Source organism: Protomyctophum parallelum (genome assembly GCF_964188405.1).
Source record: "Protomyctophum parallelum genome assembly, chromosome: 21".
Lineage (NCBI taxonomy): Eukaryota > Metazoa > Chordata > Actinopteri > Myctophiformes > Myctophidae > Protomyctophum > Protomyctophum parallelum.
The window spans coordinates 23,772,853-23,844,941 of record NC_139713.1 but is presented as its reverse complement, the minus strand read 5'-3'; the positions used below and the strand labels follow the sequence as shown (position 1 = coordinate 23,844,941).

The window sequence follows — 72,089 nt, the reverse complement described above, 5'->3', positions numbered from 1 at the left end:
GAAACCATGAAAAGCTGCTCATTGGGAGCAATTAGGGTTCAGTTCAGTGTCTTGCTCAAGCACACTTTTAGTCTCGACAACGACTCTGGGGGAGCCCGGGATTGAACTGGGGAGCCACTGCTGCCTTGTTATTTTGGCAAAGCCACAAGCGGAAATGGTAGAATGAGGTTCGTACTCAAGGACACTGACATGGATGGAGTCAAACAAACAACAAACACGTCTTCAAACAAATGGAGTGTTATTTGTCACCCTAAAGGCCTCCCTAGCTGGTTCTCTGTGACATCTTCTACAGTTAGTCTATCTCAAATCTCAGTCATATTTCTATTCTCTGCTGCTTACACTGTGGTCTGTCTGGGCTGCAATGTGCTCGTGTCCTTGGTGGAGATGTGTTCCTAAAGTCTATTTTGTTTCCCAAGCACACACACTCAGTTTTTCTTTTTCTTTTTTTAAAGCATCTTTGCATGGTTGAGTTCCCTGGCGAAGTGGCCTTGAATTGATTATTTGTTCATTTTGTTTCTATATGTTCCCCACATTCTGAATCTCCCTACTCTGACCCTTCTTAACTCTCCCCCCCCCCATCCCTATCTCTCTCTGTTCCAGTGGTGTAAAGTGTAAAGCAATTTTGAGATGCAGACAGACAGCACAACACGCAAACACATGCACGCACGCACACACGCACGCGCGCACGTAAAGTGTAAAGCATAAAGTAGTGTAAAGTGTAGAGCGTAAAGTGTAAAGCAATTTTGAGATGCACACACACACACACACACTTTGGCCATTTGAAAATATCCGATCTACAAGCTCACAATGTGTCACGATATTTATTCTAAAACTTGAAATGGGCTATTTTGCACAATGAGTATTACTTTTAGTACATTAAGTACATTTTGAAGCAAATACCTTTGTACTTTTATTCAAGTACATTTCCAATGCCAGATGTTTACTTAAACATTTCTGCATTGCAGTAGGCCTATTGACACTATTACTTAAAAACTAACTAAAAACATGAGTACTTTTTCCACCACTGCTCCATACAGTATGCTGTGTCTCCATTGGCCCTGCAGGAGAGAGAGAGAGGTACAGTATGCTGTGTCTCCATTGGCCCTGCGGGAGAGAGAGGTACAGTATGCTGTGTCTCCATTGGCCCTGCAGGAGAGAGAGAGAGAGAGAGAGAGGTACAGTATGCTGTGTCTCCATTGGCCCTGCAGGGGAGAGAGAGAGGTACAGTATGCTGTGTCTCCATTGGCCCTGCAGGAGAGAGAGAGAGGTACAGTATGCTGTGTCTCCATTGGCCCTGCAGGAGAGAGAGAGAGGTACAGTATGCTGTGTCTCCATTGGCCCTGCAGGAGAGAGAGAGAGATACAGTATGCTGTGTCTCCATTGGCCCTGCAGGAGAGAGAGAGGTACACTGTGTCTCCATTGGCCCTGCAGGAGAGAGAGAGGTACACTGTGTCTCCATTGGCCCTGCAGGAGAGAGAGAGAGGTACACTGTGTCTCCATTGGCCCTGCAGGAGAGAGAGAGAGAGAGAGGTACACTGTGTCTCCATTGGCCCTGCAGGAGAGAGAGAGAGAGAGGTACACTGTGTCTCCATTGGCCCTGGAGGAGAGAGAGGTACACTGTGTCTCCATTGGCCCTGGAGGAGAGAGAGAGAGGTACATTGTGTCTCCATTGGCCCTGGAGGAGAGAGAGAGAGGTACATTGTGTCTCCATTGGCCCTGGAGGAGAGAGAGAGAGAGGTACATTGTGTCTCCATTGGCCCTGGAGGAGAGAGAGAGAGAGAGAGACACACACACAGGAAAGCAGTCAGCCTGTTATTGCTGGCAGCCAACGGAGCGGAGCAGCCATGTTTTAATATTTATTCACCAAACCCCTCGTACCACATAAATCAGGAGCGCGGAGTGGCCATACTAGTCCTTACACACCATTACGTAAACCTCAAAAACCTCCCTGGACAGGACCGAAAGGTACATATTTGAGCGAATTGGCAGGATCAACAATGCCAACATTAAAATTGGGCTGGTAAATAAAGTATGGAGAAGAAAGAAATAGGGAAATAAAATTGATTTTCTTGATTTTCAAAGTGGACGCCATTCAGAATGAGAATTACTTTGAATACATTTACATTTTTATTGACATGCCTTGTAGAAAAACACCTCAACGTCACATAGATACAGACAGACAGACAGACAGACAGACAGACAGACAGACAGACAGACAGACAGACAGACATTTGGTTCCATTTGTTACATCAGTTGGCATATTTGGCCTATCATGTCAGCCTGGTGCGTCCTGCTGTGATGATCTTTTTATAATAAAGCTTGTCTTACTCATCCTGCATGGTATAATGTTTCCACAACCGTTTCCAGTGGTGGAAAAAGTACTCATGTTTGTTTTACTTAAGTAAAAGTATCAATATAATGCAATATAGAAATACTAAAGTAAAAGCCCAGAATTCAAAATGTACTTGAGGGCAGCGGTGGCCTAAGGGTTAGAGGAGCACCCTTGTTGCCGGTTTGATTCCCCGGACGGGCAGGAAAAATCTGGGTCGGAAAAATCTGGGTCGGGAAGTGATTGTCATCACTCACCCAACACTACTGAAGTGCCCTTGAGCAAGGCACTGAACCCCCAACTTAGTGGCCAACAGTAAGTAAGACTGTGGTTGTACTGGTCAGCCCCCAGGTTTTAATGTGTGTGTCTGTCTACCTACAGTAGGTAAATAAAGGATTTTTTAAAAAGTACAAAAGTATCTGCAACAAAATGTACATAAAGTACCAAAAGTAAAAAGTAGTCATTATGCAGAATGTCCCATTTCAAGTTTTCTAATGTATACATCCATATTATATATATGGATAAATGTAAAAGTAATTTCTTTCTTTCTTTCTTTTTTCTTCTTAAAATTGCTAAATACAAAGCACAAGTACTTGGTATTGATACAAACTACTATTTGCATTGCAAAACGATACAATACAAAGTAAAACGATGCAATATGTTGCTGTTAACATTTCGATATACTTAGATTCTTGAAATTAAAATAGATGTTTCGATGCAGTTACTATAATTTGCGCAAAAGTGTGTTGCACAAAAAGATTCAGAGATGATCCAGACACCGTGGCATCATAGATTCATAGTCAAATAAAGTCGGAATGGAATCTTAATGTGACTGAAATAAACAAATTCTTCCCAAGTGAGAGCATAATCATAATTTAGGCTTCCTCGAACCAAATCCAACAGGAAAAATAAAAAAACAGATTCACCACTCGCAAAAAAATGACATCTGCACTGTGTCCATCACTTCCAAAGTGAAAGCCGGAATCCCAGAGCCAGGTTGCGGCTAATCCTACTGGGCTAACAAATTGGCTCTTATCTCCCCTCCGAGGAATCAAATTGTCAGATCCTCCAGATAGGGGCCCGCGCAATGAAATGGTACAGCGCACGCCGTTTAAACACATAAAGCCATTAGCATGTCATGTAGGAGCTTTGTGGGTCCCGGGTCCTATAAACTCCATTTCAGTCGAGGGTGGGGATCAGCAGCCCTTGGATGTATAAAATGGAGCTCCAACATGGTTCCTGTCACCAGCTAATATGTCAGTCGCCCGCGTTTTTAATCCTACTCTTAACAGAAGGGAAAACACTCAAGGCGCTCGCCCTGCCTCGACCGAGAAAGTCTTGCGTTTCTTTTTTGGTCAACAGAACCAGATCCCCTGGCTGGTTCGGTTCAGCGCGGGGACAGCGTATATCAGAGAAACCCCAGAAGCGTACCGATATTGCATTACGCACACATCATTACGCATCGATAAAGAGCACGGGGCCTCGTGCGTTTTCAGCTCTGCTCGTATATACATCATAACCTTGGTGGGAGCAAAGGTGTGTGGAAACATGGTGCACATTTCACTCATAAACTATCAACTGACTTAACACTATGGGACGGTGCTGGCCTCTGGCTCAGTGTTTCCTAAACAACTGTAGGGCCACGGACCCGTTTTTTATGGGACGAGAATTGATATGGTCCTCTTTAAATATTACTAATAATAATAAAAAAGAAGAAAAAAATATATGTACATATTTTTAATATTACAAATATCTTTCAGATGTGTTTATGTACGCGGTTTATGTATCACGGTTTAGCTGACTTTTTTTATTTTCTTCCAAAAATCTTTTACAAATAGAAAAATGCCCTCTCAAAAGAGCTTGTGGATCGTCTATTTCATAATAGTAGGCTACATATTGATAATAGAAGTTAGTTCATAATAATAGTTTTTGTCCTGGGAAGACACCAAATTTCTCTCCTTGGAATTGGTATTTTGAAAATGAAAGCTGAACTAAAAACACAAAAGCACATACAATTTAGCAGGTTTAATGTTACACAGTAAATAAACAATATATCTCTGCACTGTACCACTACACGTCAGCTAACTCGCCCAGGTTCGTCCGACGTCCCAATAATTCAACATTACTAACCCTAGCCGCCCGCAGCAGCTAAAGCCACGGGTGAGTCTTAACCGGCTACGTATGTCGGACTAACGGCCCCCACTCAACCCACCGAAAGGGTTTGGGAACCACCCCCCCTGGTAGAGTGGTAAAGACCTTTCTCCTCCGTGTCCTTATGGCCTGCTGTCTGAGGGAGTATCTGGTGTCATGGTACAAACACATACAGTATGATCAGCCCCACTCGCCTCCCTCCCTTTTATAGAAAGCCCAGATGTTTATTGGGAGATTTATGGCACTCTCAGTTTAACTGAGGTCTTGAGTTTGACGCTATGTAGGAGTCCGCGGCCTCGTGCCCGGGCCTCTGTTATTGCAGGTTGCTAATTCTTTTAGGAGCACGCAGTTTTGAAGAGCTGGCATACAGAGCCGAGCAACATAATGGCCCCTAAGAGGGATATAATGTCAAATGCCGGTAGATCGGCCGAGGAGTGCTACAACTTCACGAACGCAGGTATCGAAAAACAGGTGCTCTCGGGATCCAAGGGCATATCATAAGACCAGAGAGAGAGAGAGAGAGAGAGAGAGAGAGAAGTGTTGCACTTTGCTTTGTGATCAATAAGTCATAACCCAAAATATACAGTGCCAAGGCAAGTCATACCAACTGCTTTGTACAAATAAAAAATAAAAAAGTCTTTAGTATTGGGCTCAGGCTCACAGCCTCAACTCAGTCTTCTTCAGGTCACAAGAAGACAATACTGTAATATAAAATTACTCTGTTAAGTAAAAGTAAATATATGTGACAATATATGTTTTTTATGTTACAGTATCTTAAAAAGTAGATGCTAGTGGCCAAACTGGCCATCAGACAGACAGGCAGACAGACAGTCAAACAGACAGACAGACAGACAGACAGACAAACAAATCGTATGCAGTGTAGACAGCAGACAGGCAGACGTATAGATCTTTCTAGATGTGTAAGTAAGAAAACTCCACAGGATCAATCTGTGACTACAATTTCGACATTCTTATTCCCCCTCCACGACTCCAGGCAGTATAGGCTGTTACAAGAAACCTTCATGATTGTGATAGAAAAGGTCTCTCTCTCTCTCTCTCTCTCTCTCTGAAACATGTTTTTGCCCAATTCTACCCCCCCTCTCCACCTCCTCTCCACCCCAATCTGTCCATTTCTTCTTCTTACTCCTTCACCTCCTTTCTTCTTCCTCTCCAGAGTTCAGTCCCATTATAAGAGCCATGACGCCGCCCGGTTCCACGCTGCTTTTCACATAAATGCTCACACTTTTCAACCAGAAGCAGTACAAACCAAACGCTATACGTTGCTGCTACTATTATGAAAAACATGCAGGGCCGTTTATTCCTACCGGGCAACGAACGGCGGAATTATTGATCTTGTCAGTCCAGGTGACTGGCAGCTGGCTGATCAATAGTGGCCTTTTAAAGTTGCGTCAGCCTAGCCTCATTGTGCAGTAATGACACCATTTATTCTCTTAACCAGCAGTAATGCCTCCTCCGAGTCACGTCAGCCTCCTCCAATAGAGAGAGAGAGAGAGAGAGAGAGAGAGAGAGAGAGAGAGAGAGAGAGAGAGAGAGAGAAGGAGAGTGTGTGTGTGTGTGTGTGTGTGTGTGTGTGTGTGTGTGTGTGTGTGTGTGTGTGTGTGTGTGTGTGTGTGTGTGTGTGTGTGTGTGTGTGTGTGTGTGTGTTTGTGCGTGCGTGGTGGCGGTGGGGAGGGGAGGGGGGGGGGGGGGCAGTGGTGGAAAAAGTACTCACATTTAGTATCAAGTATCCATACTGTACAGAAGTACTGACATAAAAATGTACTTGAAGCACCAAAAGTGAAAGTACTCATTATGCAGATACGTTTATAAATGTATATATATTTTTTTTAAATAGCAGATCTACAAGCTCACATTGCGTCGCAATCTACAATGAAATGTATATTTCTGAAGTGGCTAATGTATGTTTTGTAATAATAATCGAAATCGTCCAAGTAGCCTAACTAGTAACTAGTACAGTTTTAAGTAGTAACTAGTAAAGTTTTGTGAAGTGAAAGTACCGGAAATTGGAAATGCACTCGAAATTGTACTAGTGCAGTACTTAAGTTACTTTCCACCACCACAGTCATGTGGTAGGTACTCACAAGGACGGGAAGTAACCATCAGATCCTATAGCATGGAGGCTGCTGGGAGGGCAGATTTGCCTCTTTTTTACTATTTTGAAAAAAAAAATTCAATAGTTCAACTACCCAATCTACATTGACACGTTGTGAGCTTGTAGACTGGGCATTTTAACTATTCAAAAATGTTTAGCAAAACAGTAAAAAAAAAAAGTTTAGGGATAAGGTTTAGGTGTGACGAAAATGGAGCCCTAAAATGGAGCCCTAAATCTCATCAAGAGGTGGTCCGTGGCTCAAATGCCGAAAGAATGATGAAAAAGGTTGAAAACCAGTGCTCTAGTGGATGTGTAATGACAGATATGATTCATGCAGTGAGCTGTAGTGGAGATGATACAGTAATTGTACCTGCAGGCTAATGGAAGTGTCACTAAAGTGGCCTCCGAGCCAGCCTCATCGCTGCTGTCGTGGAAACCTATCCTATGTCCCGTATTTTATTTTAGTTTTGTTTATTTTTGTAAATTAACCCATTAAGGGTAAGCGGATAGATAGATAGATAGATACTTTATTTGTCCTTTCGGAAATTTGTTTTGTGCACAGCAGTCATCAGGATATACATAAAACATGCAAACAAACAGATCACACAGTACATAGACAATAAAGAAACAGTGCCAACAGAAGGCCACCAGTCATAGTTCCAAGAGGCATCACATCACACTTTATGCACGGAACTGAGATGGGGCCTGTTTGTTCATAAGCCCTATACTTATGGGAACAAACGATCTTGAGGCCCTAGCCTGCAGGGAAGGTACCATTATACCGTCGCCCTGATGGTAAAAGATGGTATTGGCTGTATAACGGGTGTGTGTTGTCCCTAGTAATAGCTTTCCCCTTCCTGAGTACCCGGGTCTCATACATTGAGGTCATACTCTCAAATCGTACCCCAGCTATTTTACTGGACACGCTGATGATTTTATGGAGTTTGTTCTTATTAACCAATGATAATGAGCCATGATGGGCACAAGGGACATCTGGGCACCTCAATGTTCAAAAATTGGCTATTTGAAAAAATGGTCTTACTCTTAAGTAAATTAAAGTATACATGATTAGAGCATGCTTAAGCATTTGACAATTAAGGTCTAATAATTCTACAATTGCTACTAAACCTGTAGGCCTATATCCTATATGTCATTTTGGGGGCATTAACTAGAAGTTGAAAGATAAAACTAAGTCAGGTAATGCTGTACCGTGCACGTTCATATCATATACATACTTTACATTACTTAAGTTAACCTTTTTTATATTTAATATTTTGGACAAACTAACCAATCGGGTGTCCAAGGTGCCCACCTATCCTGTATGTGACCTGAGGAACAGTTTTATGAAAGGGGTGTTTCTATATCAGTGGTGCTCAAACTTTTTTCATGTCAAGGATCCCAACAAAATTATATTTATTTGGCTGCTGACCCCCAATCTCAAAATATCTTGTTCCAGGGACCCCCCAGAAGCAAAGATTTGAGTTAAAAAATATATTTAATATTCAAAGATTTGCAAGCTAGAAGTGGCGTGCTACAAGCTTGTAGATTTGCTATTTTTTGCTCAAAGCTAAGACACAGATGCTTTCCCAGGTTTTATGGGTTAAAGCCCTACATCATCATCATACAAAAGTGTTGCACAAAAATAGTAAAGAAAAGAAACGCCTAAAAAAACATTAGGACATACAAGGTTTCCACTCCTAAAGCCACATCCACCTGGAGGGAGAACGCCACGCCCCCAACGATCCAAACCCAGAGGATACTAATGTCGTTGCCATGCCGGCCAGCATGCTCCCTCAGCTGAGGTTTAAGTATCACTGCGGCAGCCAGCCACCATGGCACCAATCACTCAGGTATACTCATGACCAGCAGCAGACACCATGGTACCACAAGTAAGACGCGCAAACGCGTGAAGCGAACGCAGCTCGTGTGTGTGTGGTTGTGTGTGTGTGTGCTACAGCTGCGCCCTGTGTGTGTGTGTGTGTGTGTGTGTGTGTGTGTGTGCGTGCGTGCGTGCGTGCCACAGCTGCGCCCTCTGGTGGCGGGCCGGTGGTGTAACAGCGTGACACCACACAGCGTGACACACACACACACAGACACTCAGCCCCTGCTGTCATAGTAAGTGGCTCACTGCGTTCGCAATTACAAACACTCAGGTATACTCATGACCAGCAGCAGACACCATGGTACCATTACAAACACTCAGGTATACTCATGACCAGCAGCAGACACCATGGTACCATTACAAACACTCAGGTATACTCATGACCAGCAGCAGACACCATGGTACCATCACAAACACTCAGGTATACTCATGACCAGCAGCAGACACCATGGTACCATCACAAACACTCAGGTATTCTCATGACCAGCAGCAGACACCATGGTACCATCACAAACACTCAAGTATACTCATGACCAGCAGCAGACACCATGGTACCATTACAAACACTCAGGTATACTCATGACCAGCAGCAGACACCATGGTACCAAACACTCAGGTGTACCAAAGAGATGACACTTACTGTAGTAGGTGTTCCTTTCTATTCATTGACTTTTTTTGTTGTTGCTTTTTACCCCCCTTTTCTCCCCAATTTAGGGCAATTAATTAAATTAATTTCTCCCCACACATTTGTGTGATGTTGTCACTGCTGTTGTATCCTGCTGGCTCACCTGCCAGTTAGGAGCCCCCACCGGGAGGACGTACTGTTACACTATTTCGTATATATTCCAAGCCCCCAGTAAGGTTATCCAACGTTGCAAAATGTGGAACTGATGTGGAACTGACGTCATGCGTGTCAGCTAGGCTAGGCTAAACTTCCGCTCGCTCGAGGCATTGAATTATAATTGTACTTCCGGCAGTCTTCCGGGTGCTTCAAAACGCCACTGAGCAACTTCTATTAAAATGAATAGCTTGGGGGCAGGGCTAGCGCTCTGGTTCGGTCTCTATCCTTTTATTACTCTATGATTTATTCACCTCAACCTAACCATATGTATTTATTCAACCTAACCATATGTATTTATGCAACCTAACCATAACTATGTATTTATTCAACATAACCATAACTATATGTATTTATTCAACCTAACCATAACTATATATTTATTCTGGGGAAAGAAAAAATAATGTTTTGTCAACTGAGGACTGAGGCAGAGAAAACACAGAAGAGGTCAGAGAAATTAGAGAGATGGAGAATGTATTTGTGTTAGAGAGAGCTATTATTTTTGTGTGTGTGTGCGTGCGTGTGTGCGTGCGTGCGTGCGTGCGTGCGTGCATGCGTGCGTGCGTGCGTACATGTGTGTGTTTGAGGAAGAGGACCTGAGGAGAAGGATGGGTCGTTCTGCCTGCCAGGTAGCAGGTGTTGGCCTGATCCCTGCTCCATTGAGCTGTGTCTGTGACTCTGGTACCAGCAGGGTCTTTGTGTGTGTGTGTGTGTGTGTGTGTGTGTGTGTGTGTGTGTGTGTGTGTGTGTTAATGAGCGTATGCATGTGCTAGATATATACGCATGTGTATATGCATAATAAACAGAAAGCATGTGCCGATGTCCGTATACCATATGTTTCCATGCCTGTGCCAGTGCTTCGATATCGTGCCGTCACATTTGTGTGTGTGTGTGTGTGTGTGTGTGTGTGTGTGTGTGTCAACAGTAATTTGTGGGCAGGTGGTGCACTGACGTAAGGTGCTTTCTAACAGGGTTTCTCAAAGTAAGACACTCTAGGGTGTCGTGACGCAAGTCCAGGGGTGCCTCAGAATACAACATTTGGAAGTCATCAATATCACTTCAGTTTAATGACTTAGGGCTGGGCTACACCGGGCGCGGAATTGGCTCCGCAACGTTACGCTGCCACTATGGAACCGCTATTCTTCCACGTGGCCGTGGCGGTTACGCAGCCCTTCACCTCGCCTTCAGAGGGAAAAAAAATGTAAATGCAGGACGGACGCGTGGTCGGTGTAGGTTCCGTTCCGTCCCCAGTGTAACGCGTCATGTTGTTATGCGTTGTGAGCTTGAAGATCTGCTATCTTTGGTGAATCTTCCCCCCAGAATAGGGATGCTGCATGGGGTTTAAGTGGTTAAACGCTAAAAGTTGTTTTCAATCTGTCCTATAACGGAAACAGGATATTCTCTCAAGTTGTATCCATATGCCATATCAATTCAATGGCCCAAACCACATCCAATGCAACCGTTTGGTTGCAAGGAGTTCCATGGCGACCCATTGGTGTGGTTTGGGCTTATAGGTGCTGTAAAGTAACAGTGTAATTCAGGGGTGCTGTGGATGAAACAGTTCTATCTGTGTCTAGCTCTCATTCCACCACTCTTTGACCCCTTTCCCACCGGTTGGGAACCGGTTCAGTTCAGAACCAGTTTTTAGTCCATGAGCCAGACCTCCAAATTGGAACGTTAATTATGAATTGAGTGGGCAAAACCATATATATATAGGATCAATATAAGTCAATTAATATATCATAACTCTTCCACAGTAGTAGCTTTTTCATATTTAATTTCCTAATATGCATATGCCTAATTTGCATATTTAGAATTTTAATATTTGTAATATAATACATCATTGTCTTTGTGTAAGTAATCAACTGGGGAAGTTTCATGGTGATAACTAATCTAATATAGCTATGGTTTTGCACACTCAATTCATAATTAACGTTCCAATTTTGGAGATCTGGCTCATGGACTCAACTCAACCGGTTCCCAAACGGTGGAAAAGGGGCCTTTGTAGATCAGCTATTTGGTGTTGAGGAAAAGCCTCTGTACCTATTAGAGCCATAGAGTTATATTATAAACTAGAGGGCGGACTGTGTGCGTGAGTGCGTGCGTGTGAGAGTGCGCGCGTGTGTGTGTGGGTGGCTGCCCGTGCGTGCGTGCATGGCAGCGTGCACCTAAATCCCATCTTTGACAGATCACTCTGGATCACACAGACCTCTCCTTACAAACAAATTCAATCTGACTTTGCCGTACATCATACATTTTCAATATGTTATATTTTCAATAATCTCATCTCCGTTTCAGTTAATGTTTTCTTTATTTAAAAAAAAATCTCACCTCACCTCTCTCTCTCTCGGTGTGTCTCTCTGTCAGACTGGCTCTGGCCTGACAGTCAGGGTACCCAGGTGTGCTGGTGGAGGTACCCAGCTGTGAGGCCACCAACCGAGGCATGACTCAAACGAGTCCCCCTGTCATGCTGTCAGTCACGGCCGACAGAGGCCTCAGCAGCCAGAACACAAAAGCATGCTGGATGACGGGGTGTGTGACGGTGTGTGTGTGTGTGTGTCAGTGTGTGTGCCTGTGTGTGAACGCACGTGAGCATGCAGCACACAGCAGCATCAGAGAACAGCCATGGTGAGTTTGTGCATAAGAAATGCTTTGAGTGTGTGTGTGTGTGTGTGTGTGTGTGTGTGTGTGTGTGTGTGTGTGTGTGTGTGTGTGTGTGTGTGTGTGTTTGTGTGTGTGTGTGCGCGCGCATGACTCGGCCAAGATTGGTAGCAGCATCATGATGCCCTGGAGTGGTGGCGTGTATTTCAGAAACTATACTGTAAAATCCTGAGTGCACCTTTAACCTTTAACTCTGTGCAAATTTACTCTTTCGGGGTCCGTCTTCACAGTGTACGCTGGCTGGGTGCATTATGTGTGAGTGTTGTGTGAAGTGTGCCTTTGAAGTGCATCCAAGAATCGACAGAGATTGCATGGTCACTCTCAACATGAACAATCCTATCCCCATGGCCACTTTTACGCTCATTCATCCCCCCCCCCCCCCCCCTCTCTCTCTCTCTCTCTCTCTCTCTCTGTGTGTGCACAGTAGCGCTTGGATGTTCTTCCCACTCTTAAGATTCTGGAAATATTCATTTAAATACTTTCCTTGTGCTCCTCAACTGATGAAACCAGCCCAAAGACTTTTTACTGTCAAAGTCAGAAACATTAACATACTAGCCACTAGAGATGGTTCGCGGACTCGGAAGACCGGCAGCTTACTAAATCACAGTAAGAAATTGTGTGGGTAATTTTAATGAACCCCAGAGTCTGCTAATGAACGTCAAGAACATACACACAGTACAATTCACAGTGTTTAAAACACAATCCCCGCCAGGATTAATTATTTAAATCAATCGTACCGGCCAGGATTTTTCCTCTGTGCAACTGCAACCCTTCTTTTGAAGAGCCAAAAACTGCAACTGGATGTTACTTATGTTACTTGGGAGCATGTGTTGTGACGGACCGGATAGGCCTACCCGTCTCTCACTCAGAGACCATCGCTACGTTTGTTAGGGTTCATCGAATAAACCTTGTTTTGACCAGAAATGCCATCTGGGACAAGGAAGTGGAGATAAAAGCGATCGAAAGAAACCGATACAGGGGGTGTTTACACCATCACCTAGCAACTCAGTGCTAATGTAAGTAGCATTACGACTACGCCAAAAGTGGGGAATGGGTTAGTGTAACTCAAAGAGCGTACATACTACGTACGCGTGGAACCAAATACACCCCTACGTTCATGTTATTTGCATAACACCTGCTTTGAGGCAAAGGAGTCAAGGACACGTGTGGGTTCAATATGTTCTTTGGTTTGCCTGCACAAAAAGAATGGTGGTTCTTCAAGTGTTTATTTTGCGATGTGAAAAAAAGAAATCAGCGATCCGGTTTGATATCAATAATAATGTTCAGATGGAACATTACGCCAGAAGCAGTTGCTGGTTGGATTCCTTCTGACGGAACGTTCCGCCACGAGCAGTTAATTACTAAGTCTGTCCGTCTACTAAACTGTATTTCTCTTCAGAAGCGTTAATATTGTAACTGCGATGGAGCATAAAATCAGAAATGAGCCCAGAATGTCCGATTCTGTTCAACCACCGCGGATGCATAGATTCAGAGAAAAAAGGGTTTAAAGATGTCGCTGAAACAGGAAGTGGATGGCAGACAAATTCCAAATGATTGGCTGTATGCCAGATCACGTGACACACGCCTCCATGCAATGCAATGCATGTTGGGCTACAGGTGCATGATGGGAAGCAGATTTTTTTGTGTAACACCAATGGACCAACGAACCTCAGCAACACACACACATAACCTGCAGTACTGTTAATCAGTCTTCAATTGAAAATTAACATTTGGAAAAACCAGTTACTGAACATGTTTCATTGCTACCCAGACATTGGGTCCCAAAATGACAGAAATAGTACACCAGCTGGAATCACACTAGTACCGTATACACACAGCATATGGGGCAACACAAGTAACAGTAGCAAAGAAGCAAAAAACAAAGTTCCTATACCTTGAGGCGTCTTCTACTTGACTTCATTAGTTGTGTAAATGATGCCAGGGTCAAACGTTGGAATGATGAGCGTCTGCATCCTCCATACATCTAGCTAGTACGCCAGTACTTTCTTCACAGTATCAATGGCACATATCAGCCTCATTCTCCTGGCTGCCATCTTCTCACTCAGCCCTGGGTGTTTAGTACTGCACATAGTATTCTGGTGTAGTGCAGTGGTCAGGGATTTAGGTCAGGCTCCAGGGTCCAGCATTCACAGCATGTCATAGGAGAATGGATTCAGGGCTGAGAAGAAGCTTGGGGTCATCACCCTGGCTTGTGTACCTGTGGAGCAGGTTGAGAGAGACACCATAAGCTTTGAGTAATTAAGTAAGGTGGAAAGAAAGAAAGTGAGCTGACCAAGAGCCACATGCTGTACACGGTATGGTACCCTGTCATAACTCACAGCAGACAAACATACACAGCCTGTATACTGTATGTATACTGCATCCTTCCGGGATTCCGATTGGGAGGAAACCACCTAACTCAATTGTTGAGGTTTTGGATTATTTCTTTATTTAATTTGTTTGTTGCATAAATCAGTGCTATTGATCACCCTTTACGTCTGTGTGTTGTTTCAAAAATATTAAACCAATGGAAAGTAGTAAAAAACACTTTGGACAAAACCTCTTAACTCCATTGGACCCTCAAACTGTCTGCTAAAGCAACTAACTCCACCACCTCTCCCCCTGCATGCAAGTAATTGACATAAAATAAAGTCACACCACCAACTTTGATGAGGCAGTATTGCTTTGTTTTAAATTTTAATTTCCTGAAAAATGAACATTTTGGAATTAGGTGGTTTCTTCCCGACAGCAGAGATATACAGGCTAGTAGTATACAGTACATACTTTTCCTCTCCTCCTCCCCTCTTTCGTCTCCTCTCCTCGTCCCCTCTCTCGTTTTCCTCTTCTCGTCCCCTCTTTCGTCTCCTCTCCTCCTGCCCTCTTTCGTCTCCTCTCCTCTACTCCTCCCCTCTTTCGTCTCCTCTCCTCTACTCCTCCCCTCTCTCGTCTCCTATCCACTCCTCCTCCCCCATTTTGTCTCGTCTCCTCTCATCTCCTCCCCTCTCTCCTCCTCCCCTCCCTTCACCCTCTCTGCTCCTCCTCTCTCCCTGCCTCTCCTCTCCTCCCCTATTTTGTCTCGTCTCCTCCACCTCCCCTCCCCTCTCTTCTCCTCCCTTCCTCTCCTCTCTTCCCCTCGCCTCCTCTCGCTTCCTCTCCTCTCTTCCCCTCGCCTCCTCGCACCTCCTCTCTTCCCCTTGCCTCCTCTCCTCCCCTCCCCTCTTCCCCCCCCCCCCCCCCCGACTCCTCTCCCCTCCTCCCCTCCCCCCTACATCTCTTTCCACACACTACGCTGCCCCTGCAGAACAGCATTGGAAGAAAACATCCACCTTAACAAATCCATTTAATCTTTTATTCAGTCTCAAAGAGGCAAGGAGAAAAAAAGAGAGAGAGACAGCGATGCTGTAAAGATCCTCCAAATGTCATTAGAGAGAAGGAGATGATGGGTATACATGTTGCTAATGGCTCCATGTTTCTTCCAGAGAGACGAGGGAAATGCTCAGCCAAAGATGCTGCTCGCTCGCTCGCGGCTGATGCCTCACACTAATGTCCCTAAATAGCTGTGAGTGACTACCAGTGGTGGAAAATAAATATTTACTCAAGTAGTGTATTACAGTTTTGAGGTACATTTACTTTACTTTAATTAAAAAATTATAATACTTAGTTTATATACTTCTAATCCACTACATCTAAAATGATTTAGTTTTTACTCTGGTACATTTATTTGACACAATTGACAGCTTTAGTTACTTTGCAGATTTAGATTATTATTAAAACATATACATTAACCACTTAAGCCCTATTTAGCGGTATACCTCAGCTAGGTGTTGCATCGCGCTCACAGCACGGTGTAACGCGATGTGAGCTTGTAGATCTGACATTTTCAAATATTAACACATTTGAGTAATTTTACGTTGGTTAAAGTACCAAGCATATTTTGATGCCGATACCTTTTTTGCACTTTTACTCTAATTCTTGAACACAGACCTTTTATTTATTTTAACTTTAATAAGTATTTTTATATTCTGTAATTCTGTAAATAAAATATGAGCAAAACCACCACCGGCGGTAACTATAACAACGGCTCGAACGTCGCTCAGCTCGTTCCTTGTCAGTTTACTCCGTGGACTTCAATTAAATTGAGAGGAACATGGTCGGAATTAGCAATAGATGCAGTCAATAGCACATTAAATAGACATCAGGACATCATTTTCTCTCAGGGCAGATAAATATCATACCATATGCGGGCCGGCAGTGCAGTCATTTAAATTATCTCCCCCCGAATATTAAAATTAACTACACAACCTGCAATTACAGAGGCATGGGATATTAGCACAAAATGTCAATCTAATTAGCCACGGGTATGGCCCATTATCAGGTAATCCGTGAGTCAGTCTGTCAGCAGTCACTATCCATCCACTGAAAAATGAAGGGTTCAGAAATGGTTCCTTTTATTGTACGTGCATTTTATTCAAAATGTTTTCATGGCGGTGCATGAGTCTATTAGAGGGTCACAGTCTGTCCGTCTCTGTCTAATAAATAATGCAAATCGATCAGGGACAAATTGTGCACACTGCCACTAGGCAAAAGCAGAACTTTCATAACATACCAGTTTTTGAAAATCTATCTATCTATCTATCTATCTACCTACCTACCTACCTACCTACCTATATAGTCGTGACTCGTGTTACATTCATTTAAAGAAGCCCAGACCAAGAGCATGCTTAGACTAGCGAAGAGTATCTCCTCTGACCCCTTACATGTTTTAAATTACTTTTCTGGATTAAAAAATAAATAAAAATGAATGCAATTATTCAAGTATTCGACTAGAAAAACGCTAGTCGAATACTTGCCTGTAAATAAAAAATAGATAAATTGCTAATATTATTTTTACTACTTTTTGCTTTTCTACAGCAGACATGCAGCTGTGAGCTCTGTTGTTTTGTTGGTAGTTCTCTAATCCATTCCTGCCCATACCGCCAGAACCACCACAACCTGGTTTGATGTCCATGCCATCACTGTGCTTGACTGGCCAGCCAACTCGCCGGACCTAAACCCCATTGAGAATCTATGGGGTATTGTCAAGAGGACCAGACCCAAAAACAAAGAAGAGCTGATCAAGCACCAAGAAAACCTGGGCTTCCATAACTCCTGGGCAATGCAACAGGCGGATGAAGGCATAGGTATTCCCAACCAAGTATTGAAGATTGACATTTCTGTTTACCATATTTAGTACCATATTTTGATTGATTTGATGTGATCCTAATTTCTTAATGTGGCATTCAGATTAAAACATTCATGCCCTGCAAAAACTGAGGAGTAAATGGTGATTTCTTCACAGTATTCTAAATGTTTGAAATTCTGTTTTAGTGGGTTTTATGAGCTGGAAGCCAAAATTGTGTAAAGATAAACAAATAAATACTTAATTTACGTTGTGTGCACTGAATCTATAATCTATGAAAGGAATTATGGAAATAAACCAACTTTTCCATGATATTTTCCAAGATTTAAATTAAAAAAAAATAGCAGATATCAGATTTAGAGCTGCTATTTTTGATATGACAGTATGTGCAATGTGACACTCTGGAGTGAGTGTGTAACTAGTGGCACTCTCCATCTTCAAAGTTGCTCACCACTGAGCTACAGTATGTGTCGTTCAGAGTGATCATGGGTACAGGCTACAGTACGTGTCGTTCAGAGTGATCATGGGTACAGGCTACAGTATGTGTCATTCAGAGTGATCATGGGTACAGGCTACAGTACGTGTCATTCAGAGTGATCATGGGTACAGGCTACAGTACGTGTCGTTCAGAGTGATCATGGGTACAGGCTACAGTACGTGTCATTCAGAGTGATCATGGGTACAGGCTACGCTACAGTACGTGTCGTTCAGAGTGATCATGGGTACAGGCTACGCTACAGTACGTGTCATTCAGAGTGATCATGGGTACAGGCTACAGTACGTGTCGTTCAGAGTGATCATGGGTACAGGCTACGCTACAGTACGTGTCGTTCAGAGTGATCATGGGTACAGGCTACAGTACGTGTCGTTCAGAGTGATCATGGGTACAGGCTACAGTACGTGTCATTCAGAGTGATCATGGGTACAGGCTACAGTATGTGTCATTCAGAGTGATCATGGGTACAGGCTACAGTACGTGTCGTTCAGAGTGATCATGGGTACAGGCTACAGTACGTGTCGTTCAGAGTGATCATGGGTACAGGCTACAGTATGTGTCATTCAGAGTGATCATGGGTACAGGCTACAGTATGTGTCATTCAGAGTGATCATGGGTACAGGCTACAGTACGTGTCGTTCAGAGTGATCATGGGTACAGGCTACGCTACGCTGTTCCGCACGTCAATTATCATTCTGGTGCTGCGAACAATTATGCAACAATAATTATGGGGGGGGTGGTTGGGCAGGGCGGGGGGTATTACTGTAGGAACTACAAATGTCAAGATTAGTGTTACCACCATGCCCGCTGTGGCAACCCATGATAATTTGCCAATTTACCACAGTGTGACTTGCCGACAATAACTGATCTTCAAGCTAACAACTGAAACATGAAATTGAGATTACAGTGTATATGCCACCACCAGTGGTGGAAAAAGTACTCGCATTTTTTACTTGGTTTTTACTAAAAGTAGGGGAGAGCCACCATGGTTGTAACATTTTGTACGTTTCACTCTTTTACTCAGAGATCCTTTTATCTACATATGTAATATTTTCAGGCAACGGACCTACACATGCTGCTATCATAAACCACTTCAGGTTTTTCAATTGATGAAACAGGCCTGGAGTTATTAAACCGAACGTGGACGCTGTTCCAGTTACATTTGTTGCGCATAAGGGATTTTCAGCTTCAATTCAATCATCAATTATATTTCAATGAAACAACTCTTTAACATTGTTTTCATACCATGGATGTGATAAGAAAATGTAGCAAATTATTAAATATTACCGGGTGTACCAGTTTGAGCGTTTGAGTCAGTTCAATGGGAAAATACATTGATTACACATAAAAGATAAAACGTTTGATTGATTGAGTTGTACAATGTTATACAACCCTAAACTAATTTAGAATACACTCTGTAATTGAAAGACAGCTGATATTTGCCAACATGCCAAATTATGTCAAATATGTAAATATTACATATAATGGTATGATATGGTATGGCGTGTGTTACAATTGAACCACTTTTCAGTTTTCAAGTCCTTCTTTGGCGTTGCTTACAGACCAGAACGAATGTGCATTGTGTCTAAACACCATGCAAACTAATGAAGAACATAAGCATGCAGACATCCATGTGGATGTTTACTCACCAACATCAAAGAGAAAATTGTAGCCCACAGACACTCAAGGTGCAAAATGTGTACGCATTTTGAGAAAAGCCAGTTTTTCGCCAATGGTTCCCAGTAAGATGAAGGAAAACACTTGAAACTTCCTGGACACGTAGAGTAGGATGCTGTACACATACTGACACGATGGCGTCATGATGGCGTTGACCAATCAAGAGATAACGTGCATGTTACAACCATGGTGGCTCTCCCCTACCAATACTGAAATATAGAAATACTCTGTCACAAATAAAAGTCCGGTATTAAAAGTACAAAAGTTCATGAGTTTCAAATGTAGTCCTACAACTGCCACCAGTGTTTGCAACAGTGTTGCAAATTAAATTAGTTGGAAACCAATCAGACCGTTCAGACAAATTGAAACACCTGTGGTCACCAACATGGCAGGTGTAGGACTATATATAGTTTTAAAAATGTATACAGATCTTTTGAAAATAGCAGATCAACAAGCTGTGTCGCATCGTGACGCATTGTGAGATTGTAGATTGGCTATTTTCAAACCATTGATGTAGAGTATAGCTTATATGTTTAAGAAAATAGCCAATCTACAAGCTAATGCCATGTCGCATATCGGTTATTTTCAGCATGCAACCCTGTCACGCGACAAAGTATAATTATACAACAAGTCGTTTTGAGGAAGCAATCAGATTGGTTCAAACAGCCATGTCATGCTTAAACGAGCGTAATGGAACGCCTAATCAAAACATGGAAATCAGCTGCTCTGTACTCCCAAAGTGCAGCCGACTGGGTTGCTAGCGAAATTCTTGGGACATTTGTGGTTGAAGTGGCTACATCTGTCATTCAAACATTTAGATTTGTTTTAGCGAATATTTTTTTGTTTTAAGGGTAACTGTTGCAATATTACACTTGAGGGTGTTCTTTACCGTCCGTCATTAATGCACTTCTGTGCTGCCTTTCGAAACACGCCCTGTTCCTGCAGCATCGCAGGCGTGCATTAATGACGTTAAAGAACACCCTCTTGTGTAATATTGACACGGAGGTGGTGGTGGTGGTGGTGCGTGTGTCATGTGTTTTGTATCTCCAACAGAAATGGGGTCCCTGGAGGAAACCAGTTCCACAGGTTCAAGAGACAACCAACAATGCAAGTTTATGGAGGGATTTTTTTTATAATAAAGAAAATAAAGAAAAGGCATCCATCCGTACAAAGAATCCCTCTGTTCTCACACACCCATGGAGCCTTCATGCATATGTATCGTTGCCTGAACCCCGCCAGCAAAGACACACATCTCCCTTGGCAAGGGGGGGGAATCCCTTTTGGCTGAGTGGTCTGAGGCGGAAAAAATGGAAATAATGGATCTAGGCTAGCTACTCGTAAACTCATAGATTTACTACTAATCTTTATGCTAAGTTTGCCATTAAAGGCTATATGCGCGTAACATCATCATCATATACCCGGAGGTTATGTGGGAACGCCTACTAACTGGCGAAAAACTACTTTATGGCCTTGATAGCCCATTATATCCAAACAGAAAAGTCCCATCTAAATGCATTACGACGTTAAACTCACTTTGCCACTCACTTTATGCATGCGCATAGTCGCATACCCTCTATAATGACATGCCTGAAATGGGTATGTCAGGTTGAAAGTGATTAATAAATGTATGGATTTTTTCCCTTTCTGCATTTCTGTCATATTTGTCACGATGTTGTATTTTGTGTTGTTTCTGTAGTCGATATGACTACATCACTGTGATGCTCACATGAAAACAAAAAGTATAGTAAGTATATATAAACCTATGTCACATGGCATGGATTGAGTCAGTGTTGATTTTGCGGATTCATCTGCAAAAGATATTCAGAGTTGGGGGAAATAGTATGCATACAAGTAAGACGCGAGAACGCGGGAAGCGAACGCAGATCGTAAATTGCAATAACAATTAGAATATGTGTGTGTGTGTGTGTGTGTGTGTGTGTGTGTGTGTGTGTGTGTGTGTGTGTGTGTGTGTGTGTGTGTGTGTGTGATACAGCGGTGTAACAGCGGGACAGACAGACACACAGACAGACAGACACACACACAGACATGATCTGCAGGGTCTCATAGTTAGTGCTCATTGCGTTCGCAAAAATAACCAAATTTGAGGTTAAATGTGAGGGGACATACAGTATGGTGGCGCAGTCAGTATAGCACTGCGGATTTCACTTCCAAGAGTAGCCCTGCTTGAAGCCCAGAAGCTTCAGTAAGGCGACACTGTGAGTAGCCCTGCTTGAAGCCCAGAAGCTTCAGTACGCTGACACTGTGAGTAGCCCTGCTTGAAGCCCAGAAGCTTCAGTAAGCAGACACTGTGAGTAGCCCTGCTTGAAGCCCAGAAGCTTCAGTACGCTGACACTGTGAGTAGCCCTGCTTGAAGCCCAGAAGCTTCAGTAAGCAGACACTGTGAGTAGCCCTGCTTGAAGCCCAGCAGCTTCAGTAAGCCGACACTGTGAGTAGCCCTGCTTGAAGCCCAGAAGCTTCAGTAAGCCGACACTGTGAGTAGCCCTGCTTGAAGCCCAGAAGCTTCAGTAAGCCGACACTGTGTCCCAGAGGACATGAAGTACCTAAACGTAATTAACGCTGCATTCTGCAGGTGATCATATTAAGATAAGACAGAGCATCATTCTTCAGGGGGTTGCCAGCTAGGGCACTGTCTCAGGTATCTCGCCTGGCCAAAGTGATACTGGTGGTTTACATCTGATAGACGCAAGAAATCTGTTTATTTGAGTAGATGGCGTTTAGAATATAATTGTGAGGGAATGCTGACTGAGATCTGGGTGGAATATGCTAATTAAAGTCTTGTGTTGATATTACATGATCTCTCCAAATGTCTGCCCCAGTGTGCGAGCGTGTGTGTGTGTGTGTGTGTGTGTGTGTGTGTGTGTGTGTGTGTGTGTGTGTGTGTGTGTGTGTGTGTGTGTGTGTGTGCGTGCGCACGCACACATGCATTCGCGCGTAATAGTATGCATGTTTTCAAGGTTTGTGGTTCAAGGATTTTTATTGTCACTGACAATGCAGCTGTGGAAATCCTGTTAGAGCCTCAACAGTGTGACAATGACAAAAATAAAATAAGAAATCATATTGAAAAGATAATGCGTAACCTTGTTGAATGTTTATTTATAAACCTCTTCTCTATCTTTTACGCTTGAGCTTGGGTGAAAGCACAAGAAAATGTTGACCTTGAAAGCAAAATATTAAAAAAAACCCAAAAAAACACAAAGCATGTGGCTGCAAAATAGAATAGATTAAGCAAAAATAAGATACAATTGCATCTGCACAAATGTACAATCTAAATAAAGAATCTTTGCTGTCATGTGGAAATGTAAAAAATTAGGGGGGAAAGCACACTACGGTGGCCCGTTTGGACAAAACATTGTGGAGAGATTATGAACATGAATTATGAACATTATGAAAGACATGTCGACAAAAAAATGAAAGAAAGAAAAAGGGAAAAAAAGTTGAGCGATTTACCGCAAAACCCCACCATACGCACGCTCGGAGATGCTGTGGGCTCGGAATGGAGTTTCACCTGTTCACTCGTTCTTGCATATAACAAATGAGCATCTGTGCCTGTCGTAGACATGCGCAGAGCAAGTTCAGTCAGGGAACCTCAGTGCAATTCCTGCCGGCCGTAATTGGGCCGCCTCAGCATCACGCTCTCATTCACATGATTCACTCAGCCAATCACACACTCACTCCATCTTCATACCGGCTACTTCATTGCTTGCTTGCTGCTGCTGTATCAGCGTGCTGCTGTATACAAACCGGCTGCTCACCCACCTGAGCCACCTCCACCCCAGCTACCACCTGTTGTTTTGGATCTACTGTTTAGTTACGGGGGATTCGGAGTCCCTATGGTCGGGAATGATAAGCTCGATCTGAGTACCTAAAAAGCAGATCCAATACATCGCCAAACCATAATAAATATATTGCTCATCTTATATTCAATAAATATATATTCCATCCATTATTGAGTTGTCCTGACTGAACATCAGATAAAGTTAAGAAAACGGCTAGTCCACAATTCTCCTTTAAATGTGTATAAAACAGACTCAATCTGACAACCCTATTTTGGGCATGCGATTATAGGTGAAAATGTCCTAGTGTCCAAGTTTTATTTTCTCCAAATCTCTCAAAAACAGCAAAAGTAGCGGATCTACTTTTTTCATTTGATGTACAACTAAGTATATGGTTTAAAGGATTAAGTTCATCTGCAGGAGATGCAGTGCTCCCACATGGCTGGGTCTCCCGTTGTCATGTGTGATGGTTCCCCATGTTCTTGCATGGTGTTGGAGCTGTAGTAGTGACTCAGCTTTATATTAGCCTTGTGTCCATTCTTTGCAGTTTTCAGATTTTTGATGACATTCCAGAACTCTGCCAGGTGGAGTCCAAAACTGTTACTTTTAAGGAAATTGTGAAACATTTGTTTAAAACATTTGTTTAAAACATTTGTTTAATTAATTATTTAGTCACAGGATCGTGTTAATATTGTTCATTGTCTTGATTAAATATTCCCAAAACTGTCAGACACACAAACATGGAAGTAGAAGTATAGCCAATCGGGTACAGGCATAAGTTCTGACATACTAATAACAGTCTGACATTCAAACCCTAACCTAACCCTAACAGCAAGCACAACACAGCATGTCGGACCAACGCATGTAGGAACCAATGCATGTCGGACCAACGCATGTCGAACCAACGCATGTCGGACCAACGCATGTAGGAACCAACGCATGTCTGAACCAACGCATGTAGGAACCAACGCATGTCGGACCAACGCATGTAGGAACCAATGCATGTCGAACCAACGCATGTAGGAACCAACGCATGTCGGAACCAACGCATGTCGGAACAAAGCATGTAGGAACCAACGCATGTAGGAACCAACGCATGTAGGAACCAACGCATGTAGGAACCAACGCATGTCGGAACAAGGCATGTCGGAACCAACGCATGTCGGGAGCAACGGGTGATTTGCGCATGTCGGACCAGTGTCGGATAAGCGTGCGCACCCCTACCCCTAGCCAATCTACAATTACACAACGCGTTGCATACCAACTCGTTGTGAGCTTGTAGATCGGATAGTTTTGCTACTTTTGTGTGACACTGTTGTATTTCGTTAATCTATGAAAAAACAAATATGGAGATAAGAGGTTTCTGCCCCACAGGAACGACTTGCACTTCTTGTACGTGTTCAGTACTTAGAATTTGGCACCCTGAGGTTATTAAGCACAGTCCTTGCTTTTAATAGCGGCGACATGCACTTTCCTGGTAATCCACTGCTTCTGATTTCTGACCATTCAGTAATCCCTGGGACCACATTACTTATTGACGTGTGAAGTGACCAATTTCGTGTAAACATCAATATTATTCTCCGCTGCTTCCCAGAAAACCTGTGCTGTGTGTGTGTGTGTGTGTGTGTGTGTGTGTGTGTGTGTGTGTGTGTGTGTGTGTGTGTGGGGGGGGTATAGCTATGCACTCTACTGAGTGCACTCTTTCTTCAAACTAGAACAGAAAGATGGCCAAGCTCTTGTTTTGTCTGTTCTTGACCACTCTTAATGGGCAGCATTAAGCAAGCAAGAATCGAAGATCCTTGATATATTGACAAGATAGCCAATGGCCCCCGGCCCCGGGAACTCATTAGAGTATGTTGCTGACTCCAACAAAGACTTCCTCCTGATTTGTAATTTGGTTATGTCTGAAAAATATTAGTTTATGTCAGAATGTTTGGGACATGTGGCCTGTGAAGAATGGCTACAGTATTCCACTATGGGGCAAAACCGGCAAATTCTCCTATAAATCTATGTGACACATAAGAATATCAATCAAAGTGTGGGATTCAAGGCCCGGACCGCTGGCGTATAGCAGTCTGGGCACCTATAGACTGCAATGCAGCCTGACGCGGGTTCGACTCCCTTATCCCAACGTCCTTTGCTGTGTGTCACTCCCGTCTCTCGCTCCCTATTTCCTGTTAGTGTACTCTCCTATCAATAAAGGCATGAGAGCCCCCGAAATACATCTTAATCTTGTTTTCTCACACGTCTTTGAAAGAACGCAGTGCTACTCATAGCCCTGGACCAGGTCGTTAGCGAGTTCTCACTAACGCCCTGCCAGGAGAGCCTCTGCTGCTCACGGGTCAAAATTCCACTGCCGTGCGAGAGGTCAAACTTTACCAAAAATAAACAAAATTACTCCGCTAATCACCGAAACAAAGCCTGTTTTGTGTTGGTTAAAGTCTATTCTCCAGGCTGGGAAGCCTCTCAGGACCCCAGCTTCTCTGTATAATATACTTGGGCTTGAAATAAAACAAAATATTTTCTTTAGAGCACCCTCTACGAATCTGGTCAACATAAATTACCCATTGACCAGATCTGTAGAGGGCACTCTAAATATTATCAGAGTAGTTTAGTTTATTTTGGGTAGAGTTGGACCCCTCGCACGGCAGTGGATTTTTTGTACTCAGCAGAGGCTTTCCTGGCAGGGCGTTAGTGAGAACTCTCAACTAGTCTTTCTCGACCCACTCTCATCATCATTCCGGTACAGAGACCCCCCCATGCAGGTGAAGGTGAAATGACGGTTCCATTTTTCACATTGTGATGTAAGATGTATCATGGGCTACTGCTCCACCCAGCCAGGACGAAGCTGGGGGTGTGCAGAGAGAATTAAACAATGGCTTATAGAGAGTATGCACATACATACATGTGCAGGGTTTAAGACAAGTATGTCACTCAATTTACAATTTACAATTTACAATTTAGGCATTTAGCAGACGCTCTTAATCCAGAGCGACTTACAATAATCAGGAACAAAAGCATGGGAATACATCACAAAGGCATTTATCATAAAACATGCGTAAGCTAAGAAAGTAACAGTGGAATATCTATATTATGAGACTATACATATAAGCTATATATATATACTACTATACTATACAGTACATATGTACTATGGCGTGCTATGACTATATACAATGCAATTATAGTGCCGTCTACATAACATGCTATAAGTCTGTATCAGATGCTATCTAAGTCTACAGAAATGCTATCTAAGGGGGTAGGGTAAGTGCCATGATGGAGTCTAAAAAGGTGGGTTTTCAGACTACGGCGGAAGATTGGGAGTTAAAACTTGAAATTAACTAATACAAGGACTTTGAAAAGTTAAAGTGAAATTGTCCTTGCCTGTGTGACCGTGGAACAGATTATGAGATTGAAATGACTTCCATCGACTTGAGGAACAGATTCTAAGATTGGAATGACTTCCATTGACTTGGAAAGGCGATTTGCGAATGAAAGCAACATTAATGCCAGACAAATCACGTCCAATCACGTCCAAATCTCCCAAAACACCTGGCAGACCCCTATTTTATCTCCTCGATAATGAACTGCCCCTTCCTTATACCAAAATAATCTGGTATCGTTCAATCGCACACACACACACACACACACACACACACACACACACACACACACACACACACACAAACAGCGAGAGATAATATGCATTTGTCCTTCCCCTCCTTCTGCGGTGATGTACAAGCAGCACATGGGCTCCGAGGTCCAGCCAGGTGGTGTGAGACCCGGCTAGGAGTCTGACAACACGTACGCCTTTATTTTCATTAGACTGTCAAAGCCACGACAGTCACACACACACACACACACACACACACACACACACACACACACACACACACACACACACACACACACACACACACACACACACACACACACACACACACACACACACACACACACACACACACACACACACACAATGTGTAATTGAGTAAAAGTGCAAAATTATCAGCATCAAAATGTAATGGAATTAAAGTAACTAAAGTTTTCAAATAAATGTAGTGGAGTAAAAGTTTAATATTTGGATCCAAGATATAGTGGAGTAGAAAGTATTGGAAATACATGAATGAAATTCCAAACTTGTTTTACCCTAAAAGCAAAAGCTGAAAATGGCAGATCTAACGAGATAACCCGTCTTCAGTGTCTTGGTTTGACAACCTGGCTCAGTTGCATGTGCACTGAGCCAGTGCACATGCAGGCAGCACTGGGGCCGGCAGCACCCCGACTCCTAAATCTAACCTCTAAATATAGCTAATCCTAACCTCAACCCTCAAGCTGAACCTTTTGCTAATTGTAAGCCTATAACTCCCCAAATCGTATTAACCACAACACAACCATGGGCCAGGAAAATGGTCCTCATCACAATGTCCATTTATCAAATTCTACTATAGTTGTGGGGACATTTGTCCCTCACAAGTGTATAATACAAGTGTACACACACACACACCACCCACCGACCCACACACACACACCACCCACCGACCCACACACACACACACACACACACACACACACACACACACACACACACACACACACACACACACACACACACACACACACACACACACACACACACACACACACACACACACACACACACACACACACACACACACACACACACACACACACACACACACACACACACACACACACAGAATATGAACAATAGGCAAATATTCATTTCCATACAGAAGAAATGCATACAGTGTATTTGACATGATGATGAATTGCATATGCAATATCCATGTCCCTGTTTCCAATTCACCGCTAGCCCTTCAGAGGAGGTGAACTTTATAGCTGTAGGAAAGGACACACATCCCGTTGCTCTCGTCGTGCATTATATTGTACAGAGCTCTGGGGAATTATTTCCGTTTAAATAACATTAAAGACAAACACTGCACCTAACCCTAACCCTCTGGTCTGTCTGGGGACCCCCAGGGGTCCATTTGGTGTCATCGGTACACTCTCAGAGGTAACATAGCGCTCCGGATTTTACACTGCACCATAATTAGTCGACTCGGGAGTGGCTTATTATCGGCATTCAGCATGCAACCAGTAGTCGACAAAATCAACTGTAGATTTAAAAAAAAAAGAGGCAGTATACTTGTCAACCGTTACAGGACCACTTCACCACTTCTCACCCACACACAAACTTTGCTACTACAGGGAAAACATATTTTTTTACTCTTTGTTTGCTCATTTTGCACTCTATATTCTATGCCTTTGTTTGCTGTTTGCTGTTATATTATATATTTGCTGCTGCATTGTCCGAAGGAAGCCAAACTACTAGTATTGTATTTGTATACTAGTAGTACTGTATACAGGTACTATGTACCTGTATACAAGATGTAACAATAAAGTACAACCTTCATATAATTGTTCCTCACTAATGTTCATGATAAAATACAATTGTTTTCAGATTTTTTTTAAACAACATTTAATATATATATAATATATATATATAATACGATGGCTTCTATTTTCACATTGCAACATTTCACAAATAGAAAGCCTGACGTTTCTATTAGCTTGAATTCCCCATCGATGATGTCACTGGTGGACGGGTTTCTGAACTGCCCACAGCCCTCCTAATATGAGATACAGACTAGTATCTACAGACGAGTAGAATACATTTTTATCATGAAAATTTATGAGGAACAATTGTATGAAGAAGATAGGTTGAAAAGTGGTCCTTTAACTGTCCTAGAATACTAAATGTCCCTAATGGAAGACCACTGTCTGCAGATGTGCTATAGTCATTATTACTCTAGTTTACAGATTAGTTCAAAATATGCTTGATTCACTAATCACGGATTCTGGCGGCGAACACAGCAGACCTACGAGCTCGCAACACTCACGACATGTCATGATGTTGTGAGCTTGTAGATCGTCTATTTGGTGTAGAGGGTATTGTAAAAAGGAGCGGACCAAATACAAATCCCTGGTGGACCCCAGGCCACTGAGCACTGTAGGCTACCGTATAAAGGGTTTAAGTGGTTAAAGTAAGTTCTGGATTGCAGCTTTAACAGTATCCCGAGGTACCAGTAGGTAATTTCTGCGATGCTTTGGAAGCCTTTCTGTTCTGTGTGAGTAATGAACAGCTCACATCATTTCCGACCCCGTCTCACTCCCTCGCACTCGCCGGAGACGGCTGACGGAAACGGCGTAGACACCGCGGGCAAGAAACAGAGAAGAAGCAGCTATATAGGCACGGGTGGAAAGTAACTAAGTACATTTACTTAAGTACTGTACCTAAGTACAATTTTGAGGTATATGTACTTTACTTGAGTTTTTCCAATTTCCAATACTTTTTACTTCACTACACCTCGGATCCAAATATTGTTCTTTTACTAGACTACATTTATTTGAAAACTAGTTACTATAGTCACTTTGTAGATTTTGATCATTATTACAAAACACACAGTAACTACTTAAGCCTATAGGCCTACATTTCAGCCATTTGAAAATAGCCGATCTACAAGTTCACAATGTGTCGCATCACAGTGCATTGTGAGCTTGGAGATCTGCTATTTTCATAAAAATGTCATACATTTGAAAACTTGAAATGAGACCTTCTAGGCTTCTACACAATGAGTACTTTTAGTTTTTGTACTTGAAGTACATTTTGATGCCAATACTTTTGTAAGTATTTAAGTATTCAAGTGCATTTCTAATTCCGGACTTTTACTCCTAACGGAGTATTTCTACATTGCAGTATTGATACTTTTACTCAAGTAAAACAAGCGAGTACTTTTTCCAGCACTGAGCGGGTATGGGGGAGTCTCTCTCTCTCTCCGTCAGACAGACAGCCAAGAGCAGCAGCGGCAGGATGTGTGGCGGACTATAGCGGTGGGTTCATGAGGTGTTGCTGGAAGGAAAGGGACAACATGAGGTCACTTCCTCCTTTCATCGAGCTAAAGACCTGACGGAACGGACGCCATCATCGGTGAACCAGGTCCCAGCGGTGGATTAATGGGTCCACGTCGTTGGCTGTGGTATACCGTTATAGCCTACGGTTGGGCAGCAGCAGTGGAACAAGTACTCTTTTTGCCAGGTGCTTGAAAGGCGCCTGGACTACATTTGGTACCACCTCTAGTAGCGGCCGTGTAGTGGACACATTTTCATGATTGGCTGCCTCGTCTCTAGGCTGCCTCTAAGCCAATGGGAGTTTTGTTCAAGTACTGTAAGCCTTGCCGAGCCACGAGGCCCATAGGGCAGGAGCCTATCTCCTGTTTCTGTAGCGTGCATGCAGCTTTATGTACAAGTACACCCCCTGGACGTGACGCTAAGTACGTCGCAGGTACTTACCCCCAATCCAACCCCAATGGGAGACTTACCCATAAGTCTGAACGGCATAAAACACATGTACTCTGTAAGCTGCAACATGAAGCCGTGTGCTGAGGCACACAACCTGAATATACTGTAGATGATCATAAACGAGAGATTTATGCACCTGGCAGTCATGTCATTGTTTTGTTATGTAAACGACTCAATACCACAATAGTAGAATTACAAGCAACATTTGCGTTATTCCAGAATTTTACTTCAAAATGTACGTACAGTATTCATTATGCAAGATGTTTCACAAATTATCTTTCCAAATTAGTCCAAAAACCAAAATGCAGTTCAACAGCTCACAACAATTCAACAGCTCACAACGCATCACGATGCTGACGTGTTGTGACCTCGGAGATCAGGTCTTTTTTAACAGTAAGTATCGAATAATGGAAATAGTCATGTAGGTAAAATTCCCTCAAAATGTTTACCTAAATCCAGTATATTTAGTAAACTGGACATCCTCCCCACCAAAGATTGCCGATGTACAAGCTTACAACCAACGTTTCCCTCAGAATAGTGACGCTATAATAGTATAGGGTTCAAGTTACACAGAACTACAGAACTTAATTAAATGTACTTAGTTACTTTCCTCCACTGCCGGATGCCATCAGTGAACCAGGGCCCCGTGATGGATTTGTGGTTCTTGGCTGTGGTATTGGGTGCACACAGAACATTACCTTTTTATTCCCCCTTTCTACATCACTAGTAGTACTTGATCAAAAATGAAATTATCCCTTTGCGGCACAACGTGGCAGACTACTTCTTTCTCATAAAACACCGCTTAGGTCATTTCCCTGCCTCGCGCGGCACGTTTCCATCACGCGAACATCTGCCGAGAGGAAAGGGTATTCTGTATTCAACAGGTGACTGACTCATATGCCACGGTGAATTGCGATGACGTCGATGTGGAGATGTTTAATGGTTCTATTAATTCACTCAAATTGTTCCGTTGCTCTATAATGACATTTTGAGACGAACAAGATTATCATTCCATCATTCAGAACTCGAAAGTAATCCGATATAAATCCTTCTGGTCCATGCGGTGCCATTTAAGATCGAAAAACAGAACACTATTATATCGTAAAAAACAAAGGAGAATTTGAAACTGCACGCCTGCACAACCTTTAACATAACAGCGAAGAAAGCCTGTGTATAGGCCACTGACGGCAATCAAAGTGTAAATGGAGAATCAAAGGCAAAGAGCTGTGTTTAGCATTTTCTAGGCTCCGGTAAATGTTGAAAAACATACAGTCACTTAGTCAACAATCAAATCCTTCAGCAGATGCCAAAACCCCATCCCGATAATTGGTTATGCTCATCATCCTGAGCAAAAGTAAAGGGCAAATAGGCAATGAGTAGATAAGAGAGACAGAGAGAGAGAGAGAAGTATTTTCATAATGATAATAGCATTTCTGAAAGACAGGTAAGAAAAAGTCAAATAACACGTCTGCAGTATATTCAACGGTCCCCAAGGGCATCCAATTAGACAAAAACAAAGCTGAGCACATTTTGAGGTGACACTTTGTGACACTGGGCAACCTAGAATTTCGTGTGGGGAAAGAAATGGGAATATATTAAGAGATGGCAGGAAACAAACAGTCAATTAATATAATTGGGCCCCTTACACAGCCAGGTGTGAGCTCCCCACACCATAGCATCTAATCTGTTCCTTCCATGACCATAATATATAAACTGTATCTAAATGAAATGTCAAGTTTTGCTGTAAATATGAATAGAAATGACTGTACAACCAGAACCAAGTCAACTCAATATTTTGCTAACCAACAGTGCAGAGGGGCGTCACTCCAAATTTGGTGACGTCTGTGTTCCCCCGCCCCTCTAGGCTACTCCAGAACAGTCTGCAGTCAGCCACTGCCAGCTTTTTTACTAATCTTTCAACAACCACAGAATACTTGACTAAAAAAAGTCTACTTTCACCGGGGGAGAAAAGTGTGTTTCTGCGATGTTCCGTTCTTTAGTTGTAGACATTTTCTTTGGGTAATGTATAATGGGTAACAGTATATAGGTTGCAATATGTTTCAAATTTAATGTAACAGAATATATTTTTAAAGTAAGCTATATACCAAACCTGCAAATGGACAGATGATAAATGCTCCCCCCCCCCCCCCCCCCCCATTTTCATTATTTTAATTTTTTATGGGTCAGACAATGAATGATACAAAATGGGGAAAACCCCTGAGTTCATTAAATGAACAGCAGGACACATCTGTCAAGTCTAATCAAACTTTTGGAACTGAACACATGGAAAAATATCACATGCTGTCTGTTAATAACCATAGAAATATTTTGCGTGTGCGTGTGTGTGTGTTATTGTTTCGATGTTTACACACGGTCACTTGAGTTTCGTGACCCGTAAAAGTTTAGACCACTAAATTGGTTTGTGGGCCTATATCGTATATCACATAAATAAATCATTGCTTCATCCCCAAAATACTTTTGGCATATACAGCATGTGATTGTGTATAAACCATAGTCCCCTGATGTTCCAAATAGCACAGAGGTTATTATACAGCATGTGATTGTGTATAAACCATAGTCCCCTGATGTTCCAAAGAGCACAGAGGTTCAGGTCTCCCAACTTCAAGACATCTCACTAAATCAGTGGTTCCCAAAGGTTTTCAGCTCGAGACCCAAAAGATACATTTGGTGTCTCACTTAAGCCACATTTAATAGTGAAATAGCCGATCTACAAGCTCACAACGCATCACACTGCAACAAATTGTGTGCTTGTAGATCTGCTATTTTCACGGTTAGTTAAATGTTTTGTGAATCACTTATATTTCAGTTGAAAGAGGTTTGAAATTATTTTGAAAATATCAGATTTTTCAAGTAGGCTTATACATATGCAGGGGTGCACAACTGCACATAACTCTTTTTGGCTATAGTTCTCAGAGGAGGCCCTGGAGATGTTGCGGGGGGGGGGGGGGGGGGGGCAACAACAACATTACTCTAGCATGAGAATGCACATGAACTCTGCAGCCATATAGCCTACTGGGGCACTACGACATACAATTAACTACTCACCTAATGCTGAGGAGGTTCCATGTTTAATTCCAAAGTGTGTTTGCACATTGTTTAAGTGACAGATGCATGAGTTTCATATTGTAAATATATGGACTTTAGCTAAAAGCTTGCGTTTAATCTTCTTGTTTGCTTGGTTAGACTAGCACTCCGAACGGCTTGTCATGGCAGCTAGGTTCCAACCGAAATGGACTTCCTCTTCCTCTTCAAAATAAGAGCTCCTTGCAATGATTAGTGAACACTAGTTTTATTACTAATTTATTTTAATAATGTATTGACAAATTGTCAATATATTATTATTTAGTCTTAGTTTTAGCCCTGGGGGCTTGTGGTTAAGCATTAAGGCATTAAATAAGACACAGAGCATTAGGAGAGTGCAAAATATATTGTTAAATGACATTTAAATATATGATAATAAAAATCCTGCCTACTGATCGCTTCAGCAGTTTGTCAAATTATCTCTGCACGCATGCTCTCTCTCTCGCAGTTTTCTGGTGGTGCAAAAATAACACTGCTTCTTCACATGTAGTTCTAAGTCTGGGTTCAGAAAGCAGACATGTCCCTGATGACCTGAGAAGTCTGGATTGTTCATTATGTATCACAAGATCAGACATGCGTAACAGTAGTATTTTGAAATCAATTCTCTAACAGACAGGGGGCCAGTGAAAAGATCTGAGAACTGTAGTGATATAATCCACTTTCAAGCAGCATGCAGTGTTCTGAGTCAACGCACTGCAGCTGTCCGATCGATCTTTTTCATCAGGGAGCCCGTTAAAGACACTATTACAGTAGTGGAGTCTACTGAAGATGAATGCGTGGACAGACATGTTTTTCTAAATTCTGCACAGACACAAGTGACAAGTCCTTTAATCCTCGATATATATTCTTGGGTTGATCGTTGTGTGGTTGTTGAAATTCAGGTCTGCAAGTCCGTGACTGCATGCACCGATATGTCTAGCTTGTTCGGGCTGTAGTTTTTAACGATAGCAACTGGCTCTATGCACACACAATAACTCTTTCTTCTTCCGGGACCTTTCCCTACTTCCTTCACAGGTGTTACCAATAAATGGTAAATTGTGGATTTTTATAGCGCTTTACAGAGATTGTGCATTACAGTCGCCCATTCACACACCGATGCTGGAGGAAACCATGCAAGGCACCAACCTGCACATCGGGAGAAATTAGGGCATCAGACACTTCAACATTAACTCTGGCTCATTCGTACACCCTTTGGGAGTTAAATTAACAGGAAGGGTTTTACAGTGTGCCAGCCATGTTCCAGCCATCAGGTTCGAGTCGGTTCTTGTGAGGATGGCACGCTGTGTGTTTAATTATCTCCGTCAACAGGCCGTCTGTGATATCTGCTGCGTACGGAACAGATGCTTCTGTTGACTCCAGACAGTTGATGTGATGCCTGCCCAGATCAATATAATAGTCAACATGTGGTCATGATACCCGATGGAGATTGAGAGGAGGGCAGCGTCGTTTAATAGGAGATTGATAACGTGCCAAAGGAGAGATGGAACCCTATCAATCAAAACCTTGGGTTCCTAAATTGCCTGTCATTGCCTCGGCCCCGACGAGGCAGATGAGTGTGCTCTGGGTTCTGGTCCCAGTTGATTCCCAGTTTCAGACTGTCCAGTATGACATATGGATGTCTTTAACATCTGGCCTCAGATCAGTCATCATGCTGTCTGTCCCGCTTGGTTACTGGTATTGTTCCACTGCACCTCTGAGAAGCTGGCCGTGGATCAGATGGAATCACACACACACACACACACACACACACACACACACACACACACACACACACACACACACACACACACACACACACACACACACACACACACACACACACACACACACACACACACACACACACACACACACACACACACACACACACACACACACACACACACACACACACACACACACAGGGAACGTTCTGGGATTCCACACAATGACTTTGGGAATATGATGATTCAGCACAAAAGCTTTTTTTCCCCCCATCGTTTTCTTTGGCTTCGTTCTTGATAACTAATCAACTTGAACAAATACATTGTTTTGTCTTTAGTTATCTTTCTTCTGTCATGAAAACAATGAATGTGCTTTAATGTGAGGCTCAAGCATGATTGAAGCATGATGAGTGATCTTGAACCAGGACATATACTTCCAACCGCACCAGCACAACTTTATAATTTACAAAGAGCTAGTTCTTTTTTTGAGGGGCGCTAGCTCTATGCCCAGCTTTGTGTGTTTGTGTGTACCCCATAGCGATGATTTGATTGGCTGAGCAATGTGTGTACCCCATGATTTGATTGGCTGAGCAATGTGTGTACCCCTGAGCCACAGGAGGTGAGGACAGAAAAGTGAGGACGCCAATTGTGATTGGGCGGAATGTGATGATGTATGATGATGTATAAGAGTGCCCCTCACTTCACACAAGTGTGATTTTTGAGGGGCACTAGCCCCTCCTATGCCCAGCTTTGACTGTTTGTGTGAACACAAACAATGATTTGATTGGCTGATCACCCCATAGTGATGATTTGATTGGCTGAGCAAAGTAAATATTGAGGATATTGAGGGCAGAAAAGTGAAGGCGCCATAAGTGATTGGCCGGAATGACATTTGTGATGATTTGATTGGCTGAGCACGGAATGTGATGTATGATGATGTATGATGACAAGAGTGCCCCTCACTTCACACAAGTGTGATTTTTGAGGGCCTCCTATGTCCAGCTTTTGGTGTATGTGCTAACACAAACTTTGTTCTACACAAACATTAAATGCCATTGACAATGAATGGACAATTTTGAGTGTTCGCGTAAACGCAAACATTGCGAAACACAAACATTGATGACGAAGGTGAGGACGCCAATGCTGATTGGCCAGAACGAGATGATGTATGATGATGTACGATGATAAGATCGCCCCTCACTTCACACAGGTGTTTTACATGCACACAGTTAACGGGTCGGTAACTGGTCTATTTGGATACCATTATACGCTCTCAGAGTTAGGTAACTGGTCCATTTGGATACCATTATACACTCTCAGAGTTACAGTAGGTAACTGGTCCATTTGGATACCATTATACGCTCTCAGAGTTAGGTAACTGGTCTATTTGGATACCATTATACACAGTCAGAGTTAGGTAATTGGTCCATTTGGATACCATTGTACACTCTCAGAGTTAGGTACAGTAACTGGTCTATTTGGATACCATTATACACTCGGAGTTAGGTAACTGGTCTATTTGGATACCATTAAACACTCTCAAAGTTAGGTAACTGGTCTATTTGGATACCATTGTACACTCAGAGTTATCGCAAACGGTCACCTGTTTGACCGTCAGCTCGCCTGGTCTGCATGTCGAAGTGTGCTCGAGCAAGACACTTAACCGGAATAGCTCACCATGTGCGCTAATATTTCCCACCTGCTGAGGGAAAGTAGAATATTTCCCTTCCCCTGGGACCAGAAAATACTCTCCCCTTAACACTGAGGATTTTACTGTCCTCTAAAAACCCATCCTTACAGCCGTACTCAGGGTTCGAATTGTACCAAAAAACAAATTGTGTGAATCTCGGGATCCACATAGAAATAACGTGGCTCCAGTGTGACCATGCAGCCTGTGACATTAGTAATCTATGACGTCAGTGATTTACTGTATGACATATGATTCCAAATTTGGGAAATCTTTCAGCACGATCACAGTCACATTAATGAACGAATGACAGACACTCACTGAAACACACACACACACACACACACACAGACAGCAGACCCTTTCATAGATGGCTAGCCTCCGGCAGAGCTATGACGTGGGTTACATTTTCTTAACCACTTACACACTATATACTTCATGGTACAACAAATAATGAAAATATGTATATAAAGTATCCACAACACGTCACATCACAAATTGTGAATTTAATTAATATATAGAAAATGAGGTCAACCCAGTGGCGTTGCAAGTGCTGCTGTCTAGCTGATCACTGCCACTGATGCACCGTTTTACAAGGTTACTATGGCTGACCAACAGAATAACATCACATTTCTAGAAAGCAATGCGTCGGTTGGCCGTAGCTTCTCTCCGCATTCCGGGATGAACGTGGACAGAATCTACATGGACTATAACGCCACCACGCCGCTGGATCCAGAGGTGATCCAGGCCGTCACTGAAGCCCTGCAGAAAGCGTGGGGAAACCCCAGCAGTGACCATGTCGCAGGAGTCAAGGCCAAAGACATCATCGATCAGTCCCGGGAGAATGTAGCGAGGATGGTCGGGGGGAAATCGGAAGACATCATCTTCACTTCGGGCGGAACCGAGGCCAATAACCTGGTGTTCCACACCGCCGTGGAGCACTACAGACGAAGCCGCGAGGCGGCGGAACAGACCGGAGGACGGAGACGGCGGCAGCCTCACATCATCATCTCCAACGTGGAACATGACTCGGTCGATCTGACGGCCCGACAGCTGGCGAGAGGCGGCAGGGTGGACGTGACCCGCGTGCCTGTTAACAAGGCAACGGGCCGGGTGGAGGTGGAGGACGTTGTGGCTGCCGTGCGTCCCTCCACCTGTTTAGTCTCCGTCATGCTGGCCAACAACGAGACGGGAGTCTGCATGCCGGTTCGAGACATCTGCCGGAGGATAAAGGCTCTGAACGGTCGACGTCCGTGTCTCAGAATCCTCCTTCACACCGACGCCGCCCAGGCTCTAGGCAAGATCCAGGTGGACGCCCGCGACCTGGAAGTAGACTACCTTACCATCGCGGGACACAAGTTCTACGCACCAAGGGTCGGCGCCCTGTACGTGAGCAGCCCCGGAACCAAAACGCCGGTGTACCCGATGCTGTTCGGAGGAGGGCAAGAGAGGAACTTGAGACCAGGTACCGAAAACACACCGATGATCGCCGGTTTGGGAAAGGCCGCGGAGCTGGTGACCGCCAATCTGTCGCGGTACGAGAGTCAGATGCGAAGCACCAGACTTTACCTGGAAGAGCGGCTGAGGGCCGTTCTGGGAGAGGACAGGGTCCGCTTTAACGGCCATTTCCCCGGCTCCGACACGCTCCCCAACACGTGCAACGTGTCCATCCTGGGCCCGCGATTACACGGCCGGAAGGTACTGTCCCATTGCACGAGGCTGCTGGCCAGCGTCGGCGCCGCCTGCCATTCGCACGGTGACGGAGACACTAGACATTCCCACATTCTGCTGAGCTGCGGCGTCCCCCCGGGCGTGGCTGCCAACGCCCTTCGACTGAGCTTGGGACGGGACACCACGCACGCAGATGTGGACGCAGTGGTGGAAGACCTGAGGGACGCGGTTCAGCTGTTGGAACAAACACACTGACTGATGCAAGCTATGGACAGTGCCTTATACAGTATAGTAAACTGCTTTTCATTGATTTATAATGTTAATTTAATTTAATAATGTTAATTTAATTTAATAAAGTTAGTGAATTGAGCATGAATGTATGTACTGTATGCACTTTCCTGGAGAATGCCGACATTGAAGAATGGACAACCTTGAAATGTATGGATGCATGGATTGACTGATGGTGATGGATCGACAGACGGACGGATGGCTTGCTTTACTGTGCTGAAAGACCATGTTGCTGGCTTGTTAAAAAGGTACAGGGCCAGCCGGCATATATGCAGTTGATAATAGCGCGCGCGCGCACGCACACACGCACACGCACACGCACGCGCACGCGCACGCACACACACACACACACACACACACACACACACACACACACACACACACACACACACACACACACACACACACACACACACACACACACACCTCTTTCTCCCCCCCTCTCTCTCCAGCACACACTCACTCACTCACCCCTTTACGTCCAATCGGTGGATGTGATCACGCAATGCAAAAATCCTCCACAAAGTCAATCCATTTGGCGACTGCTGTTGAAAGTTTCTGGCTTGTAGAATTGTCCAGCTGTCTCCTCAACAAACTATCCAGCGTGTTAAGCGAGCAGGGGGCGTAGACTTCTCTTCATCGGCTGTGTGCTGCAGCAATATATCCGACAAGTGGTATTTTAAACTAGATGTAATCAACTCCGGTGGTAGCGACAGTAGATTACTTTTGTCTGTCGAGAACCACCTGGAAGGGCTTTGAAGCTGAACTTGCCATTCAAAAAGTGTCTTTCTTATCCATTTTTGGCTCACGGGGGCTTGTTGATGTGTCCAGTGCATCGTTTCCTCAAACTACGGTGTGCACCAAGGGTCAAAATTCACCGTGCGTTGATCTCGCGCCAAAAACATTACCGTTGAAAGGAATTTGACTTTGACACGTTTTTATCACGTTAACTTTGACAGCCTTACTTTAATCATTTCAAATGAAGATGTCAGCTCTCACACCCTCCTAGACAGATGGAACTAGCCCAAGCAGGGTTGAGGCACTTATAGAGTAAATTGGCATCAAACTCTGTCATTTCCTGGCACTAGACTGATGGAACTAGCCCAAGCAAGGTTATAATAAAGTAAATTGGCATGTGGTCAAGAAGAGGAGCAGATATGTTTCCCATCTTAGGGGCTCTTCTATGGTTTCTGCAGGGGAAGGAAGAAGCTAATTGCAGGCGATCAAGAAGTTTGATACTATGTTATACCTGAATGTTCACAAGATTCATCCTGAACACTTACTGTGACTGTGACAGGCATCTCAAATGAGAATTATCAGCCTGGTCAAATTATTCAAATTTCAGTGGTGGACAGTCATTGTAAGTAGGCTACACGAGTACTGTACAGTCCAATGCATATGACTTTTACGTCATATGGCAGCCAAGTCCATGGACTTTAATGTTTGTTTAGGGCAGTAAATGATGACGTAAGACATCATGCAATATAAATACTATACAGTGGGCATGCCTCACTTCACATGAGTGCTGACCCTAGAAACACCCCTGATATTTACATTAACAAGAATGCAAGCTTTAACTTGTTTTTTTGGCCATCCTTTTTATTCTCTGCCAATGTGTGCATGCATGCATAGCTGCATGCAATTTGGTAGTTTTGCTAGGAATGGACTCACTTGAGTCTCCTACTGAGTCTTCTACTGGCTGATGACCCAGTCATATTATTGGCTCAGGAATGCGGCAAAAAATAATCCATGAATTCAAGCCTTCATGGGGTGTGTAATTGATAGAAAATAACTCTTTTAACGTACATTGTTAATGACATTGTTCTAAATTGTGATATTAAAACTCTCATTCTAACATTCTCATTCATTGGCATTCTACTCCACCACCTCTCAGCACAGCCATGCAGCAGGCCTGACATTCAGCACCTTACTAATGCACTCCGTAACAGAGGTCAGCTGACTGTCGTGGGCGATCACATTGGAGCAGTACTAGCTTAAAGGCAGACACATCGGTAACCTGATGGCCCCAGAGTGGCCTTTCAAAGCACTCGGCTCTACATCGCTCCAACCGTGTGTGCGTGCGTGCGAACTGTGAACAATGTCCCTCTCACTGTGAGTTTTATAGCCAATATCTCAATATGAAAGGCACACATGCAGGCCAGGGGTCAGTACGGAATGGTCAGGCTAATGGCCAAGCCGAGCGTTTGGGTGAATGTCTGTGGTAATCAAACACGTCTCCCGGCCTGGTATAAAGTACCACCTTCATTGCTGCTCGCTCACTGCAAAGAGTGGGTAGAGGAGGTGCCGTCTGGAAACTATGATGTTGCAGTTTTGCCCTGTGTATAGCAACCCAACCCACCCAGTCTACTTGTCCAAGTTTACCTGAACAAGACAAGGAATATCCCACAGGTCTTTACCTGACCCCCTCCATTTTTTCCATCTTCAAAAAAAATCACTAGACAATATCGGTCTACAAGCTCACAGAGCCTCGCGTTGCTGTGAGCTTGTAGGTTGAGTATTTTTGCCTAATGTTCACCCCAGAACAGGGGCACAAGGGTTCACGTAGTTAACCCCTGTGTGCTCATCTGAGCCATCTGAGCAGCCATCTGCTGGGTGAAGCAGTAAAAGTAATTTACTGGTCCGCGGCTGACCAGTACTCCCTTTCCCCTGACAACAGCTCTCCACATTTACATTTTTTAGATGCAACCGGCATCTGATGGAGGTTGATATTAGTACACAAAAGTCCACTTCAGCTCATTAGCTCAAACACAACCATCCCGGCAACACGTAATGAGCAAGCACAACGATGAGCAGTCAGTCAGTGAGTCAGCCGGGCGGGCAGCGAGCTTGCGCCCCCCCCACCCCGACTCAGACCTCACGTTGCATTTATGAGCAGATCAGTCAATTCGACGAGCAACTGAAACATTAGCGGTGATAGGGACCAGCGGTCCGGCAACACAAGCCTAATGGCCCGAGCCACGGTAATGCAGCATTAGCGTTTGATTCTATAAGAGAGAGAGGGAGAGAGAGAGAGAGAGAAAGAGGCTTGTTGAAAGCATTGTTATGTGCCAATTACTCCAGGGCCATGCTGGTCAGCTCAGCGTGATTCGAGGTAATTTTAGACCCTGGCGGTGCAATCAGGACGAGTGGTGCATCTGTAGCACTAAGTGGCCTAAGATTAGGCCATCTGCACTCTCCTGACAAATAACTTGTCATGAAACGTAATTCATTCAACTTATGTTCATTTCAAATCAGCCTTAATTTTTTTGTTTTTTTATTCTCTGGAAGGGAGCCGACTGTACATAAGTGATGAACAGAGTGATGCGTATAATACTATAGAAAATACAAAGACACAAACGGCGGCGTGTGTGTGCCCTATATACAGTATAAGGGACAGGAATTAACAACAGTCGCAATTAAGCACAACAGTTTCTCAGCATATGACTAAGTATAACAGGCTTGAGGAGGGTTCTTCTGTGATGTAAAGGGGAGTGAATTAAGCTCCCCGGTGGTGGGCCTTTGTCCAATCATGTCAAATTATACCCTCTGCTTGAGTCCTCTCTCTCTGCCCCCGTCCATCCATCCCTCTGTTTATTATCTCTCTCTCTCTCTCTCTCTCTCTCTCTCTCTCTCTCTCTCTCTCTCTCTCTCTCTCTCTCTCTCTCTCTCTCTCTCTCTCTCTCTCTCTCTCTCTCTCTCTCTCTCTCTCTCTCTCTCTCTCTCTCTCTCTCTCTCTCTCTCTCTCTCTCTCTCTCTCTCTCTCTCTCTCTCTCTCTCTCTCTCTCTCTCTCTCTCTCTCTCTCTCTCTCTCTCTCCTTCCTCTCTCTCTCATTTCTACCCTTCTACAGTACATTCAGTGTCATTTATTTATTTTCCTCCTCCACCTAGATGTCTTGCCTTTGATCTCTCCATTACACCTCCCCCCCCCCACCCACCCACTGAGAGACCCTTATTACAACGTCCATCTCCGACACATCTCCCATGCACCTGTCCAAGGCTCACATGCACACAGTACATTGTTAATTATGGTAGCCATATTTGTCTCCACCAGGCCGAAGGCATGGGGGGAGAGTATGTTTTGCACTCCGTCCGTCAGTCCGTCCGTCCGTCCGTCCGTGTGTGTGTGTGTGTGTGTGTGTGTGTCTGTGAGCAGCTAATCTCGGCCACCGTTAACCCGGTCGATGCCAAATTTTGCACACACACTCCCTGGATGCCAACGATGAACCTCTGCCCCAAACTTTCCAGAACGGCCTGTTATAGCGCCACCAGGAGGCCGCTTTGTGCAAAACAAGTTTTTGCACAGTACACCTACAGATTTTGTCCAAACATCACGCAAATTGGTACACAGTCTCTCTAGAGCCAGTCAACGAAACCGGTCTTTCAGATTTATCAGACTCCATCCTGATTGGTTAAGATTGGCTTCCAAAGTTCATTTACTTTTGTTGCCCTTTTATCCAACCACCAGATGAAGGCAAGCTGCAATGTCCTACATTCCTATCCTGGTGGAGACCTGTGCCCAGAAGGGCACTTTTTCTAGTTATACCCACTTTTTGCTGTCGGTAGAAACCTCTTATCTCCATACTTTAATGTTTTTTGAGGGGCGCCTTCGGAATTACGTCATGTGGCAGCCAAGTTTGTTTAGAGGACTATAAACAAACAGTCTATGGACTTTTAATGTTGGTTTACAGCTCTTTAAATAAACATTACCAGGTGCCCCTCACTTCACACAAGTGTGATTTATTTCCTGTAAATTAAAGCCCCACTTGACCATGCTACAGTGTTGCACAAAAGCATCAGAAGTTGCAGATCCAAAAGCTCGCAACGCGGCGGGAAGATTGCAGATCTGCTACTTTTGAATCAAAAACTTGGACATATACTGTATGAGGTTTCCACCAGACAGAGACGATTTATATGAACACAGGAGTAATAGTGGCTCAGGGGCTAGAGCGTCCGCCCGTGAAATTGAAGGTTCCCGGTTCCATCCCTGGCTGTGTGTTGAAGTAGCGTCTTTGAGCAAGACAGACACTAAGGCCCTCATTTATCAACGCGACATAAGCCAAAATATGGGTGCTCGCCGGAATTACCGGCATTTATCATTTCCGCAAAACCTTGAACTTTGTTCTCACCAGTTTTTCTGTCGTAGAAAAGCAGCATTGTTTGACCAGCTGATCAGGCTGTCAAAGGCATCTAAACATATGTATTCATTCCTAAAATGTTTATATAAAGGTATGTAGCCCATATAGGCCTACATGTAAAAAAGGGGGGGAAAAAGTAAAGGAATACATCAACGATGTGTCTTTGTGTCATATGAAATTAGTAGGAGATTTCCAACTTTACAAGCAATTAAAATCGCACAATTAAAAACAATGTTGCAAGTTAGATGCTTAAGCCATTTAAACAGTGTTTTGCATGAGCGCATACATGCAAGGATTTGGGCTGTCTGTGCTGGAATATTTCCATGACGGGACGTTGGAGAGTATAGTGCAGTGCTGCAGCTGCGGAGAGTCCCAACATGGGTAGCCTATACTGTAGCCTAATCTACAGCAGGCCGATGTCTTTCTGGAGTTACGGTATGTGCAATCTCCTCCTCGTTTAATAAACCCGCTCGAATGCCAAATGTACCGTGCCAGCGCAAGTGGGAAACGCATCAAAGATAGGTAGGCTAACCCATCCAGCCCACCACCACCAGTGCCACATGAGGCTATGGTTTTCGCTGCACATTCATATAATTGACAGTTGACAGCCCAGCCAGTGCAGCGACTAGCGACCACGAGGCAATCTAAATAGACTGTCGAACATGCATGGTCAGTTGGTCACGGTGACACGGACGGACAGTGATAGAGACAGACAGACAGGACAGGAGGAGATGCACCTATTTGCAAAACAGCAGCGTGTGTGCCTATTTGTTATTTAATTCATGGTTCACAGGTTCAGGTTTTCGTTCACTAATATATCTTGTTGTATATTAAATTAAAAATACTTTAATAATTGAATATACAACTAACAACACACAGTGACAGTTGCTTGCAATTGCAATATGTGCGTGCGTGCGTGCGGGGGGGGGGGGGGTGAGGCGGGCAGCAAGGCAAGCGATGCGAGAGGAGAAACAGACAGGGTAGGCCTACAGCTTTATTTTTTAATGCAGGTGTTCGTTCTTTCTTTATTTAAGAACACACCAGTTGGGCTTGCAAGTTGCGTGTGCGTGCCTGCGTCTGTGTGTGTGTAGGGAGGGGGGGTTTTTATTGGCTTTTTTTTCCATGTAACCATGGTTTCCATAGTTGTGTGGTCGTATTGCAGTTGTTCATGTCGCAAAAACGAGGTCAAGACTTGATTTCATAGGGTGTGCCAGATTGATTTCAGCCGTCACATTTATCACTGCTAGGAATGAAATTAAGGAAGGATCAGCTGTTTGCGATCACTTTATAAATGCCGTGGCGATGTGAGTGTACTCCGAAACCAACGCTCGAATTTGGGGCAGATTTTACACTCAATTGATAAATGAGGGCCTAAACCTCTAACTGGGCAGGTCGGTGTCTCTCGCATGGTTGCCTGCCTCCGCCATCGGGGTGTGTGTGTGTGAATGTGAAGTACATTGTGAAGTGCAAGTGAGTGGTCAGATGAGTGGAAAAAGTGCTATATAAAGAAGCCAGTTAGTCAAATTTACAGAGGCCGTCTGGCAATCGGAAGGTTGCCGTAACAAGACACTTGTTACAGGCGCATAGCTGAGCCCTAGCTGTTACGTCGTCCTTTAGTGCCCTAAACAAACATTACAGTCCATATATACTTGGCTGGCAAACGATTTACATCATACGTTCTCTAAACAAACAAAAAAAACCTACTGTACTACCATGCTTTTACGATTATGTGCTTTTTAACCTATACTGGAAAACAAAGCCTAGGATTTCATGCTTCTTTAAATGGAAATGCAGATTGCAGCGAGCGGGAGCGCCCTTGGTGTTGCGAGCCCCAAGGACTGAACAATCTGTGGGAAGGCTATTATATATGGGGAATGTATTATGGGCTTTTATTATGTATTTGAATGGATCCCGTATCCGTAGAAGAGGGGAGTGGAAGCCTTGAAAAATAGGAGACTAGTGTTCTCTCTGAGAAAAATGCTTTCATGTTCTTTTCTTTTTGTATTCTGAGAGAAATGGATTTTAAACCTGGCCCCAGCTATAATTTGGCTGGATGCTCCTAATGCTCCGACTGTCCATCCATTGCCACTTTCATGTGTGTTTTTTTCTCTCTCTGGTGGCGGCGTGGCATCCATATGTGCTTTCTGAGTGAAATTAGCTCGACGTCGCAACCGACCGGTGTGCCACTGGGCCCCCGACCGAGACCCCGCTGATATAGCTGCCAACTGTCTCGCCTCAGTAAGCCACCGCCGAGACAGCAAGCAGCAGGCTTCCTTCCCACAAGATAAAAAATGACACAGGCGTGCACGCACGCACGTGCGCACACGCACACACAGACGAGCAGAAACCTTGCATCTCCATATTTAAACTTTTATGATTTTTTTAATACATTTCTTCAGTAAATAATGTGCAAAATTAGAGAAATTTGCCAATATATTTGTACATCGGCTATTTACGGAATTTATGTGTGTTCCGCCCGTGAAGTCATGTGTCAAGTCAAGTCTATGGACTTAGTAATGACGAAGATTTGACCGATTTGTTTCCGCCTGATGCCATGATGACACTTTTATGTTAGACAACAACACACTCCATATTTGGGTGTATAGCTGCAGTGGGAACTCCTTATATGGTTATGGCTGAGGCATGGTGGTGACGACGCAGTGACATGAGTCAGATGTCGTCCCCCCGCACCTGCCTGCCCGCAGGCCTGTCCTCCCTTAAGACAGTTTTAATATAGGATAAAAAGTATTAACAAGAGCTTGTGACCAAATAAATCCATTGGATCCATTGAAACTAGGGATGTTAATAGTTAATCGATTTATCGCCGTTAATAAATTAGTCGAAACTTTTTTATTAATAAATAATCTAATTAATTGAAACGTCTCTGCTTTTGCATGCATTTGATGTGACTGACAAGACAGTACACTTTTCATTTGATTCTATTTCTCATACAAAGATGCCACTGCCTGGCCCTGTATCGCAAATGGTCAAATAAGTATTTGATTAGGAATATAATATGCCTTTTGTTTTCTTTCTGTATATCAGCAAAATGTAGATTTTTATGTTAGACATTGAGGGAAATTAAGATTCTCCGATTTATTTTTAAACGCCTCTTATCAACTAACTAACTAACTATTAATGCATTAATCGATAATTCCCATCCCTAATTGGAACACAGCTTCTTTTTTTAGATTTCCTGACAAGTAACAGTTTTGGAGCAATAAAATATGAATTGCTTTGTTATTATCCTATATCCTCCCTCTCCCCCCTCTCTCTCTGCTATAGGCCCAAATATCCCACCATCGGCTTCTCCCTGTGGGTTGTTAATAGAGGAGCCAAGAGCCTGCAAATATATCTGTTTATATACATCACATCAAGAGCAGACAATATGAATGCTCAATTTCCTAGCCTGTGGGCCATCCTAGAATTCATTTATGCTCTGCAAATATCAATGTCACGCTAACTCTCGGTAAGGGGCGTCAGCTAGAATGCTATGAATAACTTAATCGAATTACACACTTAGAGCAAGAGGGGAATTATTATTATTATTCAAATTATGTACAATACAAGCCTCAGTTTGTATCCCTGTACAATACAAGGCTCTAAGGTTCTCAAAGTGGGTGCCGTGGCACCCTAGGGTGCCTTGGCACAAGTCCAGGGGTGCCTCAGAGAATTTATTAATGTCACTTGCATTTGGTGCATTCTTTTTGAGCCTACAGGACACCAAGTCTCAAATATAGCAGATATACAACCTCACAATGCATCACACAACGAGCTTGTAGATCGGCTATTTTTGGTGAATGTTCCCCCAGAATAGGGTATAAGTATAAGAATTATTTTACTTAATGGAAACTCTCAGGTTTTCCTCATGACATACTGTATCTTAGGGGGAAAGATGTACATATTATTTACTTACCATTAATACGACAATACATAAAGTGCTATAAAGTAATTTGGGGTGACCTGAGCCATTTTTTGAGACCAACTGCTCTAAGGATGGTGATGTCAGTTTGTCCGTCCATCCCATGGTATAGAGACCAACTGCTCTAAGGATGGTGATGTCAGTTTGTCCGTCCATCCCATGGTATAGAGACCAACTGCTCTAAGGATGGTGATGTCAGTTTGTCTGTCTATCCCATGGTATAGAGACCAACTGCTCTAAGGATGGTGATGTCAGTTTGTCCGTCCATCCCATGGCATAGAGAACAACTGCTCTAATGATGGTGGTGTGATTGATTGATTGATTGATTGATTGAAATATTTATTAACAGTTTGTAGAATTTACAGTACATTTTAAGCACAAACTCAATACACAAACTCAGTTTGTCCGTCCATCCCATGACCAACGCGTCACACCCATAGATATACAGGCCGTAAAGGAGGCCTGTTTTGCAGCGATTTCAAATCCGCCATCTTTCTATTTCCGGTCCAGAAATGCAACCGGACAATGAATGCTATTGGCTGCAACCACAGCGGGTCTTCACTCACTAAAACCAGTATAGAAAGCCTAGAAACATAGCCTTACTTCATCATTCATTTCTAAATTAATGTGACCATAATTTACTAAACGCAGATCATGATGATTTAAAACAAAGACTTTAAACTACCGAAAACATAAAAGTGTTTATGAAAAGGTTTACTAAGGGTTTACTAAGTGTAAAGTTCGCCCAACACCTCAGTGACTCGTATTGAGATTATAATGTATCGCAAACGGTAGACATCTGCTGGGCCATAAATAGGAACAGCAGCTTCAATGAGAACCCATAGTGGCTTCATTTCCAGCAAACTAAGCTAGCGCCTTGGTCCGTCTGTCCGTCACTGAGGCAATTAGGCCCCAAACTAAATATCGCTACAACTACTAGCTGTGAAGGAATGGCCTTGAATGTTGCTGAGCACATTCAAGCTCCTTAGAGGTTGGACCCTATTACTACAGGATGCCAAAGTAAGTGAGTTAAAAACCACACATCCTAAACAAAGCTAATTCCCTTAGTACAGCCACGCTCCTGACAGCCAAGAATAATGATTGTAACCATGGCAATGTTAAGCATACAGACCAACGATCTACCCCTACAGTATGGGTTTTCAACAGGGGGTCAGGGACGCCTAGCTCGTCCTCAGAGTTAACTACTTCAGCCCTACATAAATTTCAGCCATTTGAAAATAACCGCTTTGTGTGATAGCAACATTAATTTCTTCTTCTTTTTGAGTGGTTCCTAACTGCTCATGCCTGGTCGCGTGTGTATGTTTGTCTGTCTGTTTAGACTAGAGTATTTACGAACAGCTGCAATACCGCTGGCAGTTTTTACTCTAGCATCCCATAACATTAGCTGAATCTACAAGCACAACACATTGTTGCGTGACATGTTGTACAAGCTTGTAGATCGCCTGTTTTCAGCAAAGAGATTTGGTGAAGCGGGGAAAAAGAACAGACAAAGTACAGAGCCAAATATTCAAGTTTGTTTGATGCCGTTACCTTTATACTTTTACTCAAGTACATTTTGAATACCGCTTTAATTGTGAGTATTTCTACATAGTGCTTCCACCACTGTGAGAAACTGTAATATCATAAACAGCCCATGTGAAGAAGTGTTATGCCTGGTTGGTTAATATACTTGGTCGCGAGTCATGTGCAAAATATTCCCAAAATTTGGGAAAAGGGACAAGTCTGATTTGTGAGTCCTTGTGTGTGCAGTACAGTAGTCCTGTTCAATTTCACATCGATTGGTCAACCCACTAAGGAGACAAAATGCACAAGAGCCATGTAACTGTATAAATGTTCCTTGTCCACAGATTGATCAGTATGTCACCGTAGCATGTGTTACTGTGGCTTCTTGCTGGCACAATTGATGTTTTGTAATTAAAGCTGCTGCGCTTTATTGACTACAGACACAATACTGTATGAACAACAGGATTATATTGGTGTGCCAAGTCTATATAGCCAACTAAGCCAAGCCTTGCTGGGTCTGCTGCTGGCGTTTAAATCAAAGTCCTTTTAAAATTTTCAACCATTACCCAGCTCCCCGGAGGCCATGCAGGTCAAGCATGCTACTACAAAAAGGAAAGGCCAATTAGACAATTGGAAACACCTGCCAATCAATGAAACACGTGGGAGCCCCATTCAGAAGGAAACGTTCACAAAAAATAGCAGATGCTTCGCAGCATTATGAGCTTGTAGATCAGCCTTTTTTTATCTTCATGATTGCGGCCTACAACTCAGGGAAATCCAGTATCTCAAAATGTTAACTATCAAGAACGAGCACACCATTCAATGTAATAAATAGGGCGACAGAAGTTGAAATTTGGTTCCTCAAGCTCGATAAAGACCAATCAATAAAATGATTTATAATACAGAAATATTTTACATTCTCCAAGTCTAAAGTATGTAAATTCATGGTGGCACCTTTTACAGTAGAGGAGCCACGAAAGTTTACTTTTCAGATGAATGTAAATTTTGCGTCTCTATCGGCACGGAATGAGGTCTGGTGCAAAGTCGGTGATGACTTGCGGTGCCATGTTATCTGCCGGTGTTGGTCCACTGTGTTTTATCCAGAGTCAACACAGCCGTCTACCAGGAGATTTAGAACACCGTCTTCTGACAAGCTTTGTGGAAATGCCAATTTTCTTTTCCGGCAGGAACTGGCATGTTGGCACCTTCCCACAGTGCCAAGACTACTGGCAACTGGTTTGCTGACCATATTACTGTGCTTGATTGACCAGCCAAGTCACCTGACCTGAACCCCCCCGTAGAGAATCTATGGGGTATTGTCAGAAGAAGATGAGACACCACCAGACCAGAACCAGCAATACAGAGGAGCTGAATCAAAGCACCCTGGGCCTCCAGAACACCTCAGCAGTGCCACAGGCTGATCGCCTCCGTGCGACGCTGCTGCATTAATGCAGTAATTCGTATGAAAGCTGCCGTGACCATTGACCAAGCATTGAGCGTATTAAATTAATATATTTTTCAGCAGAACGACATTTAAATCTTTTTTTCAATCTTTTATATCTGATGTATATATTTTTTCAATTATACTGGATTTTGGATTTTCATGAACTGTCTGCTGTAATCATCAAAATATTTTATATATATATATATATATATATATATATATTATTATTTTATTTTCTTCACTTTGCATGAGTTGCACACGCAGTGCATCGCGTTGTGAGTTTGTAGATTCCCTATTTTCACCGGACAACACAGTTGGATAACTTATATACTGTAACTGCACAGTATGTAAGTTATATATATACACCGGTATATATATATCACAGTACACAGCGGCTACTATGAGAAAAACATAACACGATGGGAACTATGCACAAAGAAATTCACACACCTTTTTACTTGTAAAACTGTGATGTGACAATAACGGTGATTCTGATTTCATATAGTCATACCTACATTGTTATGTCGAACACAGCAACCAATACAGTTGGTCATGTCTGAATACACAAATCAGATCTGATCACTTGTATTTTTGGAGGGACAGTGAATACTAATGAACACCATACAATGCCATGTGAATACACCGGATTCAGAAAGAATGCTAGTTTCTGCCCATAGTCCATATTCCAAAGTTCGTAGTAATAAGAGTGTATATGTGATACAGTCAGTCCCAAAGATCAGATTAGAGCAACACATTGGGTTTTCCTGCAGTCAGATAGACACTGCATTGGTCACTGGTGGTCGTACATCAGCGCCACCATACTGTATGGTTGGAGCAACTTGCCTACATAATAATGGAGCTACATAATGGAGCTACATAATATTGATTTTATAACCAATGCCTGTTGGGAATGATGCCCGTTTTATGTAAGTAAAAGTATCTATACTGCAATGTAGGAATACTCTGTTACAAGTAAAAGCCTGGAATGCAAAATTGACAAAGTATTGGCTTCAAAAGTAGGGGTGTATTAAACGATATAGTAACTGCATCGAAAAATCGATTTTATTTCAAGAATCGAAATGAAAACAGCAACATTGACTATGTATCGTATCGAATTGCCATAATGAACCAATCGTCCATGTATCGTATCGTCAACCATGTATCGTGATACGTATCATATCGCTGTTAAAATGTATCGTTACACCCCTATTCAAAAGTAATCATTGTGCAGAATGTCCCATTTCAAGATTTCAAATTAAATAGCCGATCTACAAGCTCACAATGCGTCGCATGGCTGCACATTGTGAGCTTGTAGATTGGCTATTTTAAAATGGCCGAAATAGATAGGGCTGAGTGTTTACTGTATGTTTTGTGATAAACTCTACATACAAAGTAACTAGTAACTAAAGTTTTCAAATAATTGTAGTGGAGAAAAAGTACAATATTTGCCTCTGAGATGTAGTGGAGTCAAAGTATTGGAAAATGGAAATATTCAAGTAAAGTACAAATACCTCAAAATTGTACTTAAGTATAGTACTTGAGTAAATGTACTTTACACCACTGGAATTTGAGACTCTGGCACACATACCGAACATGTATGGACATGTATGCATGGCATGCCCATTGCCCACAGACCTCGCCTTGAACAGGCTGTGTAAGGCCCAAACCACACCAATGCAACTAGTCGCAAATCCTTGCAACAAAACAGTTTTAAGGACATGTCACTATTGTCACACCAATTAGACTCCTTGCAACTGCCATTGGGGATAATGGTTGCATGCAACTATTCATGCAACTACTCGCACCCGTTTGGTTGCAATCAATCAATCGATCAAAACTTTATTTGTATATAGCACATTTCATACAGCAAGTGCAACCCAATGTGCTTCACAGATTTACAAATATAAAAGACATTAAAGGAAATGGAAAGAAACAAAGAAGGAAAAAGAAAACATTGGAAAACATTACAAATAAACATAAAACAAGGATAATGATATGACCTAATTAAAAGCAATGCTAAAAAGGTATGTCTTAAGGTTTCTTTTAAAAATGTCTGTGGATTCAGAGAGCCGAGAGGTTTACAAGGCAGGCTGTTCCACATTATAGGACCATAATAGCTAAAGGCTGCTTCTCCGTGCCTTTTAGTTTTAGGTCTAGTCTTAGGAACCTCTAAAAGGTTCTCTAAAAAGGGACACCAGATAGGAGAGCATTGCAGTAATCTAGCCTGCTAGTGATGAATGCGTGCATTAGCCTTTCTGTATCAGCCTGTGAGAGAAACCCACGGACTCTGACAATATTCCTCAGGTAATAAAAAGACACTTTGGTGATGTTACTGAGATGGGCCTTGAAATTGAGATTAGAATCAAGTATGACACCAAGGGTTTTTACCTGATCCTTGGTGTTTATTGAGCATGATTTAAGTTTAGCAGATACTTGTTCCCTGTGGGGGTCATCCCCAATAACTAGGATTTCAGTTTAGTCTTTATTTAACTGGAGAAGGTTTTCTGACATCCAGACATTGATATCCGAGATGCCGTTTGTTAGGGTGTCAATGGGGCTGAGGTCCTTAGGGGATACAGATATATAAAGTTGCGTGTCGTCCGCATAGCTATGGAAATCAATTTTGCGTTCCAATGTGGACTATCACGCTTGTGGGAGTGAATTAAAAACACCTGGAAGTTTTTCCAGGAGGATTGGGACGGTCGCGCCAGGAAAGCAGCGGTTGCAAAGAGTTGCATGGCGAATCATTGGTGTTGTTTGGGCCTAAGGGACTTAAATTAAGCAGTCCAGTCAGGAGTCAGGACTCATTGTCTCCTGACTGACGCAGGAAATATTAGAACCAAACGTGCATACACTCTTTAAACACATCTTTCAACAGAAGTTGTAATTAGATTTTTATTTCACCCCGTGAATTCTACTGTAATTGCGTGCAGAAAGGAATTAAAGGAACGTATAGCCTCTGCTCTTGGCCAATAAGCAAATTAAGCGAAGCTAATTCTCATAGCTAGGGGTAATCATTACCATTCCAGTCCTGTAAAAAAAAGCTGTGGTCCACAGCCAAGAACAAAAGAAAAGTAGACCTGGGATTATCATTTCATTTTATATATATTGTTTTAATTTAAAATGAAAAAGGAAGTAGTAACCTGCGCTAAAGTAATTATGTTTCTTTGGAACAGGGCCCTGAAAAAGTTTTTTTTCTTTCGCCCTCTTCACACTAATTCAATTATAAATCCAATATCTTTTCTCCCTATGCCAAATGTCAAGCTGTGCGTGAGTTATTCCAGACTACGTGCAGAATCAGTTGGTCTTGGCCAGATCACTGTGGAGTGAAGCATGCTGGGATAGCACTTGCCCAGCTACGTTTCTGCCCACAGACTGATAAAGAGATTATATACCCCTCTGACTTCTGATCTTAATAAGGTCATGAAGGACATACTCGTAAACCTTTGATCCTTATCTTTACCACTACCTACCTACGTATCATTTCACTGACAGATATGCTCACAATTCCTTTCTTGATAGAAAAAAACAATGCCTTCTTATTATTCCACGATACTGTAGCTAGCAGTGTTGATTTCGTCGACTAAAACTATGACGAAGAATGTTCGTCGACTACCTTTTTTCACTGACGAAAACTAAATCAAAACAAAATAGGGAAGGAGGGACTAGTGGATAAGTGATCCAGTAGAACTAAAAAACAAGTCATTTTATGTTTAGTTGTGCTCAGGTGTTGCGCTCTGAAAATAGCCGATTAGATCTACAAGCACGACGAGTTGTGAGCTTGTAGATCACCTATTTTCTAGCCTGGCAAGTAAGCCAGGCACGAATATGTGATTCTGGCTCATTAGCCAGGCTACCTATTTTCAGCATGGAACAAAGTGTAAAATCAGGCTAAATACATTTCTGTCGACAAAATCAACTGTAGATTTAGTCGAGTAATATTATAGTTAGTCGACTAAAACTAGACTAACTCTTAAACATTTCAGATGACTAAAATAAATTATATTAATAAATATATATTGAATTTCATTCAAAAGATGACTAAACTAAATAAACATTTGCTCTCAAATCAACACTGGTAGATGTATACTGTAGGTGCTGAGGATAATTCCCTGGAATAAACCTTTTCAAAGGTGAGTGAGGACAAAAAAAGAAAGTAATATCAGCAGTAGGTAAATATGGTGGGATTGTATTAATATTCCAAAGCAGACTTGTCTATTGTGTTGGAGACAATTACAAAGGCTTCAGAGGAGAATGATTGTCTGAGGTCTCTTTTATCATTATGACTTTTATGATTAGACAGACGGTGACAAATAAAAGACTCACATATTACAGGTACATGTCTAAGGGCAGATTCACACTGAGTCCCGACTCCCGAATACGATTTCCTGGTCCCCGCTGGCCATGATTCACATTGGCCTTGATTCTGCTGCCCCCGAGTACACTTAATAATTCAACTGTAATGGTACTACTTATATGTGCCTCAGAGGGGCGCTGCTTTGGGAGACAGAGAATGTCATGTGACAGGAGAAGAGTCACTTGTCAGAGCGCATGTGTTTTATGTTTATGTATTTTTTGGGACATTGGGGAAATGGGACATTCTACAGACTGAGACTGAGTACTTTCTACGGTTGGTACTTTAACCCATTGTGGACTGAAGCCCATTCTAAAAAGCCTTTCTGAAAAACTTCAAATATTTATATAGCAGCATCAATTTCTTGTCATTTTTTAATACTGTACATAAGGGTTGGAACACCTAAAGGGGTTCCTGCCCAGAATGGGTTAAGTACATTTTGATGCCAATACTTTTGTACTTTTACTCAAGTACATTTTTTATTCAGGACTTTTAATGATTATATATATATCCAATGCAAAGGTGTAGGGAAAATCTTAGCTCGCTTTGCTCTTTGTCTATGACCCAGATCACGGAAGTGGCTTTTTTGTCGGCTCAATGATAAATCATTGGAGTGTTTTCAAGCGGATTTTCATGGATCAAAGGCGCAAATACTTTGTATATATCTTATATTAATATAAAGTATAAAGAATGCGAGTACTTTTTCTAGCACGTACGTACAGTACTACAACCCATCTAACCCCTGCTCATTTTGCTAGGCTGGAATTGGCTCAGTGTAGACTAGGACAGAGCACTGCAACATAGGGTTGGGTGACGATACGATTACATCGTCAATCGCGAATATACGAATCCAATCGCCGAATATTTTTATTAGGTGATTTTTCGGGACGATTTAGCCCAATTAACCTGTAAAGTGTGAGCAACATGTGAATCAATTTGGTCCAGCAAGCGGCCGGGTGGAAATCCCCTCCTCCCGTTATAACGGTATGCTCCCACAGTCCCCGCACTCAGCAGTCAGCAGCATCGGGGAACGGCACTTACGGCAGCCGCCTGCCAGTGTAAAGGCTGGGAGCCGAGGAAGGCTGTAGCCTACATGTTGTTTAAGCTCCGGAGTCCAGACCCATGCAGTTTAATAATATACAGTCACAATCCCAATGCGCCACCCGTGAAGTCGGGAAAAAAACAAAAAAAAACAGGCTGCTAGTGTTAGTATAGGCTTATAGCTTAGCGTTAGCTTAGCGTGTAGCTACTGATTCAACACACTGAACTTCATCTCCGCCTGTAATCCAAGTTATTTTTTTATTGACAACGTGAACAAACCCCGACACCAGCGCTGCAAAAATAGACAGATCTACAAGCTCTCAACGTGTACGTGTAGCGAACGGTGCTGCAGAAACAGGCAGGACGCTGCGCCTTGAGAGCCTGTGGATCAGCAGCAGCATGTGGGCGCCCCTCTGAGCCTCCGGCGCCGGTGCGGGGAGGCAAGACTTCTCCACTGTATAGGCTTGGGGATCATTCGTTAGCTTAGCGCTTAGCTTAGTGTGTAGCCCCTACTGGTGCAACCCACTGATTGAACTTCATCTCCGCCTGTAATCTAAGTTTGTTTTATTGACAACGTGAATGAACCCCGACACCAGCACTGCAAAAATAGACAGATCTACAAGCTCTCAACGCGTAGCGAACGGCACTGCAAAAACAGGCAGGACGCGATGCCTTGAGAGCCTGTGGATCAGCCCGGCTGCAGCAGCTTGTGGGCTCCGCTGCTCCGCTACGAGCCTCCGATGGACCGGTGCGGGGAGGCAAGGGAGCAAGTTACCCTGGCTGCGCAGCAGAAACAGACTGATCTACAAGCTCTCAATGCCTAGCGAACGGAGCGGTAAAAACAGGCAGGACGCGGTGCCTTGAGAGCCTGTAGATCTGGCTTTTTTGCGACCTGCAGTGAGCTGTTCTCACTTTACTTTTATGACACGAATACATCGAATTGGCATATCGCCCAACCTTACTGCAACATGCCCGACCGTTGTTTTCGCATGTCGGTCCGTTGGTGTGTCTAATCTGCATGTGCATCCCCACCACAAAGACACCCATGTACTGTCAAACTACTTCCGAAACAATGAGGTCCACAATGCACAATCACAACACCAGAGGCCCCTGTAAAAAGTAAAAGCCTACTCTGGCCAGCTCGCTGGTGCTTTTGTGAGTCAAGCAAAGGCGACAAGTGGATCCAAACTATGCCCGTGCTCTCAAAATGTCTGGCTGTAACAAAGAAACATCTTAAAAAATCTTAGTGGTTTATTATATCATTCTAGGCACATTAATCAGAAAGCAGCTTAAAGGCAGAAATCTTGACAGGATGTCTATGGCTGTGACAACGTGACTGATACCCCTTTTCTAATAACGTCTGTTACACATCTGAACCTGACCATTTGTCATTCAGTACTGTATCTGATGATGTTATCAGTGATTGTGTGTGTGTGTGTGTGTGTGTGTGTGTGTGTGTGTGTGTGTGTGTGTGTGTGTGTTGTGTGTGTGTGTGTTGTGTGTTGTGTGTTTTGTGGTGTTTTTGGATCCGAGATGAGTAGAAGTAAACGTATTGGAGGTTTGAAATACTCCAGCAAAAAACTAAACAGTACAGTACTTAATGTACTTTCCACCACTGCCTGCCTGCCGGCATCGGCTCATCAACTTAGCGGTATTTAAACCCAGTTCTTCACTCCACTCATCGTCAGATCGTTGAACAACCTCCCATATGGTAGCTAGATGTTCTAGACCGTGTATTGTTCCTAGTGTATCGTTTCTCTAGTGTAATGTTCTTAGTGAACTCAGTGTTCTTTGGAGTTTTGCCTCTTGTGTTTTCCCATCATGTACTGACTCATTCTCCTCCTGGGCATACTGTACAGCGCTGCCTACCTACCTGCCTGCCTGCGGTGTGATACTAGTGCAAAGTAGTCTAACAGGAAATGGGAGAGAGAGAGAGAGATGGGGAGTGACATGCAGCAAAGGTTGTCGGGATCGAGAGTTGAACCCGCAACACACTACCGGATTACGCCAACGGTCCGGGCCTACGCTCTTAAGGGTGAACTACTTCCATGGCCTCCCTATTCTTGGGCAAACATTTGGCAGATCTACATGGCGTGTTGCAACACAATGTGCTGTGAGTTTATACAGTAGATCAGCTATTTTCGGCAAAGAGATTTTGTGTAGAGGGACACTTCACATTTTCGCAAAAAAATATTTTAGATTTTAGCAGTGTCCATGATGTCACAGACACTGGACTCACTTCCTTCCTGGACTACAATTCCCATAATGATTTGGTGCACTGCTCCTCCTTGTGGATAGAGGTAGGGCTGTCTTAATGATAATGTAGTCCAGGAAGGAAATGAGACCAGTGTCTGTGACATCATGGACAGTGCTAAAATCTAAAATATCTAAAACCACATCTTCCCCAGGAAAGTGTTCTAAATCTTCTAAACGACATTAACATATATCTTTTTCGCAAAAAGGGTGAAGTAGTGTCCCTTAAGTGAACACTGAGGATTTTACTGTGTGGTGATTGAGCTCTGCTCCTCATTGTCATTCATGAGGTGTTCTGTATGTGCCATTAAAGACTGGAATGATTCTGTGATGAGGCTGCGTGCGTATAGCCTGTAGTCAAGTCTAAGAGTCATTTTCCTTGAGTGTTATTACAATGGTGTGGAATGGCTTGTCATCACGGCTATTTATTTCCCGACCAATAACGCTGTCCTGCGAGCTGGGCACGTGCCTCCGTCACAGAGTTATGATGTGGAGACCATTTAACGCTTATGATTGCTACAACGTGCACCCAACACACACACACACACACACACACACACACACACACACACACAAACACACACACACACTTTCAAAACAACACAAAAACTGAATCAGAACACACTTGCAAATACTTGAACGCTTCAAAATCAATTACATCACAACAGAATGTTTCTAAAGAACACATGACCACAACTGAAACCTTGTTTGCTTCCACAATGAGGAAATGTATTTGCATTTGTTGGTTTGTTTGTCAGAAGGAATTCAGATTGGCCAAAAGGGGTGGCCTGTCACGAAAAAATGCACATTAACTTCTGAACAGATTAAAATGTTAAAAGGTCTATTGGCCAAAAAAAGTTTTTAGTTTAGTCGCAAGGTATGTTAGTAACGTAAGAAAGAAAGAAACAAAGAAACAAACACAAACTAGAAAAAGTGCCCTTCCGGGCACAGGTCTCCACCAGGTTATCCACAGATCCGTGCAGTTAGAGGTAAAAACACTTTTCGGCCAGTTATAGCGCCACCTTGAGGCTGAGTTGAAATTGTTCATGTGGCATTTCGTCCTCGGCCTAGTGGGAATGTGGGTGCACAATTTCACGGAAATCACGCGATGTGTTCATGATTTGCAGCATTTTGTTTGAAACTGAGCACTCCTGTGAACTTTGGAAGCCAATCTTAACCAATCAGGATGGAGTCTGATAAATCTGAAAGACCCGTTTCGTTGAATGGCTCTAGAGAGACTGTGTACCAATTTGCGTGATGTTTGGACAAAATCTGTAGGTGTACTGTGCAAAAACTTGTTTTGCACAAAGCGGCCTCCTGGTGGCGCTATAACAGGCCGTTGTGGAAAGTTTGGGGCAGAGGTTCATGGTTGGCATCCAGGGAGTGTGTGTGCAAAATATGGCATCGAAAAACTTGTTTTGCACAAAGCGGCCTCCTGGTGGCGCTATAACAGGCCGTTCTGGAAAGTTTGGGGCAGAGGTTCATGGTTGGCATCCAGGGAGTGTGTGTGCAAAATTTGGCATCGACCGGGTTAACGGTGGCTGAGATTAGCTGTTCACGGACGGACACACGGACACACGGACGGACGGAGTGCAAAACATACTCTCCCCATGCCTTCGGCTGGTGGAGACAATAAAGGAGGAGACAGACACTCAAGTAAGGCATATCTAGAGTCTGCATAATTGTGCCGCAGGGAATTCTAATCAATTAGAACCGCAGAGCTAATTAAAGGCAGCATTGTGTTTACCGAGTCAGAGCGAAGGGCTCAGTGAAGGCAGAGGGTGGTCATAATTGGAGTCAGACCAACATCCAGACACACATAGTGGTTGCTCACTACTCGGTAGTGCATACCAGGTTATTGTGGCTTCAAAACTGGCTGGTAACATTTGAAGACTTTTGTCAAACCTCTCTCCCCCTCCACCCCCCATCTTAGCTGTCACTCTAACTCTATACCAGTGGTTTTCAACCCTTTTCATATCAAGTCCATTATTTATCCGCCATTTGAGCCACGGACCAACATTTGAGAACCAGAAGCCTTTATTGCCATGACATGTTGTGACAGTGTGACCCCACCCTGTCACTGTTTGCTGCTAGTGTACATGCCTTTCAGTAAGCGCGCAATGTTGGGATATGCAAAGACTACTAAGGTCAGATTCTCACCTAATACTTTGGTAGACTCAGATCCGTATGGGCGGGGAATTGGGATTCTTGCATATTTAATTGGCTGGGGTTTGCCTTCACACTGTCATTCGCAGCAATTGGAAACGCAGCAGGGGGGACCTTTATCAATGTGTTCCATTCATAAACTATAGCCTACACAGTGAAATCTATGGTGATAAAATTACACTCATAACGTGCATGTGTCGTGCCGTCTGGGACCCCCCCCCCCCCCCCTCTCTCTCTCTACGCACGCAGCCGCCACACACTGTTCTTTTGGGCATGCAGCACAGCGCTGCATGAACGCACTGATATAACTCCCCAGTCCCACACAGTGACAGCACTCCATGTTTACGGCACGCACAGACAGACAGACAGACAGACAGACAGAATATGATGTAGGCTATAATACACTGCAGTGTTTTTATGTGTTTTCTTAAGCAATTGATTAATGTACACGTCCTCATTTCGATCAGGGCTTCAGTCTCCTTATTCGACCACGTCTATCCACAGTAACGGGACATCTTTGCGCTGCGTAAAATATGCCTTCTCCGTCTCCAACTGTGTTCAGCTCCTCACCCGCCACATTATGTTTGCTTCATTTCCTTTATTTACTGCGGATTGCATTCACACCTGCACCGAATCGTAGTCAAGTACGATTCGAAGCGAAGCGAAACCCACGTTTTTGGGCGGAGTAAAATGCGGTTATTTGCTGCGCATTAGGATTCGAATGAGCCTTCACACCTGCCAAACGAAGCGCACTTTCTGACAATGCGCAGCAGGATTCGTTTTAATCGCAGCAAAGCTCTCTGGTATGATGTGACCTAAGAAGCAGCAAACTGACCACACACACTGCTCTCATTAGATTCCTGTCACTTTAAGAAGCTGAACACAATTTGGGCCAAATCAACTCAATTTGGGCCAAACCAACTCCCCTTCTAGGGAGGGGGAGGATTGCCTGTCACAGAGGGACATCGAAGGAAAGGACTTTTGGGAAAACTAAAAAAGACTTTCAAATAGAAGAGCTACAAGCTCAACTGAACTGAATGTGAATATATATATATATATATATGTGTTTTTGTGCCAAACCAAGCAGAGTTGACATGTTGTAGATCATGTTGACCCCTATTTCAGTTGGTCCAGTCTAGTGGGAGGGGCCATGGGGAGTATAAAGCTCAGAGACTGAATATCCCAGTCAGTGAGTCAGTCTGTCTAGTGTGTCTGCTCACTCTGCTGGCGTTGGTCGGGGAAGGAGCTGTCTCTGAGGAGTTGATGTTATTATGTTATTGTTTGATGCCATGGTTTACATAGATCTATTATTGTGATGTTTATATGATATATATATATATATATATATATATATATATATATATATATATATATATATATATATATATATATATATATAGAGAGAGATTATAATTATTTAATTTACATTTGAAAAGGCCGGATTTATAAATACTGAATGCTTATATCCAGTGATGGGCAAGCTACTTGGTAAATGTAGTACACTACCAGTTACTCTCTATTAAATATAGCTCAACTACAACGAAGCTATCCCCAGAGAATTGTAACAAGCTACACTATAAGCTATATGGCAAAAGTAGCTAGCTACATGGACACTACTTTTTTTTTAAATGTTTTTTTATCAACATCATGATCAAGTTTCCACCGAACAAATAGCCTAATAGGCAGGCAAAAATGCTGAGTTTGATTGTTTATTAAAAAACAAACTGGAAACAAGCCCTCTGTCTGGCTTTTGGTGTCAACTTTTTCACATTTACTTGTATTAATGTACCTTGCACGTACCATGTAAAAAATATGTATGAGGAAAAAACTGGAAACGTAATAAATTAAAGGCAGTGAAACAATAATCAAATAAACACCAAAGTGTGGTCAAAAACTCAAAATGACATACATTTCTTACATACGGCTAGAGTAATCCATTTCTGAAATGTTCTCTCCTCGTCGTTGTGTCAGGAGCTATATTAACTATAGTTCAGTTCACAGTTCAAAAATGTAAAAAGAAACTAATTCAGTTCATAGTTCATAATTCAACATTTTGAATTAAAGTTCATGGTTCCAAAAAATGAACGATTTTAGTTATTTTTCGTTTCCTTTTTTTTTTTTTATTATTATTGCCACAGCCTAGCCATTTGCGCACCAGCTAAGGGACAGGGATTTAGACTAGAGAATGCTAGTCTCTCAAGACAGACTGTTGCCTTGGGGAGGCGCTGTTTTCCCGAATATTTGACGATGGGATTCTCAGATTGAGAGAATGCTGACAGGCACTCAAATGAGATGTTAACGTCCTGTAGGTAGATTTAGAAATAAAACTAGTGTTGACTAATCAATACAAGTGGCTCTTATTTTGATGGGGCAGTTTCTGCACAGGAAGTCCATTTGACTTGTAAACAAGCTACGATGAATGAGCTGTCAAAGTATAGTTGCTAAACCACGTTAGCGATCAAATTTACAATATGAAAACTTTCACTTAGACAATAATGTAGGTTACACACGCTGGAATTAAACATGGAACCAGCAGGCAGCATTAGGTGACTAGCCTAATTCATTGTATAATGTATATGTGTTGTGCTAGAGATAAAAAGACAGCTGCTGTGTGACATCCTGCTTAACAACGACAATGTGTCAGACTCTTCTTATCTAAACCAACCGATCATGGATTTATTTCCAGGGATTTTTTCCTCCCACAAAACTTTATTTAACAGTCAATTTGTAACGTATAGCGTTTGTTGGACGCTACGTCACTACTTGGGTCTAAAAATAGCTACACTACAGAAAACGCTACTTGGTTCAAAAGGAGCGACGCTACCATCAAGCTACTGATAAATGTAGTTAAGCTATGTAGCGTCGCTACTTGTAGCTAGCTACTGCCCAACACTGCTTATATCATATGATAATGACTTATTTGGAAATGATTGGTTTGATTTATGGTGTTATATGATATGCAGTACTTGGTTTTGAATATACCTTTTTATTTCTATTTTGCAGACGATTGGTCTCTTTTGTTGTTGTCACTTGTATTGTCACTTGGGTTAATAAATCGTGTTAAACTTCTGCCAAACTGCGTGCCTTAATTGCCATCCGTTTGTTCATACAACCCTCGCCTGAGACCAGTGGTGTGACACATGTAAAACATGTTAGGAATTTGTTTCGGTGAACGGCAGAATACAGTTACAGAATGTAGTTACCACAGCTGCCGTGGACGGCGCTATAAGTTTTTACAGTAGATTTACAGATTTACAGTAGCCTCTCAGAACCAAAACTTAATATTGTGTTATTCGTTGGATTAGATTTTGTTGGCATCATTAGGAGAGACAACAGGCCAGGATCAAAATAACATTTATTCTATATTCTCTAATAGTGTAGACTAGAGTGACTGTAGACTTTTAATTAAGTAATGAAGGTGTTTAACAATTAATTAACTCTGGAGGGTGTAAAATGAAACCAAATGGACCCGTAAGCGTACTTAAAGTACCAAACGTAAAAGTACTCTAGTATACACACTTTCAAAACAAAAAAAAAAGATTGTGAAAAAGTATACAGTAATGAATGTTTTGTCATAATACTAGGCAAAACTAGGAAAGTAAAGTCTAAGTAAAATTTACATTTTCTTTTAACTTTTACAATTATTTCTACATTGGTCTTCTATTTTATTTAACTTAAAATAAATCTGAATACTTCTTCCATCACTGGCCAATGGCTACTGTACTGTAGGTCAGTGCTTCTCAAACCTTTTCATGTTAAGGTCCCCCACATCGACACTTACTGTATTAGCCCAAGGACCCCCGTTTGAAAAGATATGCCAAGGACCCCTGGGCCATAAGAGAAGATTTTTACGCACGTTATTTTCAAGCACCCCCAGTTTGACATGCATTAGGCTACGGACCCGTATTTAATGCCATTTCGATCACTGGAACCCCAATGTTAATGTAAATCTAATGGAGTGCACTAATGGAACCAAATGAACCCATTCCACTTGTGCACTCTCAGAGTTACAGATCCATAAGGGTCCATTTGGTTACCAACTATCGATCATTTAGCCGGGGACCCCCTTGAACTCCCTCAAGGACCACTGGTGTGGGGGGGGGGGGGGTAGGGGGGGGACAGACCACTGCCATATGTCCATTCAGAAGCAGCGAGAGCAGTACAGTCACAGTGCGTCAGTGTTGGTGCAGAGATCACAGTTGACCCACTCAAGCTGCAGGTCACACAGGATGTCTAATGGTGTCTGACAGTGTCCAAATTGACTCCCGTATACAGTGCAGAGAAGGTCGTTTACATCATCTCTACAGCTTAGGTTGGGGATGCATAATACATAAATCACCATGCCTTGATGACAAAGGGTAAAACGCTGATTGAGATGGGAAGCTATACACACCACCTCGCTTAGATCCACATAGGGTTGCATGAACATTTTAAAATTGTTCAACTAGCCGATCTACATCAATACATTGAGCTTGTAGAATGGCTATTTGAACTACAAAAGAATAGTACAAAAAAAAACCCTTTGTGTCAATTGTGGAGGCAATTGTCCACTAGTGCCTCCCTAACATTTTAGTCTAGTTTTTATCTGTTGACAAAATTGTCAATATATTTAGCTTAGTTTTTAGGAGTATGAATTAGGGAGGTGAATTCTTTATTTGCACACACAGAGTCCTGTCTCCAGATGGAAGCTGTTCCTCACATCCTTTAGAGACCAGAGTGAAGGTAATTTCATTATACAGCATCCAAACTCATCTGTATGTGCTTGACTAGTCAAGAGAGGACAAAAATCAATAGACTCCATTACCACACATTTCAGTTAAGATGTAATGGATATGCCCACCGTATATACGGCCGCGAGTGCGTGTTTGTGTGTGTGTTGGGGAATTGGACGGGGTAGGGGGGGTTACATGCACACTAGTGAGCATGTGCGCTCCCGTACATGCATGCAGGCAGGTTGCCAGAGGACACATGTTCCTCTGTGTGTGTGTGTGTGTGTGTGTGTGTGTGTGGGGGGGGGGGGGGGGGGGGGGGGGGGGGTGAGCGCCAGTGCACAGCAAACCTCATTTACCTTTGACTAATGAAGATTTAAGAACCTCATGTTTGTCTTTTAGTGACGGGATGTCAGGGGTTGATTACATCATCAAATCAGAGAGAGAGAGAAATGTCTAATGGCTTCGTCTTGAGTTTCAGGTTGTCTATCTTCTGACCTGAAGGATGGGCCTGGCCTCATCTTTGACCCCACATGTTGAGAATGGAGGAGGGTGTGTGTGTGTGTGTGTGTGGGCAGGTCACTGAGTGGATCACTGCACATGGAGCCACCAAACTTCTCCATCTGCTATCAGCGGTATGTCTGTCTGCCTGGTAATTAAAATTAATCACTGATTATTAAGCACGGGCCTGCCTCCTCTCTGTCTCTCTCTCTCTGTTTGTTTCTCTGTCTGTCTCTCACTCTCTCTGTCAGTCTTTCTCGTCGTAAATCCTGTGACAGTATCCCGACGTCGCACACACACACACACACACACACACACACACACACACACTTTAAGTACAGAGGCACCCCCTCCATCTCTGTGACAAACACAGTGTTTTGTTTGTGAGTCACACGTACACTTGTTTTTGTCCAGCCGACCAGATTGGTCGTGTCCACAGTGGTGACACCGTCCTTGATAAACAACACGTCTCCCATCATCCCCCGAGTGTTATTCATATTCCTGTCACCTGGAACGTCTGCAGTAGCATTGTTGTATTGTCACCACTCTATTTACAATTCTCATCCCATTCTGCGCAGGTTAACAGGCTTATCCATCTCCCGCTAAAAGCCCCACTTATACTCAGTCGCAAAGCGGCATCGCTCGCTGAAAAATAACCAATCTACAAGCCCTCGCCACGTCGCAGACACGGCACGGCGGGGGCTTACAGATCGGCCATGTTTGGCGCGTGACACCGTCGTACGACGGAGCGCAAATCCAGCATAAAGGGCCAACAATGTTTCTTTCATTTTCACTTTGCATAGCAGTGGGGTAGAGGTGGGGTGGGGAGAGCAGGTGGGGTTCCCACTGTGAAGTAAGGATTAGCATGACCTACCTAGATCATGCTCGGTTTTAACAGTGATAAGAAGACATCTCATCAGAATCTCTCTCTAAATAATCTCTCCCTCCCTCCCGCGGACGAGCCCTCCAGCGGCGCCTCCGGTCATCTCGATCCACCATACGGTATACAGCTGACTTGAATAGATCACCAGTACTTTCCGCCCCTGCATCGCAATAATGGATTGCATTTTTTTGTGCTTTTCTAAGCACTCAAAGCGCTTCCAATGATTCTTTCATTCATATTGGTGGCAAGCTACCATGCTACCATACCATCGAACCGTCGACCCACCACAGATCATTGGACGACGTCGACCTGCTCTACCTCCTGGAAAGAGGGCGAAATCTGAGCCACAGCTGCCATCTTATAGTCAGTGGTGGACAAAGTACTCGACCTCAGCCTTTATTTGATAGTTACTACTTACAGTATAGCGTAGCTACAAGGACACTTCGACACTAACTCAGGGGGAGTACGCGATCGAACCCAAGCGAACACTCTACCTCCTGAGCCACTGCCTACCTAACCCCCTTTATGTACACCAGCTTGTCCAATGCAGTGATTCTTCTTGTGACATTGACTCCATGCTGTGACTGCGGGTCCGTGGAGACTGCAGCCAGTCTGTTTACATTATGAAGCAACTAGCTACATTAACTTGCTAACTGCAATTGGAAACAAGTGAACACATATACAGTATGCTGCCCACCACAGCTTGCCAACTCCAGACGGCCGTCGGCTGCTCGAAGCGAGCTAGTCTTGCTCAGCCGTTGACGACTCGAGCAAGTTGACAATTGATTGCCACACAAATAATTGGGATTAATGATTAAATTGTGTTTTCTTGCTTTGAACTATGGAATGTTACAATTTCTGTTTGCCCTTTAGGCTTCGTAATCACAAATTGCACAGGGCACATATGACAAATGACTTAAATATAACACATTTAAAAAAAACCTTTATAATCTTTTCTTTCCAAACATTTAACTAAACAGTGGAAACAGCTGGTCTACATGATGAGGCGATTATGTAATAATTGTGACAGGCCTAGTTTTGCCTTGCTGATTTGCATGGCACGCTGTGTGGGCACACATGTGCTGCACAGAGACGTGTGGCGTGCGACCAAAGCAGTGATGTGTGTACTGAGAGGCGATCTGACAGTGACACCACACTGAATGAGACATGCGAGCTGTTCAATGACCCTTGCTGGATGTTTGCTGAAAAGTATCGTTCTCTGTTAAGAAGATGCTGCAGAGTGCAGACGGTGTCCATTGGATGGATTCAGCGTAAACTCAAAAATCCATTTCCTTTACTGCCTGCTACTCGGGGCTCAAGGTTGCTGACAGCTTCAGCCCTCCAATCTAAATCAATACAACAGCTTCTTCACACACACGCACACACACTCGCACACACACACACACACACACACACACACACACAGTACCTTGACTGTATACCATCTATTTTCAGCCAAAGTATATAACTCGGGCTTCAGTGTCCGAGTGTCTAAACGACAAACAAGTTTGGTAATTTCAAACTACTGGCAAATGTGGTCTCAGAAAGGTCTCAGAGACACTTGCCGGCCGGGCAAGTACAGGTCATGTTCTACTTGCCCAAAGGTCATGCCCACTTGCCCGAAATGTAACTTGTCTATTATAAAATGATAGGTAACATTCAATTTAACACCTTTTCTTTTTTCTGGGGCTGTGCTTTAAAGAATATACCTCAATTGTTATTGCCAAATACAGTACATATCTATTCATATGACTATGGGTTCACACTTGTTATTTTAATTTTAAGTGTAGCGACAGTGAAAACAGAACATTATAGCTAAACGGTGCTCTTATAATACATTCCACAGACCAGAAGACAGAGCGCTCCACGTTCCCTCTCAAACAAGCACTTGCCTGGTCAACCTGAAAGCAAACTCCACCTACCCAGAAGTTTCATTTACCTGCCAGGGGCAGGTGGGTGTGTCAACGCCTGTGGTTCATATGTTTTCTTTTGCTGTTCAAAAAAAACAATAACACTCTTATTCCAATCTGGATAGGCTAAAAATCTGATTTGGGATGCCAGTCTAAACAGAGTGTGAGAGATCTGCTGAAACATACATTTTGTGCTTGCAGAGGGTAACAGGAAGCTACTTCCAACTTGCACAAGTTGAAATGTCCTATTTTTAAACAGAGAAGACGTCAGTGGATAGAGCTGTCTCTACTGTACTCTGTCTTTAGAGTACAGTAGTTAATAAATGAGTAGTACTTAATAAATGAGCTTTAATTGACGTAGATCTCGGCCAATGGCGGTATAAGTGTTAATTACCAATTTGAACAATATTGAGGATTTGAGGTCCTTGGCCTGCTTGCTGTGTGCACAATTAACACTGATCATGACGATCAGTAGTTTGAGAGATGAGACATGCACACACACTCGCTTGCAATATCTCCACCTGGTGGGGATACTGTACATAGACTGTACAGACAGCCAAATATAGACATGTACAATATAGAGACTAAAGAGACTAGACAGACAGACGGACTGAACACTTTTCCCACCACTGCTCTCTAGGCTAACATGTTATTCTGTTGAAGTGCCACAATGCGCTCCACAAAGGGGCTAATGATGGTAAATGGTGCATTTATATAGCGGCCTTAAGCAAGGCACTTTACGAAAATTGTGCAGATTCACCAATTCACACACACATTCATACACCGGTGGCGGAGTAAACCCTGCAAGGCACCAACCTGCTCAGTGGGAGCAATTAGGGGTCTTGCTCAAGGACACTTCGACACCAACTCTGGGGGAGCCCGGGATTGAACTGTGGACTTTCTGGTTCCCAAGTGGCCACTCTACTTCCTGGCCATGGCAGCCTCAGCTTAATAACATACTCGACACGGCTTGGCTGAAACAACTCAAACAAGTTCAATATACCGGTAGTGTTGGCTTGTGCCAAATTGCTCCAACTTTATTTCCTGTTGCAGGATTTGTGAATATCTGTAGCTGACAGATATTAAATGAAGTTAGACTCAAGCTGTTCCCTAGCAACGCCATACTGTCTGGTCTCCAATGTTGTTGTTTACTTGTGGGTGTTGCTGAGAATTGTTTAAACAATTGCAATTGACAAGTTAACTACTGCATTGGTCCTCCTATTACAGTGGTTCTCAAAGCGGGGTCTTTGAGTGGGTTCCAGGGGGTCGCCAGCAAAGTTAAAATGGAATCAGTTTTTTTTTTTTTTCTTAAATGTTTTATCCCACAATTTCAGTGGTTCTCAACCTTTTTACACCTAGTACCACCTCAGATTTTTTTTGTCACTCCAAGTACCACCACCGCCAAACGTGCCCTCACGCGCGGTTATTGATGCTTTTTTGGCAGGTTTATGATGGATTTCGGGTACCTACCTATATATACACTGTTATCAAAATGATAATGACAATATGACCACCATTATAATGACAATATGACCACCATTATAACTTATGTTAAAAATATATATATATATATATAATATATATGCACAGTTCACACAGGAGGCAAATGTATTCCTAATTTATTATTTTTCACAGACGTCAGCCAAAATCATGCTGTACAAAACAGGCACTTTAACTGTTACGAGGAGCCATACAGGCTTGATAAAAAGATTAAATTTTCACACATTCTCTCTCTCTCACACACACACACACACACACACACAGTGAAAACAATAACTGTAGTACTGCAAACACACAGCAAGTGAAAACAATAACCAAACATATACACACACACACACACACACACACGCCTAGTGAGAAGTTGAACATTAATTATTAACTATTTTTTACAACAACGAGACGGTTGTGCTTGTCTCTTTGCACACAGTGGTACTGGGTCTGCCTCTGTCCCAAAATATGAATTACGTTTATTTTTATTTTATTGATATTTAATGTTTCGTGGTTAGTACGAGTTGAGTCACCACCAGCTGAGCTTACGTCAACGAGGAATCTCGGGAACGCAATATGTTGACAGCTGGGCGTGACGTATATTAGCAGCGACATTGCCTTCATATGTAGTTTCAAGGCTTTTGCGGCCACATTAATTCAATTTTCTCCAGAAACTGGCTGTATGAAATATGAATGGACATCATTAACGACGCACAACCACTCTCTGACAGAAAGGCCGGGTTGGTCGGTTTATTTTTCAAACATAGTTCTTATATGAAGCGACCCAAAATCGCCCTATGGAGATTTCACTGCAAATAAAGAAATACATGAACCTGTGTATTGGCGCCCTCTACTGAAAGTGACGTCAGACTTCGGCGCTCTATTGTAAGTACACAACTACACAAGGGTCACTTCTCACAACCCAATAAAAAGTAAAACCATAATTTTTCTACACGAGCATCGTTTCAAACCACTTAAGTCTTACAGCATACTTTGTCATACGATGAACTTAATCTACGAGTTCACAATCTGTCTGCAATGCAATTTCCTTTTTTTGGGTGCATTTTCTTTTTGAAGCCCAGTCATCACCTCTGAACGTCTTAGAAATGCCCGGCGGTGCCTATGATTCACTTTCCAACAACCGTGTCCATGGCAACATTTCAATTTACTGCTGGGGCCATTTCACCCAATGCCGGCACTTTGCATAAACTACAGTGCAGTATGTGATTATGTCTCATTAAACCCAGGTGACGTGTTCCTCTCCGGTGGTCCGTGCTCTTGGTTTTGGTTGCTGCTGCAACCCGGGCTACATTATGAGCAGGTTTTAGCCCAATACCCAAAATCCTAATGGTACCATAGGAGCAGAGCATCAGTCAACATTACACCTGTAATGGTGACGCACGCAGGCACGCACAATACCTCAAAATTGTATTTAAGTAGAGTACTTAAGTAAATGTTACCACTGCGGACATCATGGACAGGCCACATGAGCCCTATACATGGGCCATTATTGGACCCCGTCTTGTTAACTTTCCTTTTCTTTTTTTAAGATTTACTTTTTATTGATAGTATCAAGTGACGACTGACAGGAAAGAGGGAGAGAGAAGGGGAGAGACATGCAGCAATGGTCATCGTGAACGGGACTCGAACACGCGACACACTGTCAGGCCAAAGCATTATGTGGCATGTGCCTGTCGCCTGGACCACTTGGCCAGCAGGCGCCCCTAACTTTACTTTTATAACAATAGCTGGAATGAATCCCAAATCATTAAGATTGTGCACATTGAAAACAGACCACTAGGGGG

At 43.1% G+C, this 72,089-nt stretch overlaps 1 protein-coding gene across 1 annotated transcript; it reads left to right on the top strand.

Annotated features, from left to right (window-relative positions):
- Window positions 1-37,676: 37,676 nt before the first annotated feature.
- Window positions 37,677-38,921, top strand: LOC310878891 (selenocysteine lyase-like; the record flags this gene model as incomplete). Its single annotated transcript, XM_083793308.1, has 1 exon — window positions 37,677-38,921. One exon carries the CDS (start codon window positions 37,677-37,679, stop codon window positions 38,919-38,921), a length of 1,245 nt encoding a protein of 414 aa, XP_083649434.1.
- Between the last annotated feature and the right edge of the window lie 33,168 nt (window positions 38,922-72,089).